Source organism: Scyliorhinus torazame, chromosome 12 (assembly GCF_047496885.1).
Source record: "Scyliorhinus torazame isolate Kashiwa2021f chromosome 12, sScyTor2.1, whole genome shotgun sequence".
Classification (NCBI taxonomy): domain Eukaryota; kingdom Metazoa; phylum Chordata; class Chondrichthyes; order Carcharhiniformes; family Scyliorhinidae; genus Scyliorhinus; species Scyliorhinus torazame.
Window position 1 is genome coordinate 79,198,753 of NC_092718.1, and position 72,089 is coordinate 79,270,841.

General features: G+C 48.7%; 1 protein-coding gene and 1 long non-coding RNA gene across 2 annotated transcripts; one reads left to right on the forward strand and one right to left on the reverse strand.

Moving 5' to 3' along the window:
- The first annotated feature begins 507 nt into the window (after positions 1–507).
- On the forward strand, positions 508–36,699 carry LOC140386512 (uncharacterized). The gene is made up of 2 exons (XR_011933628.1): positions 508–597; positions 36,405–36,699. It is a non-coding gene; the product is annotated as an uncharacterized lncRNA (long non-coding RNA).
- LOC140386511 (sialic acid-binding Ig-like lectin 8) lies at positions 36,419–47,672 on the reverse strand. Its single transcript, XM_072468909.1, has 3 exons — positions 47,436–47,672; positions 45,680–45,776; positions 36,419–36,593 (listed from the first exon to the last, which is right to left on the reverse strand). The coding sequence occupies exons 1-3, from the start codon at positions 47,656–47,658 to the stop codon at positions 36,419–36,421; spliced, it is 495 nt and encodes a 164-aa protein (XP_072325010.1). The 5' UTR covers positions 47,659–47,672.
- Positions 47,673–72,089: the final 24,417 nt, after the last annotated feature.

Genomic DNA, 72,089 nt, shown 5'->3' on the forward strand with positions numbered 1-72,089 from the left:
TGGCTCCTCACTGTGACTCCTCCTCCTCACTGCGACTCCTCCCCCTCACTGGCTTCTCCCCGTGACTCCTCCTCCTCACTGGCTTCTCCCCGTGACTCCTCCTCCTCACTGACTCCTCCCTCAGGTTCCTCCCCCTCACTGCCCCCACCCCTTCAGACTCCTCCCACAGAGTCTCCTCTCACTCACACTGGAATGTGATTTTTCTATTTCTCCATGTTGCTGTGAGGAATGAGTTGAGGTAAGAATGTATTTCATTCTCTCTCTCTCTCACTGGGCAGCTCGTTCTCAGGTGGGGGAGCCGGTTGCACATAGAGTGGGCGGATCGCATTACCCCGCCCTCTTCCTGATTGCGGCTGCGCACTGGCACCTTGCACCCAGTGGCAGCAACGCGGAGATATGCGCTTGCGCCTCGTGTGGTTGGGGGACGACACCTCTGCGCCTGCGCGCTCTGCTCGTGTGTCTCGCTGCTGCTTGGTTGGCGGTTGGTTTTCCTGCCCATGCTGTTTGCCATCCCTCCCGGAATTTCCCCTGGACGTTTAATTTCCCGAGCGAATCCGGACTGGGCTCATATCTAACCGCACAAAAAATGCAAAAAAGGTAACATTTCCCTTCAACTCCCTCCTGTCCTGAGCTATGAAAATGTTGGATGGAGGCTGCCAGGCGAGTTGTTGACTGGTCGGCGAGCAGCATCCAGTCGTCCTCGAGGCCGGTCCAATTAATATATTCAAGGCTGAGTTAGACAGATTTGTGATTGACAAGAAAGTCGATTGCATAATAATATAATATAACCTTAATAGTGTCACAAGTAGGCAGGGGAGGCCTTAATAAAGTCTTTGAGGGAGAGGAAGAGCTGCGGTGCTGTGCACAGGTAAGATTGTGCACCTTGTTTCGGGGCTTGTTTGGGTGAAATATCCAGGATGCGGTACTTACCCTTCAGGAGCCTGACTCAAAAATTATCTGACTAATTTTGCAGCCCCGTGACTGACCCTTATTGAACCCTGCAGCAGGCGAGGCAGAGACGCCACCTTAAATCCAGTAAGAGCCCAGCATCGAGGCACTAATCGCTCAAAGCTTCCTCCATGGAAACACCTTGGGGATGTCCGTAAAGCCTCGCTGAAGAGGTCGCACATCTCCACCGACTCCTGGTGACCAACTAAAACAGGAGAAGCTCATGAACGCAGAGAAAAAGAGATTTGATCAGGAACATGCAGAGGTGAAGACAAGGGCGAGTGCAAAAATCTAAACCTCAAAAAGCCACCTGCCCCACACATGGCAGAGTCTGAAGATGATGCATTGGACTTGAGCAGGGACCTAACTGTCTGTAGGATCAGAACTCCTGAGGGAACCCATGATTCGCTGAAGGGCGTTTCACTTAAAGTCACAATTTTCAGGAATGTGACCATGAGTTCAAGTGAGGACTCGGTTTACCTGTGACCAGTTCTGGACCCCACACCTCGGGGAGAATATATTGCCCTAGGAGGGGATTCTCCAGGGTGAACCCGGGGCCAAAAGGATTAAATTCTGAGGACAGGTGAGGTAGGCAAAACATTTGTGTCTGGATTCAGGAGCCACAGTAACCTTGTGGTCATTCTCCTGCAGCCCACCTGGAGAGGAGTGCTCTCTTTACAATGTCATGGCAACATTGCAACTGGAGAATGTTTTCCCCTGCACTTTATTCTCAGTGTGGTTGGATGCGTAACCATTCCAGGTCTCTGCCACAGTAGCCATCCTGGTTCTGCGTCAATCGTAATTATATTAGTATTCTCCTACCCTTCAGGCAGTGATTGACACTGGGGTCCAGTTCAACTGGTGTAGCATTGCATGCGGCCTATCCCATAAGACATAGGAGCAGAATTAGGCCACTCGGCCCATCACGTGCCTGTGGAAAAATATGGGAGCAGCACGCTCAAACCCAATTCACTTTGACACAACCCTTGCTTCACAGAGGGAGGAAACAGTAAGAGTTGAGCAGCAAGACAGTAATTTCCCAATTCAAACCCCAAGAATTTGGTGAAATCCATAAATCCAGCACTGACCAAGTCCTGCATCCGTGTGTGTGCAGCACACTGCATGGTTCCACCCAACCCATCAGCCATCAGGGCAGATAGGAATCGTAATGTCCAATAAATGAAAGGTTGTTTATTTTCACTGTAACTCACTCTGCCATCAAAGTTTTTTCATCCTGCTACAATACACAAAAATCTACAAGCGATTATTCCCAGCATAGTTTGCACTGCTCACAATTACATTGCCAACACCAATGTAAATCCGTCACGTTGTAATGACTCCCTCTCACCAGTAGTGATGCTGTCACACTGCTGTTTCATGACTACAGTTCCTCACCTGTACTCCATAGTGTCTATCAATTCTACAAACAATTCCATCACCTTGTTTCCTGTGGTAAACCACAGTTGCACCTATATTAGGTGATGTATGGTAGGACCTGTACTACAGGTACGACGGTAGTCCCTGCCTGCTGGCTCCGCCCAGTAGGCGGAGTATAAATATGTGTGTCCTCCGTGCAGCAGCCATTTCGCCATCTTAGAGTAATAAAGCCTCAGTTGTATTCAACTCTCGTCTTTGTGCAATTGATCGTGCATCAATTTATTGCTCTAAGGTTTTCAGAAGATGGACCTCCGTATCATGCCGGATCGCCTGCAGCTGGACTCGCAATCAAGCGACGCCAAAAAGGATTTTCAGCACTGGCTAGCTTGTTTCGAGGCGTACATCAACTCGGCGCCAAGCCCTGTTCCGGAGGCTCAGAAAATACAGATACTGTACTCGAGGTTGAGCTTCAACGTCTTTCCGCTGATCCAGGGCGCGCCAAACTACGCCAAAGCCGTGACGCTACTCAAAGAAAATTACACCCAGAAGACGAACACGCAGGCACGTACTCGCCACTCGCTCTCAACTCCCTGGTGAGTCCATAGAAGACTTCTGGCGGGCCCTAATCCCACTAGTCCGGGACTGTGACTGTCAGGCTGTTACGGCCACGGAACTTTCAAACCTCCTAATGCGGGACGCTTTTGTTACGGGGATTGGCTCGGACCTCATACGCCAGCGACTTCTAGAGGGGGCCACGCTTGATCTCACAGAGACAAAGAAGCTAGCGCTTGCGATGACGGTCGCCTCGCGCAATATCCAGGCTTACACCCCCAGCCGCGCGGCCCACCCCTCCTACGCATCGTGGACCCCACAGACGGCCGCCCCAGCGGGGGCCTTACCCAGCCAATACGCCTGCGCCACACGCCAGCCAGCGAACCCCGGGGGTCTCCGATGTTACTTTTGCGGCCAGCAGAAATACCCCCGCCAACGCTGCCCGGCCCGTGCTGCACTTTGTAAGGCTTGCGGTAAGAAGGGGCACTTCGCCGCGGTGTGCCAGGCCCGCGGAGTCGCCGCTATCGCCCCCACCCCCCTCGTTTACGGACAATGGGCGCTGCCATCTTCACCTCCCGGACCAGGTGCAGCCAGTGGGCGCCGCCATCTTCTCCCCCTCAGACCAAGCGCGGCCAGTGGGCGCCGCCATCTTCCCCTCCGCGCAACACGTGCGGCCCATGGGAGCCGCCATCTCCCCCTCCGCGGAACACGTGCGGCCCATGGGCGCCGCCATCTTCCCCTCCGCGCAACACGTGCGGCCCATGGGCGCCGCCATCTTTTTCAACCCCCGCCACGTGCGGCCCATGGCCGCCGTTATTTTGTCCTCCCCAAGATCTTCAGGCACCGCCGTCTTGTCTCCCCCACGGCACATGGGCACCACCAGCGTTCCAGGACCCGTGCCCCCCGGGCACCCCATCATCCGACACCAGCGACGACTCGCCTTAGTGACCATCGACCAGTCTCGTCCGCACAACCTGGTTAACGCATCGACCAGCGTTAAAATCGATGGACACATGGGGCGTCATTCTCCGCCGGCGGGAGTCTCCGTTTTGCCGGCGCCCGGGGGTTTCCCGACGACGTGGGGCTGCCCCACAATGGGAAACCCCATTGACCGGCCGGTGTTACGGAGACTCCCGTCGGCCGGTCGGGGCAGAAATGTGGCGGGGCGGGTAGGAGAATTTTGCCCATGACCTCTTGCATGCTGGACTCCGGGAGCACCGAAAGCTTCATCCACCCAGATATGGTAAGGCGCTGATCCCTCGCGGTACACCCCGCCAATCAAAGAATCTCCCTGGCCTCCGGATCCCATTCCGTGGTGATCTGGGGGTACTGTACGGTCACACTCACGGTCCAGGGCGTAGAATTCAGCGGCTTCCGCCTCTACGTCCTCCCTAATCTCTGCGCTGCCCTACTACTCGGCCTGGACTTCCAGTGTAACCTCCAGAGCCTAACCCTGAAATTCGGCAGGCCCCTACCACCCTTTTCTGTGTGCGGCCTCGCGACCCTAAAGGTCGATCCACCTTTCCTCTTCGCAAATCTAACCCCGGATTGCAAACCCGTCGCCACCAGGGGCAAACGGTACAGCACCCAGGACCTTCATCAGGTCCAAGGTCGGGAAGGCATCATCGAGGCCAGCAACAGCCCCTGGAGAGCCCAAGTGGTAGTCGTTAAAACTGGGGAGAAACACAGAATGGTCGTGGACTACAGCAAAACCATCAATCAGTACACGCAGCTCGACGTGTACCCCCTCTCACGCATATCTGATTTGGTCAATCAGATTGAACAGTACCGGGTCTTCTCAATGGTAGACCTCAAATACGCCTACCACCAGCTCCCCGTCCGTAAAGCGGACCGTCCATACACTGCCTCCGAGGCAGACGGTCGCCTCTATCACTTTCTCAGGGTTCCCTTCGGCGTCATCAATGGGGTCTCGGCCTTCCAAAGGGAGATGGACCGAATGGTCGACCGGTACGGTTTGCGGGCCACCTTTCCGTACCTAGACAACGTCACCATCAGCAGGACCACGAAGCCAACCTTGCCAAATTTCTCCGCACCGCCACTCTCCTAAACCTCACCTACAACAAGGAGAAGTGCGTGTTCAGCACAAACCGCTTAGCCATCCTCAGCTATGTGGTCCAGAACGGAGTTCTGGGGTCCGATGCTGACCGCATGCGCCCCTCATGGAGTTCCCACTGCCCCAAGGCCCTCAAACGCTGTCTGGGGTTATTTTCATACTATGCCCAGTGGGTCCCAAACTATGCGGACAAGGCCCTTCCACTCATACAGTCCACCCATTTTCCCCTGACGGCCGAGGCTCAACAGGCCTTCGCCCGTATCAGAGCCGATATCGCCAAGGTCGGGATGCATGAGGTAGACGAGATACTGCCCTTTCAAGTGGAGAGCGATGCATCAGACGTCACCGTAGTCGCCACCCTCAATCAGGCAGGCAGACCCGTGGCATTCTTTTCCCGCACCCTTCATGCCTCAGAAATTCGGCACTCATCCATCGTAAAAGAGGCCCAAGCTATCGTTGAAGCTGTGCGGCATTGGAGGCATTACCTGGCTGGCAGGAGATTCACTCTCCTCACTGACCAACGATCGGTAGCCTTCATGTTCAATAACACACAGCGGGACAAGATCAAGAATGATAAGATCTTCACCTACAATTACGAGATTTTGTATCGCCCCGGCAAGCTCAACAAGCCCCCAGACGCCCTATCCCGAGGTACATGTGCCAGCGCACAAGTAGACCGACTCCAGGCCCTGCACGGCAGCCTTTGTCACCCGGGAGTCACACTGTTGTACCATTTTATAAAGGCCCGCAGTCTGCCCTACTCCGTCGAGGAAGTACGGACAATCACCAGGGACTGCCAGGTCTGTGCGGAGTGCAAGCCACACTTCTACCAGCCGGACCGTGCGCGCCTGGTGAAGGCCTCCCACCCCTTTGAGCGCCTCAGCGTAGATTTCAAAAGACCCCTCCCCTGCACCGACAAACACGTATTTTCTCAGTGCGGTCGATGAGTACTCCAGATTCCCCTTCGCCATCCCATGCCACTGTCATCAAAGCCCTCAACACAATCTTCGCTCTGTTCGGTTTCCCCGCCTACATCCACAGTAAGAAGTCTTACACCAGGTTAAAGTCCAACAGGTTTGTTTCGATGTCACTTCCTCAGGTGAGGAGCAGCCCTCCGAAAGCTAGTGACATCGAAACAAACCTGTTGGACTTTAACCTGGTGTTGTAAGACTTCTTACTGTGCTCACCCCAGTCCAACGCCGGCATCTCCACATCATACATCCACAGTGACAGGGGATCCTCATTCATGAGTGATGAGCTGCGTCAGTTCCTGCTCAGCAGGGGTATCGCCTCCAGCAGGACGACAAGCTATAACCCCCGGGGAAATGGACAGGTAGAGAGGGAGAGCGGGACGGTATGGAGGGCCGTCCAACTGGCCCTACGGTCCAGGAACCTCCCGGCCTCCCGCTGGTAGGAGGTCCGCCCTGATGTACTACATTCCATTCGGTCACTACTGTGCACTGCCACTAACAACACACCCCATGAACGTCTCTTTGCCTTCCCCAGGAAGTCCCCATCCGGGGTGTTGCTCCCGACTTGGCTTGCAGCTCCAGGACCCGTCCTTCTCTGCAGGCACGTCCGAATCCACAAGGCGGACCCGTTGGTGGAGAGGGTGCAGTTGCTCCATCCGAACCCCCAGTATGCCTACGTGGCGTACCCCGATGGCCGCCAGGATACTGTCTCCCTCAGGGACTTTGCACTAGCAGGTTCCCCACACACACACCGCTCCGGCCCGGCGCCACCATCCCCTCCCCCGGCACTCCCAGCAGGAAACCTCCCAGGACCATCCGTCCTCCCCCTGCCCACGCCCGAGGATGAAGAGGATTTTGGCACGCTCCCGGAGTCACCGAAGACCAGCATCGGCATCGCCGCCACCACTGCGTCGCTCCCAGCGGCACATCAAGGCCCCGGACCGGTTGAATCTCTAACTGGTCCACTGGACTTCAAAATACGTTTTTTTCTCATAAAAATTGTACATGTAAAATTCAGTTGTTGTATATAATTCTCCACCACCCCCGCCGGACTCAATTTTAACAGGGGGTGAATGTTGCACCTATATTAGGTGATGTATGGCAGGACCTGTACTACAGGTACGATGGTAGTCCCTGCCTGCCGGCTCCGCCCTGTAGGCGGAATATAAATATGTGTGTCCTCCATGCAGCAGCCATTTAGCCAGCTGCTGTGGGAGGCCACACATGTTAGAGCAAGAAAGCCTCAGTTGTATTCAACTCTCGTCTTTGTGCAATTGATCGTGCATCATTTCCCAATTTGCTGTTTCTTTTGTTGTATAAATGTGGTAACCTAACCACAAAAAGGAAATCAAAACGCATTGTGAAAGTAAATCTTTAATATATCAAAATATGGAAGCTTAAAATACAGTCTGGCCTCAGATACACGAGCAATGAGCTAAACATTGAATTAACATTAACTGAAGAGAATCAGAAGTAATGGCACTTAAATATGAATATACACAGGTAACAGCAACAACTAATGACATCACAACGCTTACTGATGATATCAGCGATGGATTTAATTCCGAAGATGCATAATAAAATGCTCGATAACACTTATCCCCCCCTTAAATTTTAATCCCCTCAAAGGCAGAAATACAATGAAACTAATGCCTTAATTATACGTCAGTCTTTCAGGAGCATTGTGACTTTGCTGTGATCTTTGCAGGACCACTGGTGACTCCATCAACTCTGATGATGCTTGATGTAGTTGAACTGAACTAGTGGGCACATGAATAGGTTGACCATCTGTGCATTAGTGTCCTTCTGAATTGGTATCCACTGGAAGTCCTGGTACAAGAGGAACCACTTCTTGTTGAATTCCCACAGCTGCATTCTCTTTATTGTGTTATCTGTAACTTTCACTGTCTCCTGTGATATGCCTATGGGCGACATCATAGTTCGAAGTTGCAACCTTCAACCAGCAGGTGGCGGTACAGCACACCATGTGGTCTCCAGACCAAGGTCATGTGATCTGTGACTCCGATATAAGGGGAGACACAGCCGGCCATCTTCAGATCTTCGGTCTTCTACTTCATCATTAATTGAGCTGGTTGGAGTCCCGAAGTTGTTTGTGGTGTGGTACAATATTCAAATAAGAACCTCGAGAGCTTGGTCCCTAAAGTATCCCCCGCCATCCCGCATCCATCACATGGTGCAGCAGTATGGGGCTCAGCACAGGACTGTACCAGGACCAAAAGGCCTACGCCACAAAGATGCAGGAGCTTAGCATAGAGGGTGGCATGCTCCTTTGGGCGACCCGCGTGGTGGTCCCCAAAAGTGGACACGGTCCACTCCTGATGTACCTCCACAATGGTCACCCTGGTGTGTTCAAAATGAAAATGTTAGCTCAAAACTATGTTCTGTGGCCTGACAGCGATGCCGACATCGAGCGGGTGGCCCAGCGTGCATCCAGTGTCAGGCACACCAGATGTTGCCTCCTGCAGCCCCTGTATAAATGGCCAGGTTGTCCGTGGTCCCGCCTCCATAGACTTTGTGGGCCCGCTTCAAGGGACGATGTTTCTCATCAATGCCCACAAAGTCGCTGGAGGTTCTCATGGTACAGGCGACGACGGCCTGGACCACCATAGAGAAACTCCGTTTTGTAAGAGCCACGAAGAATCCAGCACGTGTTTTAAGGATACAAAGTAATAACATTTATTTACAATAACATATATATATATATAACAGCAGCAGCAACTTCCTTTGCTGCACACTCCTTCCTGCTGGTTTGAAACTGGCCAGCTTTATTTATACATGGGGTTTACTAATGGTTTCTCCGCCCCCCCTCATTGGGGAAGCTCATACTCCCACAGGATTGTGGGATTGTCATTAGTCCCCAGCCAATGGTAAGCAGGCAGGTTATAACATCCCTCCCCCCCAAAGTCCAAGGAATCCACCGAAGACCCTGGCGAAGGAGGGCGTCGGACTCGTTTTGCCGCAGGCCGGGCACCATTTGCACGCGGCGCTGGATCAGGCAGCGTGTAACGAGACGGAGACCAGCGCTTCCGTGATGAACGGCGTAACGGTTGTACATCCACGGCCCGTGGACCCGAGGATTTCCCCTCTGATGCGTCCTGTGTCTCCATTTCGGAGTCAGAGTCTGCTGCCTCCGTCATGTCAGCGTCTCTATCTCCATTCGGTTCTGTAACGACCTGCGCAGGCTTTGAGTGAGGCACCAGAGGAAGATTGTGAGGACTACCTTCCATTGTCTCTGGTCTCTGCGGCTGTAGAAATGAGCTCCGGGGGCGGAGAATCTTTGGAGGGGATAGTCCTCTGGACCGAACGTGGTCTACATGTTTGCGCTGGAGACGACCCTGGGCTTGCACCTGTTAAGATATAGAGCCCGTTTGGCGAAGGATTACGCCAGGAACCCACTGGGCACCACCAGCAAAATTCCGAACGATCACTGGGTCACCGGGCGCAAACTGCCGAATCGGCCGATGCCGAGAAAATCCCAGTCCCCGCCGTTCTTGTGTGTGGCGTACTTTTGCGCCAATGTCCGGGAAAACCATACGAAGGCGGGTGCGAAGTCTCCGGCCCATTAGGAGTTCTGCGGGAGCTACCCCAGTCACCGCATGGGGGGTGGTCCTATACATAAACAAAAAGCGAGCCAGTCTCATGTCCATTGATCCGGAAGACTGCTTCTTTAGACCTCTTTTGAATGTTTGCACTGCGCGCTCTGCCAACCCATTTGAAGCCGGGTGGTAAGGGGCAGTGCGGATATGGTGTATGCCGTTCATCTTTATGAACCTCGCAAACTCCTCACTCGTGAATGGAGTGCCGTTACCCGTGACCAGCACCTCGGGGAGGCCATTCGTACTAAGAGACAAACGCATCTTTTCAATTGTTGCGCAGTACGTTGTCCCTAGCATCTTATGCACCTCTAGCCATTTAGACTGGGCGTCGATTAATAGAAGGAACATGGATCCTTGAAAAGGGCCTGCAAAATCTGCATGCAAGCGCGCCCAAGGCCGCCCTGGCCATTCCCAGTGATGTTGGGGCGCGGCCGACGGAAGCTTCTGATGCTCCTGGCAAATGGAGCAGTTTTGGGCCACCTTCTCAATGCCGCTGTCGAGGCCTGGCGACCAGACATAACTCCGCGCCAACATTTTCATTTTGGTCACACCTGGATGCCCATTGTGCAAGTCTCTTAGTTTCAGCTCCTGGCCTTTTCCCGGGACAATCACATGCGTCCCCCACAAGAGGATGCCGTCTTCCACGCTGAATTCTGACAGCTTGGGGGAAAATGCCCGCATCTTGCCTGGGAGCTGTCTATGCTGCCAACCGTACAGGACTATGTGCCGAACCTTTGACAGGACTGGCTCCGTCTGGGTCCACTCACGGATCTGTGATGCCGTGACAGGCAAGGTGTCCATAAAATTTAGGGTTGCAACCACCTCACCGGTCGTGGGGGTCGACATGGGGCCGGTCGATAAAGGCAATCGGCTCAGTGCGTCGGCATTTGCTATCTGCGTTCCTGGTTTGTGCTCCAGAGAATACTTGTATGCAGCAAGCAACAAAGCCCAGCGCTGAATCCGTGCGGAAGCAATGGGCGGTATTGGCTTATCCTCTCTGAAAAGTCCCAACAGAGGCTTATGATCAGTCACGATAGTGAAATGGCGGCCACACACGTACTGGTGGAAGGGTTTCATCGCAAAAACCACTGCCAGGCCCTCCTTCTCGATCTGCGCGTACTTTTTCTCCGCTGCTGTCAATGTGCGGGAGGCGAAAGCTATCGGTCGCTCAGCCCCGTACTCCACCTTGTGGGACAGGACGGCCCCAATACCATACGGGGATGCATCATGTGACAAAGAACAAACAAAGAACAAAGAAATGTACAGCACAGGAACAAGCCCTTCGGCCCTCCAAGCCCGTGCCGACCATACTGCCCGACTAAACTACAATCTTCTACACTTCCTGGGTCCGTATCCTTCTATTCCCATCCTATTCATATATTTGTCAAGATGCCCCTTAAATGTCCCTATCGTCCCTGCCTCCACTACGACGAGCAAAGGCTTTCCAGGATCATAGTGGATAGTAACCCAGACGACGACAATTGTTGCTTTACCCGCCGGAAAGCGGTTTCTTGCGGTTGACCCCAAACCCAGGTGTGATTTTTCTTTAGCAGAAGGTGCAATGGGGCCAGCGTAGTTGCCAGATTGGGGAGGAACTTCCCGTAATAGTTTACGAGACCGAGAAAAGAACGAAGATGCGAAGTGTCAGTCGGGGCGGGGGCCTGTTGAATCGCGCGCACCTTCTTTGCGACGGGGTGCAAACCTTCGCGGTCCACCCGATAACCTAGGTAGACTACTTCCTTTGCCTGAAATACGCACTTTGTGCGACGTAAACGGACTCCAGCCTCCGAAAAGCGTCTAAGGACAGCCTCCAGATTTTCCAAATGTTCCTGCTCCGACGTCCCTGTGATCAAAACGTCATCTAAGTAGACAGCGACACACGGTAATCCTCTCAAAATGCCCTCCATAACGCATTGAAAAATAATAGCGCAAGCAGAGGATACTCCAAAGGGCAAACGTGTATATTCATACAGGCCCCGGTGTGTATTAATCGTTACATATGGTCGGGAGGCAGGGACCAGCTCCAACTGTAGGTAGGCGTGACTCATATCTAATTTTGTGACCGAGAGTCCGCCTGCAAGCTTCGCGTAGAGATCCTCTATGCGAGGCATTGGATATTGGTCGAGTCGGGAAGCCATATTCACTGTAAGTTTATAGTTGCCACACAAGCGAACTGTGGCATCTGGCTTCATTACAGGTACAATTGGTGCTGCCCAGTCAGCAAAACGGACGGGCCTGATAGTACCCAAACGAGTGAGCTCCCCTTCTACCTTCACGAGCAAGGCGTATGGCACCGGGCGCGCCCGGAAATAGCGAGGCGTGGCTCCTGGTTCGACTTGGATACGGGCTACGGCCCCTTTTATTTTCCCCAAACCAGACTGAAATACATCTGGGTATCTTCTGAGCACCTCAGTCAACCCTCCGGAAACTGTTTGGAGGATGTGCTGCCATTGCAACTGCAAATGGCGCAACCAGTCCCGACCCAACAGGCTCGGCCCATGGCCGCGCACCATGATAAGTGGGAAATGCCCCTCTTGGCGTCCATAAACAACAGGGGTCATTGTAGTTCCTGCAATGTCCAGTAGTTCCCCCGTGTAGGTGGCCAACCAGGCCTGTGAGTCGGTTAATGTAAGTGTCTGTATACCCTGCTTGATGCGGTTGAATGTCCTCTGGGCGATCACGGAGACCGCTGCACCAGCGTCCAACTCCATCTCAAGCGGGTGACCATTGACCCGTACTGTCACCTTAATGGGGGCCACACAGGGAGCTGCCACACAATGCAGCTGCAGGCAGTCGTCCTCCGTCTCCACGTCCTCAGGAGTAGTCGCCGCAGGTTCATCCACATGGAAGGTACGGCCCCTGGGCTGGTCCCAGTTTCGGGCGGAACGACGGCGCCTCTGGCGCCCCCAGGACCGGTGTCCGCGACGGGATCGGCGCCTACAAGTCTGACACGGACATGGCTCCTCATCCATTGGTTCTGGAGAAGGCTCCCTTCGGGGAGGAATGTCCGACGGCCACTGGCGTCGGTCCGGACATCGCCTCGCCCAAGGTACCGCAGGAGTACGGGGGGACGTTTTCGGACGGAAGGGGTTGCGCCCCAAGGCATGCACTTCCATTCCCTGTAGCTCCTGCACTCCTCGTTCTGCGCTCTCTCGGGACAATACTATTTGAATGGCCTGTTGAAAAGTCAATGTTGGCTCAGCTAACAACTTTCTCTGGGTGGCCGCATTGTTAATACCGCAAACCAAAAGGTCGCGTAACATTTCTGACAAGGTCTCACCAAAGTCACAGTACTCCGCAATCCTGCGTAGCCTGGATAGAAAGTCGGCAAGGGATTCTCCAGTGGACCTCTCAGCGGTATTAAACCGGTAAAGCTGGACTATCGTGGACGGGGTTGGGTTAAAATGTTGCCCCACTATATTCACAAGTTCATCAAACGTTTTGGTGTCCGGCGCAGCTGGGTACGTAAGACTCCTAATCACCCCAAACGTATGCGGGCCGCAGGCGGTGAGCAATATGACCACCTGGCGCTCGTTTTCGGTGACATTGTTTGCCCGGAAATAGTAACGCATCCGTTATGCGTACTGGTTCCAGCTTTCCAGCGCAGCATCAAATACATCCAAACGTCCGTACAGAGGCATGGTATAATAGAAAACAACTTCCAACCTGTATTCAACAAAAATCCAGGGAGGTGGCTTCAGCAGTGTAGACAGCTATTCACTTTAACCCTCGTCGCCAGTTTTGTGAGGGCCACAAAGAATCCAGCACGAGTTTTAAGGATACAAAGTAATAACAATTATTTACAATAACATATATATATATATATATCTAACATCAGCAACTTCCCTTGCCGCACACTCCTTCCTGCTGGTTCCAAACTGGCCAGCTTTATTTATACTTGGAGTTTACTAATGGTTTCTCCGCCCCGCTCATTGGGAAAGCTCATTCTCCCACAGGATTGTGGGATTGTCATTAGTCCCCAGCCAATGGTAAGCAGTCAGGTTATAACACTACAGATGCTGCCAGACCTGCTGAGCTTTTCCAGCATTTTCGCTTTGGTTTCAGATTCCAGTATCCGCAGTAATTTGCATTTATACAGGATTGAATTTGTCTGTTCAGTCCTGGTGGAGCATTGAAGAATATTGAAAGCCATTTGTAATGACCTCCAATTGGCATTATTGGTTGGCCAAATGGGGTATGAGCTCCCTCAATGATAGCACCTGTGTAGGCTTTGTGAGGCAGTCTTAAGTTGATTGGAGCTGCTCTTGTATATAGTTATTGCAAATAAATACTGGTGTGGTGATGGAACCCCTGCCTCCTGTGGATTATTACAGTGGTGATGAAGTAAACAAAGAACCTTGCGGAGACCAGCTGCCGCACTCGGAGGGTAAGCCTTGCTCTTTCAAAAATGCCGCTTTTTGGGAAGTTAGATGCATTCGACCTGACTATTGAGGACTGGTCCCAGTATGTGGAGAGAATGTGTTACTTCTTCCAGGCCAATGAGATAACGGAGGACGGAAGGAAACGGGTTATACTGCTGTCGGCGTGCGGACCCTCAGCCTTCGCCATTATACGTAGTCTAACTTATTCCGATATGCCGGACACATTACCTTTCCAAGAATTAACGAAATTGGTGGAAGAGCACTATGACCCAAAACCACCCCTCATTTTGCGTAGGTACAGATTCTACACAACGAAGCGGGAAGACAGAGAGTCAGTCACGAATTTCTTGACCCGCCTGAGAAGGCTGGCGGAAAAATGTGAGTTCGGCCTGACGCTAAATGAAATGCTTCGGGACCGGTTAGTGTGTGGCATAAATGATCTGGCAATACAGAAGCGCCTGTTGGCGGAAACGCAGCTAGACTGCAGGCGGGCGTTACAGCTCGCACTGTCCCTAGAAAAGGCAGCAAGTGGGGCGCAGGAACTACAGGGCACGCCAATGGAGGTAGATACCTGGGAGAGGGACAACCACAACGGGTCCAGCTACCAGATAGCCGCCCTCAGGAAAAGCCTGAGGAATAGAGGGCCAAAGGAAAACCCCAGAACTGCCCCCAAGTCTGCTAGGACTAACTGGAGACAGAGGGAACTACCGGTTGAGGCTCCCCCAACAGAGAAGGACTGTTTCAGGCACCAGACAGAGTGGGGTAACCGACAGAAACCCTAGAAAGAGGTGGCAAAAGAGGAATAGCAGATGGGGACGCAGGGAAGTGCACAACTTAGACGTCCCATCCTCCTCCGGGGGGGAACAGTTATATAATATTGCGGCAAAGAAAGCTGAACCTATTAAGATTACCCCACGGGTGAACGGTCGGCCGACAATAATGGAAATAGACACGGGTGCGGCCGTATCAGTAATGGGAGTAGCAGCATTTAAGAAAATCAAAGATGGACTCCAGCCACTAACCCTAACAAAAACATCGACAAAACTTAAAACCTACACGGGGGAACCCCTGGAAGTTCTAGGCACGACTCATGTACCCGTGGAATATGACAAACAATTGCTCAGATTACCATTGACGATAGTAGAGGGCTCCGGACCGAACTTAATAGGACGGAACTGGCTGAAAGACCTAAACTTGATTGGATGAAAATTTTCCAGAGTGGAAGCGGGCAGTTGAGTGGAATACTCCAAAAATACCCGGAGGTCTTCCAAGAAGGTTTGGGGGAAATTATAGGCACCAAAGCAACTTTGCACGTGGACCCAGAAGCCCTTCCGAAATTTTGTCAGGCCAGGCCGGTACCTTTTGCATTACGGAAGAAAGTAGATTTCGAAATAGAAAGGTTACGGCACGATGGCATTATCAGACCAGTACAGTTCTCGGAATGGGCAGCGCCGGTGGTACCAATTTTGAAGCCAGATGGCTCAATACGTCTCTGTGGAGATTTCAAACAGACGGTAAACAAATACGCACTGCTGGACAAATACCCGATCCCGAAAATAGACGATCTATGCCAAATTGGCAGGTGGGCTTTTGTTCACGAAACTGGACATGAGCCACGCCTACCTGCAGTTAAAACTGGACAAGGACTCCCAGAAGTTCGCTACGATCAACACCTTGAAGGGACATTTTCGTTATACTAGGCTACCCTTCGGAGTGTCATCAGCCTGCGCTATATTCCAGCGTACGATGGAAAATATTCTGCAGGGACTACCGCAGGTGGCGATTTATTTGGACGATGTCTTAATCACGGGTAGGACAAACGGGGAACACTTAAGGAACCTGGAGGAAGTGCTCAGGCGTTTCGCAAAGGCAGGCGTATGGCTGAAATGAGAAAAATGTGTTTTTCTGGCCCCACAAGTGACGTACCTGGGATATAAAGTAGACGAGCCGGGCTTACACCCATTGGAAGACAGAGTAAGGGCAATAAAAGAAGCCCCAGCTCCCACCACGGTCCAGGGGCTATGATCATTTCTAGGGTTGGTAACATATTATGGCAAATTTATTGAAAATAGGGCGTCCACCCTAGAACCCCTCCACCAGCTACTAAAAAAGGGACAAGAATGGAAATGGTCCGCCCGCCAAAACCGAGCATTTAGGGACATTAAGGAACAGCTGTCATCCGAAAATGTCCTCGAGCATTATGACCCAAGGAAGGAGTTGGTGGTCACGTGTGACACATCACCTTACGGGGTAGGAGCCGTCTTAGCCCATAGAGGAAGGAATGGGGAAGAACGGCCAATAGCCTATGCTTCGAGGACCTTGGCGATGGCTGAGAGAAAGTACGCCCAAATCAAGAAGGAAGGACTGGCGGTGATATTTGCAGTAAAACATTTCACCAGTATCTGTACGGGCAGAAATTCACCATAGTGATGGACCATAAGCCGTTATTAGGGTTATTAAAAGAAGACAAGTCAGTACCCCCAATTGCGTCACTGGAGCAGAAGGGACCAAATAACCGTAGAAGACGGTATCCTATTATGGGGAGCCCGGGTAATAGTCCCAGCTCAGGGCCGTCGGGCAATCTTAACCGAGTTACATCACGGACACTCAGTGGTGTCTAAAATGAAGATGCTAGCTCGAAGCTACGTTTGGTGGCCAGGATTGGACACAGACATAGCAGCCTTGGTACGTTGGTGCCAGGAGTGCCAACAGGGGCAAAGAGTGCCACCAGCTGCGCCACTGCACCCGTGGGAATGGCCAGGCAGACCGTGGACCCGCCTGCATATTGACCACGCCGGCCCTTTCATGGGCTCAATGTTTTTGGTGATAGTGGACGCCCACTCCAAATGGTTGGACGTCCACCGGGTAAACGCAGCAAGCACAGCATCGACAATTGAAAAGCTCAGGGCCTCGTTTGCAACACATGGACCTCCGGAGGTATTGGTGTCGGACAACAGAACGGCATTCACAAGTGGGGAATTTGGAAAATTCCTAAAGGGAAACGGAGTCTGCCACATCAAAACGGCCCCTTACCATCCAGCGTCCAACGGCCTGGCAGAGAGAGCGGTCCAGACACTAAAAGCGGGACTCAAGAAGCAGCCGGCAGCGTCAATGGACACAAAGCTCTCCCGCTGGCTGTTTGATTACAGGACCACACCGCATTCCACAACGGGCATACCGCCAGCTGAACTCTTAATGGGAAGGCGGCTGCGAACGAGGCTGAGTCTCCTTTTCCCAAATTTAACGGGGAAAGTGGAGAAACAACAGGAGGTCCAACGCAGGGGGCATGATAATAGTCAGCAGCAGAGACATTTCCAGGTGGGGGCACCAGTTTGGGTCAAGAATTATGGGAATGGACCAACGTGGGTCAAAGGCACGGTAGAGTCCCAAACAGGGCCCTTCTCATATGAAGTTTCGATAGGAGTGATGCGCAATCAATTACTCTCAAGACAAGGTGAGTCATAACTAATAGGCTTTAATCTGCTAGAACTATTCCCCAGCAGCTTCGATACAGAAAGTGAAGGCTGCTGGGATGGCATTGGTTCTTAGCTCCGCCCTGAGAGGCGGAGTATATGCACATCGGCCAATGGTAGACTCCTGGGTCTAGCCAATGGTCATCCACCTCTCAGGTACCGCAATACCTGGTATTACCACATTCACCCCCTTTTAAAAAAGAATCCGGCGGGGTGATGGCCAGCGTTAATGTCGCCTTTCGCATGGTAGGACCAGGTACCAGGTATTGAGGTACCGTGATGTTGAGGGTAATAGCAAAGTGTTCATGGTGCAGCAATCAGTCGATCGGGTGGCCTGGTCGTCCTTCTGGAGCGTCTGGGCTTCGGTGGTGATCCTGATGAGGGTCCAGGTGGTTGCGATTCCGGGAACGTGGTGTCGTCCTCCCAGGCAGCTTCGTCACCCCTAGGCGGCGCTGTTGGGGCGAAAAGTGGGCAGGACGGGGGGGCGCCTGTAGGGGGCGTTGGTGCTGTTTCGGGCCGAGGCAGGGGCGGCGGGAGTACTGACCCTCCGGTCAGGTGTTGCGGGGAGTGTGGGGGTGGGGGCACTGGTGCGGGGGCGCGTGGGGCTCCTGCGGGCGCCAGGTCCCGAAGGGAGACCGTGTCTTGGCAGCCGTCCGGGAACGCTACATAGGCGTACTGGGGGTTGGCGTGCAGCAGGTGGATCCTCTCGACCAACGGGTCCAACTTGTGCGCCCTCACATGTTTCCGAAGCAGGATGGGTCCGGGTGTCGCTAGCCAGGTTGGGAGCACGGTCCCGGAGGAGGACGTCCTGCGGAAAACAAGGAGACGTTCATGAGGTGTCTGATTTGTGGTTGTACAGAGCAACGACCGGATGGAATGAAGGGCGACAGGGAGGACTTCCTGCCAGCGGGAGACTGTGAGATTCCTGGACCGTAGGGCCAGCAGGACGGTCTTCCAGACCGTGCCGTTCTCCCTCTCTACCTTCCCGTTTCCCCGGGGGTTGTAACTGGTCGTCCTGCTCGAGGCGATTGCCCTTGCTGAGCAGGAATTGACTCAGTTCGTCACTCATGAAGGAGGACCCCCATCACTGTGAATGTATGTGGGGAAACCGAACAGTGTAAAGATACCCTGGAGGGCCTTGATGACGGTGGTTGTGGTCATGTCTGAGCAGGGGATGGCGAATGGGAACTGGGAGTACTCGTCAATTACGTTCAGGAAGTACGTGTTGCGGTCGGTGGAGGGGAGGGGGCCTTTGAAATCCATGCTGAGGCGTTCAAAGGGACGGGAAGCCTTTATCAGATGCGCTCTCTCTGGACGGTAGAAGTGCGGTTTGCACTCCGCGCAGATTTGGCAGTCCCTGGTGACGGACCTGATCTCCTCGATGGAGTAGGGCAGGTTGTGGGTCTTGATAAAATGACAGAGACGAGTGACCCCCGGGTGGCAGAGGTCCTCGTGGAAGGCTCGGAGGTGGTCCACTTGTGCGGTGGCACAAGTGTCGTGGGACAGGGCATCAGGAGGCTCGTTCAGCTTCCCGGGACGGTACAAGATCTCGTAATTGTAGGTGGAGAGTTCGATCCTCCACCGCAAGATCTTGTCGTTCTTAATCTTGCCCCGCTGCTCATTATCGAACATGAAGGCAACCGACCGTTGGTCCTTGAGGAGAGTGAATCTCCTGCCGGCCAGGTAATGCCTCGTGTCGCACAGCTTCTACTATGGCCTGGGCCTCCTTTTCGACCGAGGAGTGGCGAATCTCGGAAGCAGGGAGAGTGTGGGAGAAGAAAGTCGATGGTGTGCATCGTGGCTTTAGCAATGTCTGCCTTGATGCGGCAGAAGGCCTGGCGGGGGGAAGGTTGTGGACTGGATCAGTGGTCGAGCCTTGTCCATAAGACCATAAGACATAGGAGCGGAAGTAAAGCCATTCGGCCCATCGAGTCCACTCCGCCATTCAATCATGGCTGATTTCAACTCCATTTACCCACTCTCCATAGCCCTTAATTCCTCAAAGAACAAAGAACAAAGAACAAAGAAATGTACAGCACAGGAACAGGCCCTTCGGCCCTCCAAGCCCGTGCCGACCATACTGCCCGACTAAGCTACAATCTTCTACACTTCCTGGGTCCGTATCCTTCCATTCCCATCCTATTCATATATTTGTCAAGATGCCCCTTAAATGTCCCTATCGTCCCTGCCTCCACTACCTCCTCCGGTAGTGAGTTCCAGGCACCCACTACCCTCTGCGTAAAAAACTTGCCTCGTACATCTACTCTAAACTTTGCCCCTCTCACCTTAAACCTATGCCCCCTAGTAATTGACCCCTCTACCCTGGGGAAAAGCCTCAGACTATCCACTCTGTCTATGCCCCTCATAATTTTGTATACCTCTATCAGGTCGCCCCTCAACCTCCTTCGTTCCAGTGAGAACAAACCGAGTTTATTCAATCGCTCCTCATAGCTTATGCCCTCCATACCAGGCAACATTCTGGTAAATCTCTTCTGCACCCTCTCTAAAGCCTCCACATCCTTCTGGTAGTGTGGCGACCAGAATTGAACACTATACTCCAAGTGTGGCCTAACTAAGGTTCTATACAGCTGCAACATGACTTGCCAATTCTTATACTCAATGCCCCGGCCAATGAAGGCAAGCATGCCGTATGCCTTCTTGACTACCTTCTCCACCTGTGTAGCCCCTTTCAGTGATCTGTGGACCTGTACTCCTAGATCTCTTTGACTTTCAATACTCTTGAGGGTTCTACCATTCACTGTATATTCCCTACCTGCATTAGCCCTTCCAAAATGCATTACCTCACATTTGTCCAGGTTAAACTCCATCTGCCATCTCTCCGCCCAAGTCTCCAGACAATCCTCGAGAGTAATTGTCGGCGTAATTGGGGACCCACTGTGCATAATAGCTGAAGAAGCCGAGGCAGCGCTTTAGGGCCTAGGGGCAGTGAGGGAGGGGGAACTCCATGAGGGGGCGCATGCGCTCAGGGTCGGGGCCTATGACTCCACTTCGCACTACGTAGGCTAGAATGGCTAGCCGGTCGGTGCTAAACACCCATTTATCCTTATTGTAAGTCAGATTAAGGACATTCGCGGTCTGGAGAAATTTTCGGAGGTTGGTGTCGTGGTCCTGCTGGTCATGGCCGCAGATGGTGACGTTATCAAGATACAGGAACGTTGTGCGTAAGCCGTACCGGTCGACCATTCGGTCCATCTCTCGTTGGAAGACCGAGACCCTGTTCGTGACACCGAAGGGAACCCTTAAAAAGTGACAGAGCCGCCCATCTGCTTCAAAGGCAGTGTACTGGCGATCCCCATGACGGAGGGGTAGCTGGTGGTAGGCAGACTTGAGATCCACCATGGAGAAAACCTTGTATTGCGTGATCCTGTTCACCAGGTCGGCTATACGGGGGAGAGGGTACCCATCCAGCTGCGTAAATCTGTTGATGGTCTGGCTGTAGTCAATGACCATCCTGTGTTTCTCCCCGGTCTTTACCACCACTACTGGAGCTCTCCAGGGACTGTTGCTAGCTTCGATGACCTCTTCCCTCAGCAGCCTTTGGACCTCTGACCTGATGAAGGGCCGGTCCTGGGCACTGTACCGTCTGCTCCTGGTGGCGACGGGTTTGCAATCCGGAGTGACGTTCGCAAACAGGGAAGACGGGTCGACCTTAAGGGTCGCGAGGCCGCAGACAGTAAGGGGGGGTATAGGGCCGCCAAATTTAAAGGTCAGGCTTTGCAGATGGCACCGGAAATCCCAAGGAGGGTGGCTGCGCAGAGGTGCGGCAGGACGTACAGGCGGAAATTGTGGAATTCCCGGCCTTGGACCGTGATGTTCGCTAGGCAGAACCCCTTTATCTCCACCGCGAGTGACCCGGAGGCCAGGGATATCCTTTGGTTAACGGGATGGGTGACAAGAGAACAGCGCCTTACCGTATCGGGGTGAACAAAGCTCTCCGTGCTCCCGGAGTCAATCAAACACGACGTCACGTGGCCGTTGATGGAGATCGTTGTTGTAGCTTTCGCAAGCGTCCGGGGCCGACTCTGGCCCAGAGTCACCGAGGCCAGCTGAAATAATTGAGAGTTTGAGTTCTGGTCGGGCAGCGTGTAGTCGGCTGTGCTGGGGGCCTGAGGCCCCATCCAAGATGGAGTCAGCCATAGGTCGCACATGGAGTCCGGGGTCGAAGAAGATGGCGGTGGCGAGGGACAAAATGGCGGCGCCCACCCATCCAGCGTGGTGGCCGGTGGGCAAAATGGCTGCGGCCGCAGATGGCGCACGGCCTGAGGATAGGGGGGTGGCGGTGGGCTTAGGACGGCCGGGGCCTGAAAAGGGGGCTGCCGATAGTCGCTGGAGACCGCGGCCACGGCGCGGGCCTGGCAGACCCCGACATAGTGGCCTTTCTTGCCGCTCCTTTTGCAGGTGACGGTGCGGGCCGGACAGCGCGGGCGGGGATGATTCGCCTGCCCGCAGAAGAAACAGCGTTGTCCTGCGGCGGTAGCGGGCCGTCTCGCCGTGCAGGCTTGCGGGGTCAGGGGAAACGTCTGAGGGGCTGCCGCAGAGGGGTGCCACGCAGCTCAGGGGGCCGCCGCGCGTCCGGGAGCAAAAGCCAGCGCGTTTTTATATGCAACGTCCATGGACCCCGTCAGGGCCCGTGCCTCAGTCAGTCCAAGAGTGTCCATTTCTAGGAGCCTGCGTCGGATGTCGGGGGAAGTCATACCTGCCACGAAGGCATCTCTGATCAAAAGTTCCATGTGCTCTTTCCCCGAAACTGGCGGGCAGCCACAGTTTCGGCCCAGCACCAGCAGCGCCCAGTAGAAGTCTTCCAACGTTTCCTCGGGGCTTTGCCTCCTAGTCGCCAGCAGGTGACGAGCGTAGACCTGGTTCACAGGGCGGATATAGTGTCCTTCTAGCAGATCGATCGTCGCAGCATAATTTTCCGCCTCCTCGATCAGAGGGTAGATCCCAGGGCTGACCCGCGAGCATAGAAGGTGCATTTTTTGTCTTTCCGTGGGGGTGTCGGCGGCCGTGTCGAGGTAGCCCTTAAAGCACGCCAGCCAATGTTTAAAGATAGCAGCAGAGTTGTCCGCGTGGGGGCTGAGCCCAAGCTGGGATAGCCAGACGGGAAAGATACCCACACCCCAGCTCCGAGCAATTTTTCCAGACCCCGTCATCCAGTCATCACAGTCGGAGATGGACACGTTCGACGAGGCCGCCGCGACACCTCTCCCCGAGGAGGAGGAAGTACAACTTCCAAGGAGGTCGTCAAGGAAAAGACGGGCACCTATAAGGTACACCCTACCCACGTCGGAGAACGACCCGGCGGATGACACAGAGGTGACAGATCCGGACAGGAGGAGCAGGAAGAAGCTCAGAGGAATGCCAGCTGGCAGGAATTCCTCGGACCTTGGGGGGGAGGGGATTAATGACCTCCAATTGGCATTATTGGTTACGGGAATGCTTTGATGCTTTGAAGCAACAGTGCTAACCACTGTGCTACTGTGCCACCCTTGAGAATAAACGGGGGTATTTCTTCACCAGCGAGTTGCTTTGAGCGAAAGGTGTGAAGGGGGCAGTGCTGAGAATCTGGTGCCTGTAACTCATTGGGAGCAGTTAAATATTTCAGAAAAACACAAATTATCAGTTCATTCACTTACATTGGGATTCTGGGGTCTGTGGTGCCGGAACTGACCACACACCCGCCCAGGGTGTTGTAAAATGAGTGACAATACCACTGCACCAACCCTGTGGAAAGTGGAATATTTTGTGACAGATGTTTTGAGGGAGAGACTGTTGCCTGTTGCACTATGGTAAATATTTGAATGGGTGTGAGCTCCGGGAATGGTTTGCAATTACTTTCTGAAGGAGCAATCACAGACACGATTTGCCTCAGAAATTGCAGTAACCATTTTCAGTCCGAGAGCTTCTAGCAATCTCGGCCAGATCAGAATGTTCCTAATAAAGTGTTACTGTGGAAGAAAGGATTTGAGGAACAAACTTGTTTCTGTAAGTTTGTACATTTAGTTAATCAAATTGAAGAGTTTGCATTGTTCACTTCCTATTTTAGACAATGGTCAGGATTGCAGTCAAAGAGAAAATGCTGGAAAATCTCAGCAGGTCTGGCAGCATCTGTAGGGAGAGAAAAGAGCTAACGTTTCGAGTCCAGATGACCCTTTGTCAAAGCTCAGGATTGCAGTCATGCGCACAGCACTCTGAATGTTAGCACAGACAGAGTGCTGCACTTTTGAAGGTTCAGTACTGAAGGAGATCTGCACTGTCGGAGGCACAGTACTGAGGGAGGTCACTATGGTAGGATCAGTACTGAGTGAGTGCTGCACTGTCGGAGGCTCAGCACTGAGGGAGATCTGCACTGTCATAGGGTCAGTACTGAGGGATTTCTGCACCCTCGGAGGGTCAGTACTGAGGGAGATCTGCACCGTGGTAGGATCAGTACTGGGGGATTACTGTAATTGACAAGAGAGTCTGTACGAACAGAATGCTTTTGGAGGGTCAGTACTTGTTGCACTTTGCGGAGAGTGACAAGACTTTCAGAAATAAAAACAATAAAGGACTTGCATTTCTCTTGTGCCTTTCAGGACCTTGGGACATCCCAAAGCTCATGTCTCTGCACCTCCCTTGGCTCTTAATCTATAAAGATGTTCTGTATGACAGACTTGAACCTCATACTCAAATCTCAGAATGTAAAAACCTTTCAAAGGCATCAATCATTGGAACCTGTCTTTATAAACTGACAACATGACAACATCAACAAAGGACAATGTTGGTTGTGGAAGTGAATTCGAACCGTTACCTCACTTACACAGAACCTGTCTGACAGCTCAGCTGCGGAGTAACCGCAAACATGGTCTGCTTGAGCTGTATGACCTCTTGCTGTGCTGCTTTCTCTGTTTATTAGAAAAGGTTGATGTGCCACTGGAAGTTAAAATGAGGAAGTTGGATCAAATTGAGAAAGCAGCACTTTCCCTTGGCCGATCAGCAAAGCCTGTGGCTTTATAAAATATAAGAACATCAGAGGAACAGAAGATGGCCATCCAGCCCCTGGAGCCTGATCTGCAATTCAATACTATCATGCCTGATCTGATTGAAATCTCAATTCCATTCCATAATCATTCAAAACTCAGTCAACATTGAATATATTCCATGAGCCAGCCTCCACTGCTCTCGAAGGAAGATAATCCCACAGACTAATGACCCTCGTCTCCATTTTACAAGGGAGACACCTCATTCTGCAATTGTGCCCCTTGTATTAGATTCCCTGATGACGGGAACAACATCTCCGCATCCACCCTGTTAAAACGCCTCAGATTGTTATATGTTTCAATAAGATCACTTCTCATTCTTCTCAACGCCAATGAGTATCGGCCAAACCTTTGTTAACCTTTCCTCGTGAGAACAATCCCTTCATCCCTGGAATCAGTCTAGTGAATCCCTGGAATCAGTTGAGTGAACATTCTCTGAACTGCCTCCAGCAATGTGTGATGACTGAAAGACTTTAGGAATATTAGATTCTAAGTATTGGGCAATGTAAGAGTTAAAAGCTTGGGGCGAGAGTGTGTTTGACTGCAGCGATCAAGCTTTTTAAGCATATATTTGCAGGGCCTGAGTTGTTAGCAGCCAGATGGAGAAATTGACAACGGATTGCATTTTTTGGTCTGGGCTAATGGACTGTGGTTTGATCAGGAAAGTCCCTGGGGTGTTAATGCGATTTGCAGCTTGCAGAGCTAATTTGTGTTTCAGCTGGGGAAGATGACGTCATTGCTGGTGGAACTGAGATATGCGCAGAGACATTTTAAAGCCTTCGAGAGGCAGTTTTTGGAGAGAGGAGTTGAATTCTGGTCTGCCTGATGCGGAGTTCACAATCCCCCCTCAGTAAGATATATTGAGAGCTGTGTGTTTCTTTACTTCTTGTCTAATGGGAAATTGAGTAGTGGTATAAGGGGTTGTAAGCTATTATTTTTGGGTGTGAAGTTAAAAAGTTTAATATTGTATCTATAATACAGTATGTTTTAAAAATACCCAAGCCCTATTTCTTCATGCATACACTTTTGCAGCAAATCATTATTTCCGCACATTCTTACAAATATTGGGGTTTTGCTCAGGATGGTTTACAAAGGGAGACTGAAGCAAAACCTTTGGGTTTGATGAAGATTCTGCAGTTAACTTATCTAAAGGGGTGAAGAAAGTAGCGATAATACAAGCCATAGCTCAGTGTTTAAATTTGCCAGAAACACAGCCTGAATCATTGGAATTAGATAGAATTCAATTACAAATGAAATAATTAGAAATGCAGGAAAAAGATAAACAGAAAGAAATAGAACTGAAGAAATTGGAAATGAAAGAATAAGAGATTGACAATCAGGGAAGAAAATAAAATAGATGGCAGAAAAGGAAAAAGAGGGGCTTTTTAAAAGGAAATCAAAGGAGGAAGATTGAGGTAGAAATGGAAAGATTAGCAAAGGGATAAGGAAAGAGAGAATTTGAACTTCAGAAACACACTGCAAAGAGGACATCAACTTAAGGTTGGACTTGAAGGCAGAACGTGTTAAAGAAGAAATACTTCCTAGTCCAAACCTTAGTAGGGATATGTTTAAACATATTCAAGCACTGCCACGATTTGATGAAAAATATGTGGAAGCCTTTTTCATCTTGTTTGAGAAAGTGGCTAAACAATTGAATTCGCCAAAGACCATGTGGGTAGTGTTGGTTCAAACTAAGTTAGTAGGTAGAGAGAGTGACGTATTTGCATCACTATCAGAGGAGGTTTCTAGAGATTATGATGAAGTTGGGAAAACCTTATTAAGTGCATATGAACTAGTGTCAGAAGCCTACAGACAGAAGTTTAGAAATCTCAGGAAAGAACCCGGTCAGACCTATACATAATTCAAATGAATTAAACAAAATAATTTTGATAAGTGGATAAGAGCCTTAAAAATAGACCAAACGAATGACAGTCTTAGGGAAAAAATTTTTTCGAAGAATTTAAAGAATCAATTTCCACAGTAGTGAGAACTCATGTGGAAGAGAAGTTAAAACGGCTTGATAGGCCTCAGAAATGGCTGATTTTTGAATTGGTTCATAAAGCAAAGTCTGGTTTTAAACATCAGTTTCAATCTGTGGAGGATAGAAACTGGGGAAATGAGAAATTCACAGGTGGTCAATGCAAAGGAGGTTTAGTTGGTGATGTTAAGGAGAGTATGCCTCTGGTTAAAATGGAAACATATGATAGTGGTAGAGAGATAAGAAAATGTAAGTGTTTTCATTGCAATAAAGTTGGAAATGTGAAGTCGCAGTGCTGGTGGCTTCAGAAAAGTACTGGGAAGACAGACTCAGCAAAACAGGATAAGCCAGTGGGGTTTATATATGAAGTGTGTACAAGATGGAGTAGGTAAGGGACTGCTGGTGGCGGTCATGGAGTGAGAGGTCGCTTATTTGCTAGCTCCCGCTCGTGGTGAACTTTTGGGACCATTTCCTCCGATTTATGGGGGATTTGACCGGTAAAATTGGAGACTGGTGAGGCCGGGAAGAGGAATCCCTCACCAGTTTATGGAGCTGTGGTCTGCAAAGAAGAGATTGTTGGGAAAAGAAGAGAGGGGAGCCTGCAGCACAGGAAAACATGGCGGAGGTTGAAGTGCTGAGATTGTCGACCCAGTGGTCAACGGAGCAGCTGGTGAAATTCCTCCTGAAGCGTTTCGCCAAGTAAAGCCAGGAGTACCTGTACCCGATTAAGACGGGGATTGATCGGGTGGAGCAAAAGCTGGAAGCCCAGGGACTGGTGATTCAGAAGGTGGCTGAGCACGAGGACCAGCTAACCGCGATTGCAATGGAGATGGATCTGATGAGGGACTATTAGAAAAGGCTGCCGGAAAAGGTGGAGGATTTTGAGAACAGGTCACGCAGGCAGAATTTGAGGATCGTTGGCCTCCCGGAGGACATTGGGGGATTGGACGCAGGGGCATATGGCGCGTATGTCTGAGAAGCTATTTGGTGAAGGTGCGTTTGCTCGACCCCTGGAAGTGGACAAAGTGCTTGCGAGGAAGCTGCGGATGAATCAGCCGCCGAGGGCAATGGTGTGCAAATGCACCAGTTCCTGGATAAGGAACAGATCTTGAGGTGGGCCAGATAGACGAGGAGCTGCAAATGGGAAGACAGCGAGCGGCGCATTTACCAGGACTTGGGTGCGGAACTGGCTAAAAGAAGAGTGAACTTTAACAAGGTTAAATCGGCCCTCTTGAAGAAGGGGGTGAAGTTTGGCATGCTGTATCCAGCTCGTTTGTGGGTCACTTACGAGGGCCAAAATCATTATTTTGGATCGCCAGATGAGGCGATGAACTTTGTCAAGGACAGGAGACTGGCAGGTGATTGAAGACATTGAACTTGGGGGTGAGTAATTCTGTGCCTGGGCTGCTAAATCTGTTTTCTTTTTGAGCTGTGTATGCACCAATATTTTGGGAAGTTGCTCAGTTTTGTGTGTGCGTTAACTTTGTTCTTGTGGGGGGATGGTGGGTGGTAATTTCTTCTTTGTGTTTGTTGGGGTTTTGCATATGTATGCTCGAGCAGGGGGGGAGGGAGAACATTCGGCGGTCGGATGCTTGGCGCTATGGGCTACCAGGGTAGCTGGGCGGGCTAACTCACGGAAGCGTAGTGCAAGGCGAGCACGTGATCAGTTTGAGATGGGGGGTTGGGATTGTTGTTTTGTTAGTGGAGGTGGGAGGGGGGAAATTGTTCTGCTGAGAGTGGGGGTGGGAGGGGGTGAAATTATCCTGCAGACCGGGGAGGGACTAGCGTTAAGAGAAAAAATGGAGGTCGAGAAAGGTGGGCGCCCGAGGGCGGGCCTGAGGAGGCACGGGACGCGCGAGCTGGAGGCTGGCCTAAAAAGGGTGATGGTTGATCAGCGGAGGGGGGGGGGGGGGGCTTGGATGACCACATGGAACGTGAGATGGCTCAATGGGCCAGTCAAGAAGGCTCACGTGTTCACGCATTTGAGGAGGTTGAAGGCCGACGTGGCAATGCTACAAGAGATGCACCTGAGGGTAGTAGATCAGACTAGATGGAGGAAGGGGTGGGTCAGGCAGGTATTTTACTCGGGGCTAGACTCTAAAACTGGGGGGTTGTGATCCTAATCAATAAGCAGGTGTCATTTGAGGTAGGAAATGTAGTGCCGGACTCAGCGGGTAGATATATCATGGTGAGCGGGAAGCTGGAGGGGGAAGTTTAGGCAGAAACAGCATGGGAAGCACTGAAGGCAGTAGTTAGGGGGGTGTTACTTTTGATACGGACTCATAGGGAGAAGGTGGAGCGGGCAGAGATGGATAGGCTGGTTAGGGAAATACTCCAGGTAGATAGAAGGTATTCTGAAGCCCCGGAGGCAGGGTTGTTGAAGGAGCAGCAGAAGCTGCAGATGGAGTTTGGTCTGCTATCCACAGAAAAGGCAGTGGATGAGTTGAGGAAGGCGAGAGGGGCGATATATGAGTATGGTGAGAAGGCCAGTAGGATGTTAGCACACCAGCTAAGGAAGAGAGAGGCAGCCAGGGAGATAGGAAGAGTGAAGGATAGAGGGTAGAACACGGTCTTGGACCCAGCAGGGGTGAATCGGTGTTTAAGGAATTTTACAGTCGGCTGTATGAGTTGGAACCCCCCGGTGGGATGGAGGGGACGAGGAAGTTTTTCGAAGGGTTGGAGTTTCCGAGGGTGGGGGAAGGGTTAGTGGAGAGGTTGGGAGCCCCGATCGGGATAGTGGAAGTATTAGAGGGATTGGAGGCCATGCAGTCGGGCAAGGCCCCGGGGCCGGACGGCTACCCAGTGGAAGTTTTCTGGGATACTGGGCACGCTGCTGGTGAGGGCATTTAATGAGGCAAGGGAGTGGGGTGTCCTTCCCCCAACAATGTCGCAGGTTTCGATATCAATGATCCTGAAGTGGGAGAAGGACCCAGAGCACTGTGGGTCATTCAGACCAATCTCCCTACTGAATGTCGATGCCAAATTGCTGCCTGAAGTTTTGGCCTCAAGGATAGAGGACTGTGTTCCGGAGGTGATAAGGGAAGACCAGACGTGGTTTGCTAAAGGCAGGCAGCTAAGGGCCAATGTTAGAAGTCTCCTAAATGTGATCATGATGCCCTTCAAGGAGAGGGATGCGGAGGTAGTGGTCGCTATGGACGTGGAAAAGGCCTTTGACCGGGTGGAATTGAATTATCTGTGGGAGGTCCTGGGACGGTTTGGGTTTGGGTAGGGCTTTATTGACTGGGTTCGGTTGCTATGCCAGGCACCGGTGGCGAGTGTGCAGATGAATCGGCTGAGTTCGGACTACTTTGAATTGCACCGAGGGACAAGGCAAGGATGTCCTCTCTCCCCACTGTTCTTTGCCTTGGCCATAGAGCCATTGCACATGATGAGGATGCATTCATCCTCCACAGGGCCTCAGCCCACGTCCCAGCCTCAACTTCCCCACCCAGCTCCTCCTCCCACTTCCGATTTATATCCCCCAACGGGGCCTTCTCCCAATCCATCAACTCCTTGTAGACCTCAAACACCTTCCCCTCTCCCTTCGACAGCACCTTGTCTTGTAACCCGGGAAAGGACGGCACCTCTCTCTTCACAAAATCCCGAACCTTCAGGTACCTGAAATCATTCTCCCTGGGCAGCTCATACTCTTCCTCCCGGTCCTCTAATTTTGCAAAACTGCCCCCTACAAACAGGTCATCGAATCGCTCAATCCCTGCCTACCACCACACTCGAAACCTCACTTCCAACCCCACCCCGGTGCAAACCTATGATTATCACAGATCGGTGCCCACACCGAGGCACCTTCCAATTCCAAATTCTGCCTCCACTGCCCCCATACCCTAAAGGCCGACACCACCATTGAGCTCATTGATTGCCTGGCCAGTGAGAACGGTAGAGGCGCTGTTAATGATACCCTTAAGTTCCTTCCCCTACATGCCGATCCCTCCCCCACTACCCATTTCCTAACCATGGCGATGTTCGCCGTTCAGCAGTAGTTCATTATGTTCAGCAATGCCAACCCCCACCCCCTCCTCACCCCCGCTCCGTAAAAGCCCTTTTGACCCACAGGGTCTCCCCGCCCATACGAACCCCGAGATCACAGCGTTAATCTTTTTAAAGAATCACTTCGGGACAAAAATCGGGAGGTTCTGAAATACGAATAGGAACCTTGGCAGCACCGTCATCTTAACTGTCTGCACCCGTCCCGCCAATGACAGTGGCAGCACATCCCAACTCTTGAAGTCCCCCATCATCTGCTCCACCAGCCGAGCCAGATTTAACTTGAGCAGCTGCACCCAACCCCCCATCGCCTGAGTGCCCAGTTATCTAAAACCCGCCCCCCCCCACCTTGAACGGCAATTCCACTCACCTCCTCGTCTGCGCTCTGGTCTCAACCGGGAACACCTCACTCTTTCTCATGTTCAACCTGTACCCAGAGAACTGTCCAAAATCCCCATAATGCTGCCCATGTCCCCCAGTGGGTCAAAAATATATACCAACAGGTCATCCACGTACAGCGAAACCCTGTGCTCGGCCCCCTCACAATCCCTTTCAATGCCTCAATGCTCTAAGCACCATTGCCAATGGCTCTATAGCCAAGGCAAAAAGGAACAGAGAAAGCGGGCACCCCTGCCTCGTCCCGTGATGCAGCCCAAAATATCCCGAGCTCACCCGGTTTGTCTGCACACTTGCGACCTGTGCCTTGTACAGCAACTGGATCCAGTCCACAAACCCCTGCCTGAACCCGAACCGCACCAGCACCGCCCACAGATATTCCCATTCCACACAAGTACTGTAAAAGTCCTCAAACGCATCTGTCCAGCACCACCTTCCTGTCTCGTCCTTTATCAATCTCCCTCGCCGTCTCTTGATTCCTCAGCTGGTGGGACAGCAGACTACTCGCCTTCTCACCATACTCATATACTGGCCCACCGCAACTGCCCCACCCCCTTCCCCGTGGATCCTAATCCAAACTCCTCTGCCTGTCCTTCAGAAGCCCCGCCTCTGGGGTCTCTGAATACCTCCTATTCAGTCTCCGAATCTCTTCCACTAGCCTTGCCTTCTCTGCCTGTTCCGCCTTCTCCCTATGCATCCGAATAGAAATGAACTCCACCCTCCCCGAACCACTGCCAGTGTGGTAGCTGTGACGTCCCCTGTGTCCCACATACCCCCTGGTGGCGGCCCTCACCCGCTCGCACACCTCATCCGCCAACAAACCACATCCAGCATCCACTGCTCCCCCCAGTCCACGCACCGATCCACCCAATGCGGCGCGTGGTCAGAGACCACAGTCGCCGAATACTCTGAATCCCAATTTGGGGCATAAACCTTTGCCAGGACCACCGGCACCCCTTCCAGCTTCCCACACAGCGTTATGAATCTCTCCTCAGCATCTGCCACAATGCTCCCCACTTCAAACGCCACCTACATTTTCACCAACACCGCCAGCCCTCTCATCTTTGTGCCCAGTCTCCAGTCCCGAGTGTTACACCTACCCCACCCATCCTTTCCTGAACATTGTCCGCTCTTCCATCTTTAAATGCGTCTCTTGCCAAAAGGCGAGGTCCGCCTTCAGACTCTTCCGGTGCGCGAACACACATGACCGTTTGACCGGCCCATTCAACCCCTCACGTTTCACGTGACCAGTCTGGTTGGGGGCTCCCCACCCCCTTTCCCCTGCCGATTAACCATATCCCTTTTTTGGCCAGCCCCCAGCCCATGTCACACAACCCTTGCGGCCCACCCTCTGATGTCCACCGTCATCACTCCCTATCCAGCTGTGCCACAGCAACCACACCATTGTCAGCAACCCCTCCCCCCAAACAAAACAGCAACCCCCACACCTATTTCCTGACAAGCCCCCCACTGCACTCCCGTTAACTAGCCCGCCCAGCTAGCGTGGCGGCCCTTGCCAAGACCTCCAAACCCTCTGCCACCCCAATTCCCCTTCCTCCTAATCCATGCTTCCCCCCCCCCAAAAAAAAGCCCCAGAAAAGATGCCTTGATATTCGCCCCACGGAGGGACCTGCCCTCCAAACACCCCGCCATCAAAACCAAAAGAACATTTCAAGGAGAAAAGTTTCCCAAGAACAAAAACCTCCTCAAAACTCCTCAAGTTCAACATCCTCCTTCTCCTGGCAGTCCATTGTCTCTCAGAAACTGCATCGCTTCCTCTGGCAGACCAAAATAATACTCATGCTTCTGGAAAGTCACCCAGAGGAGGGCCGGGTGCAGCACCCCAAACTTCACTCCCTTCTTGAAGAGGGCAGCCTTGACCCGATTTAAACCCGGCCCTCCTCTTGCCAGTTCTGCACCTAGGTTCTGTTACACCCATAGCTCGTTCCCTTCCCAGGTGCACTTCCTCATCTGCCTCCCCCACCGAAGAATCTTCTCTTTATTCAGAAAGCGGTGCAACCGCACCACCATCGCCCTTGGCTGCCCACTTGCGGCCTCCGCATCAGCACCCTATGCACTTGGTCGACCTTCAGGGGCCAGGCAAAGCCTCCTATCAACTGCTCCAAAATGTTCGCCACATATGTGCCGGCCTCCGTACCTATGATGCCTTCCGGCATCCCCATGATCCTCAAATTCTGCCTTCTGGAGCGGTTCCCCAGATCCTTCACCCTCTTTTGGGTCTTCACCCCCACCTCGGCCACCAATGAGGCCAGCTGCTCCTCATGCTTGCCCCCCCGCGACCTCCATTTTCTGGATCGCCCGACCCTGGGACTCCAGCCTCTGCTCCACTCTCTTAATATCTGCTTTAACCGGCTCCACCACTTTGACCAGGTCCTCCGGGCCCTCCTTCCTATGCTGGTTGAACTTAGCTTTCAGAAATTCTACTAGCTGCTCCGTTGACCACTGGACAGGCAGAATAGACCCTTTGCCTTCCGCCAGCTTATCCTGTGGCGCACCACGCAGACTCTCCTGCTCCTTTCTTCTTCCCGATCCATTCCTAGTTTGTGGATTCATCCACCAACCACACCAGAGTAACACCTTCTCCAGGTACTCCTACACCTCTTTCCATCCAAACCTTCATCCCTCAGGTAGGGAAAGGACCGCAAAATACCACCTTGAGCGGAAGCTACCAAATGTGCGACCGCTCATTCCATGGCCACCACTGGAAGTCATGAGATTTATTTTAAACCAAACAAGTCTCACACTCTTGAGGATTACGGTACTATTACTTTGATGTTTTACGGATATTTGAGTTATCTTTTAAAGTCTAGTATTTGTTTCAAGTCAAAGTTTACTTTTTGGACTGCCTCCTAGAAATAAGAATGGGTCATGTTTCATTTTCAGGATAAAATGCAAGCGTTGTGATTTGTACTCTTTGTATAAACATTAAATTACATGTTTCTTCATAATATTACATTTATGGGTTTAATTAAAACTTAAATTTTTACATCTAACCTTCTGTATCAAACACTCCGTGAACCCAACTCCGATTGTATCAATACAACAGCAAGTACAGCCTCCATAAATAGGGGGACCAAAACTGTACAAAATATTCTAGGTGTGATCTCTCCAATGCCCTGTACAGTTGTCGCAAGACTTCACTACTTTTATACTCCAACCCCATGACAATAAAGTCCAACAGTCTATTTGTCTTCCTAATTCTTTGCTGTTCCTGCATACTAATATTTTCTGATTCATGTACAAGGACACCCAGATCCCTCTGTATACCATAGCATTCTGCAGTCTGTCTGCATTTTAATAATATTCTGCTTTTCTATTCTTCCTGTCCAAACTGGATTACCTCACATTGTCCCTCAATAATATTCTATCAGCCAAATATTTTGCTCACTCACTGAACAATTTATATCGCTCTGCAGCCTGTTTGTGTCCTCCTCACAACTTTCTTTCTGACCGAGCTAACGTCTTTCCTACCTAAAGGTGGATATTTATCCCAGCGCTTTCCCCCCTCCAATCTATAATTCTATCTTGGGGGAGCTGCCGGTTTATTGTTCCAGCTGCAATGGACAAGCCCTTCCACAGTTGCCCTCTGGACCTCACTCTTCATGTCTAAAACTGGTACCCTAGAGCAGGGATGAATAATTTAACAAGGGGTGGGTGCTGAGAGTGGGGTCCGGAACTGTCCCTGCCCTCAACTCTGGGGGGAAGGGGAGCTTTCAACAGCCCTCTTCTTAACAACAACGTAACCGCAATGTGAAGATTGCCCCCTTTCACTGTATCTTCATAATAACATGAAGACAACTGAGAGACATCCTGTAGTCTGAGAACGACAGTGGTGAGTTACAGCACTGTCCCTGCTAGGAGAGTGTAACTACAGTGTAACATGTTTACGTGGAAAATTTTCCATGATAAATGCGGACTTGGGAATTTGCAGAATTTGGTGGGGGAAATGCAATCTCATGAATTAACAGTTTGGAGCAGGATGTTTTCCCCAGAGGAAGACGTACAGATAAATAACAAATTCAATCTATACAGCACTTCCAAGGCTCTTCACATGATTGTTGATCAGGTAGAAATCCGAGTCTGAGACACATAACTAGGTATTCGGAACAGGTGACAGGGAGAGACAGAGTTAACGATTTGAGTCCAATATGACTTCTTCAGAACATGGAAATTCAAACCGTTTCTCCCAGTGGACAGAGGGCGATGGAGAGCGTTCCCCTCACCACAGCTCTGTCACATTTCAACATTTCAGAACAAAATCCTCCATTTCTCTGGAGCCTTTCACCACCTCAGGACACCCAAAGTGATTCATGGGCAACAAAGGACTTTCTTTGTGGTGTTGTCAATGTTGTAATCCTGGAATTACAACAGGCCATTTATGCAGAGCAAGATGCCACTCACAGCAATGTAATGATGACCCAGATCATCTGTTATTTTAGTCAAGTTGGTTGAGGGATAAATGTTGGTCTCAGGACATTGGAGGGGGTGGGGGGTGGTGGAGAAACTCTTCCACACCCACTACCCCACCATACTTCTTCCAGACAATGGCCATCTGAGCTGTCTGCTCGGAGTCTGTTCCAGTAGTTCCAGTAGTTCCTTGGGGCAGCACGGTAGCATAGTGGATAGCACAATTGCTTCACAGCTCCAGGGTCCCAGGTTCGATTCCAGCTTGGGTCACTGTCTGTGCGGAGTCTGCACATCCTCCCCGTGTGTGCGTGGGTTTCCTCCGGGTGCTCCGGTTTCCTCCCACAGTCCAAAGATGTGCGGGTTAGGTGGATTGGCCATGATAAATTGCCCTTAGTAACCACAATTGCCCTTAATGTTGGGTGGGGTCAGTGGGTTATGGGGATAGGGTGGAGGTGTTGACCTTGGGTAGGGTGCTCTTTCCAAGAGCCGGTGCAGACTCGATGGGCCGAATGGCCTCCTTCAGCACTGTAAATTCTATGATAATCTATGAGTATCATGAGGTTCAAGAACCAGCAGTGGGTTCACATTGAGTCCACCCAATTGGACAGAGGAATTGATCCCATTAACTCTCAGGCTCTGTGTTAAGGTTATTCTTCCCTCTTGTCATGAGGGTGGGTTGGAGAAATCTTTCACCAGAACTCTGAGCAACATTGCAAACGTGATCGGTAAACGTGTTCTGGCCCACTGTCTCTGAACAAAATCGTTAGCAAGGACAAAGTGCTTCTCTCGGCTGACACCATCTATTACCAGCATTGTAAACACAGCGGAAATGTCTCTGAGGGGCAAATATATATGGCACCACCACTGGCACATAGGAGTTTCCCATTAGAAATAAACACACAGGATTTTAAAGATTATGAAGACATGCAACACCAGGAAATGATGCCTTGGAGAATTATTTATTTATTTTTAAAAACTGTAAAAAACTGAGTATTTCCATTGCTTGTATTTCTGGATGTAAAATTATACAGAAATAACAAGCTTTTCACATTTTTTGAAAGCTTGAAAAAGGTGCAGCATTCAGAAAGCATGTTCAAAGCTGATACAAAAGTTGTGCAATATCCCTTTTTAATTACTATTTGTCTATATTATCTTCACACACCCCACAGCCCCTCTCCCCGTTTCACGCACAGTTTCTCTGGAATCTGATCTCTGCGTATTCCGTGACCTCGCTCCTGTGGACAGTCCCGTCACCATTGGGCCCCTTCGAGAAGTTGATTGTGGCGTAGAGAAGGTTATCGGGTTTGTCGGTGTGTCCTTGCGAGGGAAAGCAGCTGCAGCGACTCTCATCCCAGGTACTGGAGGAGAAGGAAGGTCAAAGAGACATTGTCAAAGTGTCATCTGAATTCAACAGTTTAAATTGCATCGCAGCTGACTCAAAATTATTAAATAGCGTATAAATTTCTGATTTCTTGATTCTTTTATATCTGAACCAGACAAACAAGCCAGAGAAACTTGCTTCACACAGGCTGAAAACATCTGGAGCTAAAGGATCCCTAAAATAAATGGATACCATTGGAAGACCAGTTCAGATTCCGATTAAAATTCCATATTTATAGGTTAGATGTCAAGAGATATCAACAACAGCCTATAGAATCCATAGATCACTTTGTCAGCAGAAGTAGAGAAAAGGGTACTGTCATAATATCCACGCATGTATATAATGAAGTGCAGGCAGGCAGTGATTGACACACAGGATGACCAATAAGCACACAGCACAGTGCAGCCAATCACCAGACAGGACACCACCACTATAAAGCCAGAGGGCACTAGGTTTCCCACTCTCTCGGGACCCAGCCACTGAGACAGTCAGAGTCCACAAGCTAGCACAGTGCAAACACCATGCGGTAGCTCGTAAGTCTGATCAGGCTAGTACAAGGTCTCCAGTCAGTTCAGTATAGTGTCGACCCACAGTTAAATATGTATGTTAGTTCTATCGTTCAATAAAACCGTGTTGGATCTTCTACAGTGTTAGAGGTCTGTTTCTCGCATCGCTGCATCAAATGCTGTCCACACCGAACCGGCCTGCCTAACACATCATGGTACTACGGAGTGATACTGAAAATTGACGGACCTACCTCGAGTGAATCAGCATTGACCAGCAAGCAGCCATCCGGTGACATGTAAAACATCCAGCCTCCTCCGCATCTCCGGCAACCTCGGCGCAAATTGGAAGCTCTTCAAGCAAAAGTTCCTCTGGTACATCGAGGCCTCCAACGTCGAAGCAGCATCGGATGCCGGAAGATCGCGCTATTTCTCTCCACCGCGGGAGACCACGCCATCCACATCTACAACTCCCTCACGTTCGCTGACGGCGAAGACAAAACAAAATTCAAAACAGTCCTGCTGAAGTTTGACAGCCACAACGACATTGAGGTGAATGAGAGCTTTGAATGGTACGTTTTCCAGCAGAGGCTTCAGGGTAAGGATGAACCTTTTCAGTCCTTCGTCACCCATCTCCGCATCCTAGCGCAGTCATGTAACTATCACTCGACGACTGATTCAATGATCCGGGATCAGATCGTTTTCGGATTCCACTCCAACTCCGTTCTGCAGCAGCTCCTGAAAGTCAAGCAATTGACCCTCTCTGTCGCTATCGAGATGTGCGTTGTCCATGAGCATGCTAAGAATTGTTACTCCCACATCAGGGCGGCAGAAACTGTGAAGCTGGCCTCCCACGAGGCGGAACAGGTGCAGGCCATTGCACAAATGCAGGGCCTGAGCATCGAGGAGAGTGGCTGTTTCGCGCGCTTCTCCCGGGTCCCTGCGCATGCGCGTCACGACCGAGTGGACGACGAGCTCGACTGCGTAGGTGCGTACGTCGACCGACCGCACTGCACATGCGCGATGGCGCACGGAACGCACTGACGTCGGCGTCATGACGAATTGTGGCTCCGCCCACTTAAAGCGGCAATGTCTGGCAAAAGGACGCCGGTGTCTACAGTGTGGCAATCTTGGCTACTACGCAGCCCTTTGCAAATCTGCTCCACCGCTCAGCAGCCAGCAATCCCACTGCGGCGCAGAAGTGTCCGCTCAATACAACCAGGCATGCCAGATTCTGATCCCGACAGCCCAACGGACCCTGATGCTGAGTGCCTCAAGTCCCCATACCGGGTGGGCATCATAACTACACATGCGCTGCCTTCCACCACACCTACACAACGCCTCTCGATCCTCAGTGTGGATCCCGACGATGAGCGGTCTGCTGTACTCACAGTGAACAAGGCCCGCATTCGGTTCAATCTGGACACCGGCGCATCGGCGAACCTCATCTCGAAATCCGACCTCGACGCCATCCGCACCAAACCAAGCATTCTTCTACCGGCCTGCCAGCTCCTTGACTACAATGGCAACGCCATAGCTGCCAGTAGCTCGTGTCAACTGGGGGTATCCAATAGGGCGATCAAGGCGACGCTGCGGTTTGAAATCGTCGGGCCTGACAGAGCGTCCCTGCTCGGTGCTCGAGCCTGCAAACTCCTGAACCTTGTTCAGCGCGTCCACACCATGTCATCATCACCGGCGACAGCCTCGCCCGATGGAAATTTGCAAGCCGACATAGATGACATTGTCACGCAGTACCACAGCGTGTTCGACGGAATGGGCACGCTCCCATACTGATACAAAATCCTGCTCAAGCCGAACGCCACCCCTGTAATTCATGCATCTCGCCGGGTGCCGGCGCCCCTCAAGGATCATCTGAAGAAGCAATTACAGGACCTCCAAGACCAGGGCATCATATCAAAGGTTACAGAGCCCACAGACTGGGTCAGCTCCATGGTCTGCGTCAAGAAGCCATCAGGGGAGCTTCGCATTTGCATTGACCCTAAGGATCTAAACCGCAACATCATGAGGGAGCATTACCCGATACCAAAACGCGAAGAGTTGACCAGTGAGATGGCTCATGCCAAATTCTTTACTAAGCTCGATGCCTCCAAGGGTTTTTGGCAAATACAACTGGACACGTCAAGTTGTGCACGTTCAACACCCCGTTTGGTCGTTACTGCTGCAACCGGATGCCTTTTGGCATCATATCTGCCTCCGAAGTATTTCATCGCATCATGGAACAGATGATGGAAGGCATCGAGGGGGTGCGAGTGTACGTTGACGATGTCAGAATCCATGAACATGGTCTTCAGCTCAACAGGGCCAAGTGCTCATTTGGTCAATCGGAGATCAAATTCCTAGGTGACCACATCTCGCAGCAGGGCGTATGGCCAGACGCCGACAAGGTCTCGGCGATCAACGCCATGAAGACCCCGGAGGACAAAAAGGCGGTCCTCCGCTTTCTCGGAATGGTCAACTTCCTCGGGAAATTCATTTCCAATATTGCATCCCACACCATGGCCCTCCGCCATCTCGTCAAAAAGTCGACGGAATTCCAGTGGCTGCCCATGCATGAAGAGGAATGGCGCAAGCTGAAAGCAAAACTCTCGACAGCCCTGTTCCTAGCGTTCTTCGACGCAACTAAGAAAACCAAGATATCAACTGGTGCAAGCCAGGACGGCATTGGGGCGGTGCTCCTTCAGCAGGATGACTCGGCGGCCTGGGCTCCAGTGGCGTATGCCTCCAGGACCATGATGCCCACTGAGCAACGGTACGCTCAGATTGAGAAGGAGCGTCTGGGCCTCATAACAGGAATAGTCAAGTTCCACGACTATGTTTATGGCCTGCCGAAATTCACTGTAGAAACTGACCACAGGCCTTTAGTCCACATAATCCAGAAGGATTTAAACGACATGACGCCTCGGTTACAGCGTATTCTTCTAAAGCTATGCCGCTACGACTTTGAACTGGTATACACGCCAGGTAAAGAGTTGATTGTTGCAGATGCCCTGTCCAGGTCCATTACCACACCACATGAACAAAGTGACTTCACCTGCCACATAGAAGCCCAAGTGCAGTTGTGTGCCTCGAACCTTCCGGCCTCCGACGAACAGGTGGTCCAAATTTGTGAGGAGGCAGCCAAGGATCCTCTGCTGCAGCACGTGATGCAGCATCTCAGCAATGGCTGGCAGAAGGGATATTGTCCCCAGTTCTATAACGTAAAAGATGACCTGACGGTGGTGGAGGGAATCCTTCTGAAACTCGACAGAATCGTAATTCCTCAGAGTATGCGTGCTGTGGTGCTGGGCCAACTCCATGAGGGTCACCTTGGGGTCGGGAAATGCCGATGCAGAGCTCGGGAGGTGGTCATCAGCCAGGACATTGCCGACACAGTCCTCAATTGCCCTACCTGTCAGAAATTTCAGCCAGCTCACCCCAAAGAAACGTTGCAGCAGCACGAGATTGTGACCTCTCCGTGGTCCAAAGTAGGCGTAGACCTTTTCCACGTCTAGGGGCGTGACTATGTATTCCTGATCGACTACTTCTCCAGCTACCCAGAAGTAGTGGAACTGTCCGACCTCACTGTGGTAGTAGAGGTATTACGGTACCTGGTAATGCTGGAACACCATTGGTAGAAATTGTATGCTTCCTATTGGTCAAGCTGTATGGTAGCTCCGTCCTGCTAGACAGGGTATAAGAGCCCGTGCCGCCCCAGCAGCCTTCATTCTGTACCTGAGCTGTTGGGGGAAACATCTAGCTTATTAAAGCCTTCAGTTGGACTACAACCTCGCTTTAGTGGTCATTGATTGTGCATTACTCAGTCGAATGTGGTAATCAAAGTCTGCAAAGAAACGTTCACCAGGCATGGGATACCGCTCACGGTAATGAAAGACAACGGTCCTTGCTTTGACAGCCAGGATTAGTCTGACTTCGCACAGTCCTACAACATCCGTCACGTTACCTCCAGTCCCCACTACCCGCAGTCAAATGGGAAGGCCGAAAAAGGGGACCACATTGTAAAGCGGCTGCTGTGCAAAGCTGCAGATTCAGGCTCCGATTTTAACCTGGCGATGCTGGCACACAGGGCGACCCCACTGTCCACTGGATTGTCTCCAGCCCAGATGATCATGAATCGCACTCTGTGGACCACAGTTCCAGCCACCCACGTTCCCGACCTTGACCACTTCATGGTCCTACAGAAAATGCAGCAGTCACGGGCCCAACAGAAAGCCATGTACGATGCCCATGACACGGATCTGCCCGAGCTGGCCCCAACTGATCATGTTCGCGTGCTCAAACAAGTGGCCCCAAGATCATTCCTTGTCCTCATGGCTGATGGCTCCCTGCTACGATGCAACAGACGGGCACTGCGAAGAGTTCCACACCCGCTACCTGACCGGTGTGCCCCGCCGCCTACGATGCCTCCTCCGGACGTACCCGACCACAAGGCCACCGATCTACCAGCAATCCTGCCGGTCCACGTGCCCACCGCGATGTCAGCGATCCCGCTTCTCCAAACGCAGGCGGCTCCTACTCTGCCTCTGCGGCGATCAACAAGAATTCGACGCCCACCACAAAGACTAAATCTATAGACTGAGCTTTTGTACATTTTTGTGACTTCACCAATTGGACCTCTGTAAATATCGTTTTGTTTGCCATGTATCTGCACTATTGCAACCTTCCTATGTATATATGTTTGTTTAGACATCTCTCTGTATATAGTCAGGCACACATATATATATAGATATATTTATAAGCATCTACACCTTAGTATTATTTTTTAAACGGAGGAGATGTCATAATATCCATGCATTGATATAATGAAGTGCAGATAGGCAGTGATTGACACACAGGATGACCATAAGCACCATAGCACAGTGCAGCCAATCACCAGACAGGACACCACCACTGTAAACCCAGAGGGCACTAGGTTTCCCGCTCTCTCTGGACCCAGCCACTGAGATAGAGTCCACGAGCTAGCACAGTGAAAACACCATGCGGTAGCTAGTAAGTCTGGTCAGGCTAGTACAAGATTTCCAGTCAGTTTAGTATAGTGTCGACCCACAGTTAAATATGTATGTTAGTTCTATCGTTCAATAAAACCGTGTTGGATCTTCTACAGTGTTAGAGGTCTGTTTCTCGCATCGCTGCATCAAGTGCAGTCCACCCCGAACCGACCTGCCGAACACATCAGGTTTGTACTGTGATTTTGGAAACGGAGAGCTAGCAGACAGAATTGGTGAGTTGGTGATCGCATCCGCTCCCATGTAAGTTGTCCAGAAAGATCTGCTGGACAAGCCCAAAACATATAACATCGAAGAGCTACTCAAGGATGTATGTATGTGTAAAGTGATAGTCACGAATCAACAAAGTTTACAGCTTTGGTGTTCAACCATCTGAGATGTTACATCAACATGCAGATCAATTTCTTCAGCTTCATTTATTCCAGTGCTGGCATATGTCCCAATCCGAGTGAAAGAGAGGATATTGAAGTCTGGCCAAGTCCTCAAGATAAGGACTAACCCTAACCCTAATCTTCAAAATTGTTGAGATCTTGTTAATTTCTTGTCTCCATACATTCCCAATTTTGTTTAAAATGTGTTCTTGCTAAAGTGGTTGCTGAGAAATGATATGTTGTTGCTGTAGCACGAAGACCACCAATACCTCGCTAGGCATCTGCCAGAGAGTCATTATTAAAGGCAACCAGGTTACCAGACAGGGATATCGGTGACCTGATATTCTTCAGCATCATTATTCACACATGGGCATAGGTTAGACATAAAGACTCACAAGAAAGACAGTCTCTTCACTGGGTATGAACCATGATACAGAGGACATCAAGAATTATGGGACAGGTCGAAAGCATATGCTGAGTCGGGCCAAAGAACCATCGATTCCACATGCAGTTCCTACCCATCCTTGATACAAAGTCCCATCTGACTTATTTTGTTGTTTCTTCCTTTACCAGAACTGTATTATTCAACAATTACACAATAGTACAGTCATAGAGTCTTATAGCACAGATAGTGACTTTTTGCCCATCGTGTCTGTGCTGGCTATCAAACACCAATTTATTCTAAAACATTAGGAACATCTGTTGTGCACACGATCAGTGCTATTTCAGTTTGTTAATTTACCTAGAGAGATCATTTCAGAGGACAGTCCATTATTTATTGATAACACATTTCAGGATTTGTGTGAGACGTGGAATATCAATCAGACTACTTCTTCTCCTTACCCTAGATCTAATGGTCTAGCTGAATGAATGATTTGCGTGGTGAAATTTCTAATTCTCGAATGTAGAGCAAGCAAGTTTTAGGCATCATAATGTGTCTGTGACCAACACCTTTTAAGTACAACTGCATCACTCGTAGAGCTCATGTTTGGGAGACAGATGAGTGCAAATAGACCTACTGTTACCCATTTTACTGTTTCAGAAACTAGAGAGCAACTTTTAAAATTGCAAAAGAAGATGAAAAATGTGCATGATAAAAATTCGAGTATAGGATTACCGGTGGGTTACAGTTGGGAAAGTGATTTCACCTCCAGGATCTCACAAAAGGTTTGTGGAAATCGGCCGAGGTGACAAGAATTTGTTCAGAATCAAGATCTTCAGAAGTCATTATGCGCAAAAGTACAATGGTGAGATGTACCTGATGACAAATCAGATCCATTCCAGCTCCTTGACCACCGGGCAGTCCTTTTACTATCAAGGATCCCAAATGCAACTAGGAGCAACATCTGTGTGCAGCAGGAAGTGGTGATAAATGTTGATGTTTTAAAGGCGCCAATCACTGATAAGAGAGTGTAAACATGTTGTGGTTCATTTATTAGGCCTAACATCCAAGAATGATAATCCCATAGATCACTATTTGATCAAAGAAACCTCCAGGTGAAGTTCCATTACGAGACCTGTGTGTCCAGAAGATTTCCTCTACTCTTTAGAGACTCATAGATTCATCAATTCAATGAACTTATGTAATGGTAAGTATGACTGTAACGTAAACAGTTATAGTTGTTTGGAAGGGGAAATAATCTTGAAAAAGAAAGGGGGATGTTTCAATTTGCCATTAAGGGATGTCAGCACAAAACCACTGAAATTTGTCAAATTTTTCCAATTTCCCATCTGGTCCAGTCTTCATTTCACTTTGCAGTGAAGGTGGAGCATAGCACAAACACACAGATCTGATGCCTTCATGCTTCATCCTCTGCACAGCCTGAATAAATGAACCCATAACCCAATCCCCTCCAAATGATGGATGCCTCATGTCCTGCACAGCTCACCAGCCCAAGGTATTATAAAAGTATAATGACAAGACATTGCATCCCGCCACCACATCGCACCAACCCCTTTCCCTGCTCTGTAAGAATCCTTCCTGTTTATCACCTTTGATGCCATTTCTATAATTTAGTTTATCATTTTGGTCTCTGGACCCATTATCAGGAAGAGCCTTTAAGCAGGAGAGTGCTTGCCAGGACACTGTTCCCAGGCTTGGTGTTTGGAGAAGAGAGGCCAGATCCTTTGGTACATGGTGGATCTTGGGAACTGGTTTTGGAGGAGGTTGGTTCAGTTGGTTAACTGTCAACTGGTGGGTTGGCCAGGGACAGTGTTCTGACTGACAACATGAGGCTTTCTGAGAGAACTGGGCAGAAGTGCTTAGACCTTGAAAGTGCATGAAACGGTCTCTCTCTCTCTTGTGCTTGCTGAAGTGAAAGAACTGCCCAACTGTAAGTACAAGCAGTAAGTGCCTGGGCACATTCTTTGCTGTGAACCTAAAACAATGCTGAGACTGCAGAGAAGGTGGACAACCTTGCCAGAGAAAACCATTGCATGCCAAGAAGGAGGCAGCACCAAAACAAACGCCTAAACTTCAGAAAGACATTGAGAGGATGTCATCCCAGTGAATCAATGATCCTTCTCCAATAATTTTTCTTGACATTTTATTTCCCTTTCCCCCATCCTTTCCCCTCTGTTGTTTGCCTGCATGTGTGTCTGTGTGGGTGTAGAGAGTGGGGTGAGTTAACAAGGGGGGGGGGGGGGGGAATACGAAAGGGATAGTCAGTTATATTTTCTGTCCATTTCATTATAATACTATACATAATAACCGGTTATTTGTGCTGTAATGTTACAAAACTGGTGACTAGTTAATTGGTCTCAACCAAGGTCTTTAGCTATATTTTAAATAAAATCTAATTTTACCTGTGTTGTTATTCTGGGTCAGGTGGGAGTGGAATTAACCGCACACTAGCCCAGGGTGTTGTGACACTCCATGGCTCTACAATTTCTTTTCCATTCAGCTATTTATTTAATTCACCATTTTAAAGTTCTTATTCAAACTGCTTCCACCGTCCTTTTAGGCAACAACATTCGATCATAACAAGTTATTAGAATTAATCTGGATATAGGACAATGAAAGACACACTGCTGATCATAAGGGACAAAGAGATCACTTGCGGGTGGGATGGATGCCGCTTAATCTAAGGAAAATAATCACTGATTTAAGCAAAGGAGATTGAAATAAATATTTAGAAAAACATCACTTTAAAACTTCACACTTACTTCCTCACATAAATGAAGATGAAGATTCCAGCCAAGAAACCACTCAAGATGACCCCAGCCGTGAGCAATCCTACTGTCCAGTTTTTGGAGTCTCTACCTGTAAAAACAGCCATTAGTTACTGCGTTACAGTTTTAGAATGATAGTCCAATGTGTGTCAGCAGCAATGCACTCTGTTGAAGTTAGATTTAGAAAGAAGGCTTTTAGACAAAAGGCACCCATTAGCTTAAATGCCTGTACAAGAGGCAATTTGTAGGAATAGTAGTGTATAAACAATGCTTGTGATTTTATAACCTAAGAATTGCTAATATCAGAAAGGACACAAAATGGCTGTTAGCTAAGCTAGCAATACTAAAGACACAAAATGGCTTTTAGCTGAACTACCCACATTCCTGAACAACCATTAGCTGGGTTAAGTTGCAAACTGGTATAAATACCATCATTTAATTACAGACAGCAGAGTTAGTCAAGAATAATTAAAACAGACATGGGAGTGCTTCACCAGCAAGTGATGACAACTCCACAGGACAAAGAGCATTATGTATCCTCGCCAGCTCAAGGTCTCCAGGTGCAGGCAGGAGACATAACTTTACCAGTTAGTATGAGTGACTTCTTCATGAAGTCAGGGGCTGGTAAGGGGCCAACTCACTTTACGTAATGTCAAATTCTATTGGATATATAACGTATGTAATGTATGAACAGTATTATTGGACAAGGTCCAGCTGAAATGGGCTGTTTAGCTGTTTTGAAAAATGTGTTCCTTTGTTCTATGGAAAGATGGTCTGGGACTTTAATGGATGTCATCTCCCCGCCGGCGAAATAAACAGTTTGATGCGAGGACCAGAAGCCCTGGGCGTTGAGTGATTTCTTTGAAATCCTCTCCCACTAACACACTCACTCAATTTTTAAATATTCATTCTTGGGCAATGCCAATATTTATTGTCCATTCCTAGTTTCTCCTTGAGAAGGTGGTGGGGAGACTTTCTCCTGAACCACCGGTTTGAAACAAACTGGGAGACCAGTTCAGAGGGCAGTTAAGAGTCAACCCTGTTGGTGTTTGAGTCACATACGCACCTGTTAAAATTGACAGGATTCCTTTGTTTAAAGATTCATCAGTGACCCATCATATATATACATATATATAATCTCTATTTACAGATTGACCCAACACACTAAGCGGCTGGTTTAGCACAGGGCTAAATCGCTGGCTTTGAAAGCAGACCAAGTCAGGCCAGCAGCACGGTTCAATTCCCGTACCAGCCTCCCCAAACAGGCACCGGAATGTGGCGACTATGGGGCTTTTCACAGTAACTTCATTTGAAGCCTACTTGTGACAATGAGCGATTTTCATTTCATTTCATTTCAAATAATTGATTGTCAGATCACTATCACATTGTTGCTTGGGATCTTGCTGTGTGCGAATTGGTAGCCATGTTTCTACATTATAACATGATGACCTTTCAAATGTATTTCATTGGCTGTAAAATGTTTCTGGATAATCTAATCATTATATAAGTTCAGGTCTTCCTTTTAAATGTAATATTTGTACATAAAATATTGACCAGTGTAATTTTTGAATATTGATCAAACTCCCAATTTCTGCCTATTTACTCTGAATTGAAACCTGTCAAGACACGGTCACAAATGGACAGATGGAGGTATTAGGGGCAGATGATCAAGAAATCAGTGTAAAGAGGCGTTGTGTGTAAGTGTGTGTGTGTCTGTGTTTGGGAGATGTTGAAGTCTGTGTACACTCACGTTCCACAGTGATGGTTATGGACCCCTCCACTGCTCCATGTTCATTCTCTGCCACACACTCATAGGCTCCAGTGTTCCTGGATGTAACGTGAGGAATCACCAACCACAGCTCATTGTTGGAACTTGCTCTGTTCATTGTGACATTAAGATGTCTCCACGTCAGGTTAGAAGCTGGGAAGCTCTCGACAGAGCAGATTATCACTCTCGCATTTCCCTCAGTCATATTGATGGATGATGCATCAATCATTTCAAGAGAAGTAATTGAGAGATTTTGTGGTGCATCTAAAAATGAATAAATTAATCATTTACATTGACTGTGAAGCATTTTGAATCCCTGAGAATGTGAAAGATGTGAGATCAATGTACGTTCCTTCAGCATCACAGCATCTAATCCAGACAGACGCTCCAGTTCTGTACTGGGTTGCACTGTCTCTGCCTGGGATGGACCATTTCAGTTATGAAGAGAAGCTGGATAGGCTTCGTTGGAGCAGAGAAGACTGAGGGGCAATCGAGGTGTAAATGATCTTTTAAAAATACATTTTGAGTACTCGATTCATTTTCTTTCAACTAAGGGCCAATTTAGCATGGCCAATCTACCTGTGCGATACATCTTTTGGAATGTGGGGGTGAGACCCACGCAGAGACGGGGAGAATGTTTAAACTCCACATGGACAATGATCCAGAACATGGAACTAACTCGGGTCCTCGGCGCTGTGAGGCTGCAGTGCTAACCACTGCGCCACCATGCTGCCCCTTCAGTGTACATGATTATAGTGGCATGGACAGGGTGGGTAGGGAGCAGCTGTTACCCTTAGTTGAAGGGTCAGTCACAAAGGAACACAAGTTCAAGGCGGGAGGCAGGAGGTTTAGGGGGATGAGGGGAAAAGTTTTTACCCAGATGGTGGTGACGGTCTGGAATGCACTGCCTGAGAGGGTGATAGAAGCGGATTGCCTCACAACCTTTAAAAAGTACCTGGATGAACACTTGGCCCTCATCACATCCAGGCCCTGAGCCAAGTGCTAGCAAATGGGATTAGTTAGCTAGGTTAGGTGTTTTTCATGTGTCGGTGCTGATTTAATGGGCCGAAAGGCCTCTTCTGCACTGTATTTTCTGTGGGTCAGTAATGGGAGAGAGGTGCACTGTCAAAGGATCAATGCTGATGGAATGCTGCACTGTTGGAGAGTCAGTGCTGAGTGAATGCTGCATTGTAGAAGAGTCAGTGCTGAGGGAGTGCTGAACTGTCGAAGAGTCAGTGCTGCACTGTTGGAGAGTCAATACTGAGGGCGTGCTGCACTGTCAGAGAGTCAATACCGAGAGAGTGCTGTACTGTCGGAGAGTCAATACCGAGGGAGTGCTGCACTATCGGAGGGTCAGTGCTGAGAGAGTGCTGCACTGTCAGAGAGTCAATACAAAGGGAGCGCTGCATTGTCAGAGAGTTAATACTGAAGGAGTGCTGCACTGTCAGAGAGTTAATGTTGAAGAAGTGCTGCACTGTTGGAGGATCAATACTGACAGAGTGCTGCCCTGTCGGGGGATTAGTGCTGAGGATGTGTCACACTGGCGGGTGGTCAGCGCTGAGGGAGCGCTGCACTGTCGGAGGGTCAGTGCTGAGGGAATTCCGCACCGTCAGAGAGTCAGTACTGAGGGAGCACTGCACTGTCCGAGGTGCCATCTTTTATATGATATATTAAACCTTGGTCCACACTACCACCTCAGTTGGATATAATTGATCGCAAGACTGATTTAATGGAGGGTTCTCACTCGGCAAAATTGTTCAAACCACTGTGCTGCCTGGAATCTTTCTGAGCAAACTGGAAAATATTTCACCTAATATAGAATGAAGGATGTCTGTACTTACATTCCACAGTTAGTATGAGGGTCTGCTCCGTTGAAACAGATGGAAATCTCAGTCTACAGGTGAGATTTTGTCCGTGGTGTTTGAGTGATGGGGTCAGGCTCAGAACAGTAGTATAGATCAGAGTGACGCCATGCTGAGTTACTGTGTTTGAGACTGATCCAGGTACATCAGTGGGGGTGTGCCAGGTTAAGACTGGTGCAGTTCCATTGCACGTTGTGTTGAAGGTGCAGCTTATGTCCACACGCTTTCCTGCAATAATTTCAGCAGGGATTATCCTGGTTTTATCTGTGAAATTTAACACACACAAAGAATGGAGCCTTTTAGATAAATATACCGTGAATTATCAGTGAAATAGAAATCACAGTCCCACAAGTGAAAGCTCCTTTACAAAGATGGTGTAAGAACTGAGGGCTGGTTTAGCACATTGGGCTAAAAAGCTGGCTTGTAATGCAGAACAAGACCAGCAGCTCGCGTTCAATTCCCGTACCAGCGTCCCCGAACAGGCGGCGGAATGTGGCGACTAGAGGCTTTTCACAGTAACTTCATTGAAGCCTACTTGTGACAATACGTGATTACCATTATTATTACAATGAACAATATAGAATTTCCTATGTTCTATCATAGAGGAGTGTCTGTCCTCAACTTAATGCACTTTGACTCTGAGACCATTGAATTGAGACTCCTGGGTGAGAGGGGAGGAGTCCCTCACAGTTCTGGCTGAACTGGCTCGTTACTTTCACAGAAATCTGACAAATTCAAATGAAACCTTGACTAGAGCAGGACAGAAAGTATTTGAAAAAATGTCTGAACCGGCACCTAAAACAGATGATCAAATTATTGATCACATTGCTGCTTGTGGAATCTTGCTGTGCACATATTGAAAGGGATGCGATGACATAGTGGTATTGTCACTGGACTAGTTAACCAGATACCCAGAGTATTGCTCTGGGGACCCAGGTTCAAGTGCAGATGATGAAATTTGAATTCAATAAAATCTGGAATGAAAATGCTAAGGATGATCATGAAACCATTGTTAATTGGCATAAAAACTCGGATGGTTCACCCATGTTCTTTGGGGAAGGAAATCTGCCGCCCTTACCTGGTCTGGCCTACATGTGTCTCCAGACCCACAGCAATGTGGTTGACTCTTACCTGCCCCCTCAAGGGCACTTAGGGATGGGCAATAAATGCTGGCTCAGCCTGCAACGCCCATGTCCCGTGATCGAATAAAGAAACATACTGACTGCTGCAGTGGCTTCATTTCAAGAATTATTTCACTGTCTGTGAATTGATTTGGGATGTCCTGAGGGGGTGAAAGGCGCCAAAGAAGTGTGAATCTTTCCTTTGTCGATATATAAGACCTTGAAGAGATCAATGGAAATGGATAAACCGATAACGTTAATGAACACAGACAATACATTTAATAATTGATATTAAAGTGAGTATTAGAGGTAGCTTTCGAACTGAACTGGAAGCTGTCAACAGGTTACTGATAATCAGACACTGTGTTATATAATAAGCTGTGTTTTGAGTTAATGTGTAAACGTCACAGTTTGTGTTATTTCCCATTGAGTGTTAGAACATTACAGCGCAGTACAGGCCCTTCGGCCCTCGATGTTGCGCCGACCTGTGAAACCACTCTAAAGCCCATCTACACTATTACCTTATCATCCATATGTTTATCCAATGACCATTTAAATGCCCTTAATGTTGGCGAGTCCACTACTGTTACAGGAAGTGCATTCCACGCCCTTACTACTCTCTGAGTAAAGAACCTACCTCTGACATCTGTCCTATATCTTTCACCCCTCAATTTAAAGCTATGTCCCCTCGTGCTCGACATCACCATCCGAGGAAAAAGGCTTTCACTGTCCACCCTATCTAATCCTCTGATCATCTTGTATGCCTCAATTAAGTTACCTCTTAACCTTCTTCTTTCTAAAGAAAATAACCTCAAGTCCCTCAGCCTTTCCTCATAAGATCTTCCCTCCAGACCAGGCAACATCCTGGTATATCTCCCCTGCACCCTTTCCAATGCTTCCACATCCTTCCTATAATGCGGCGACCAGAATTGCACGCAATGCTCCAAATGCAGCCGCACCAGTTTTGTACAGCTGCAACGTGACCTCATGGCTCCGAAACGCAATCCCTCTACCAATAAAAGCTAATACACCGTATGCCTTCTTAACAACCCTCTCAACCTGGGTGGCAACTTTCTGGGATCTATGTACATGGACACCGAGATCTCTCTGCTCATCCACACGACCAAGAATCTTACCATTAGCCCAGTACTCTGTCTTCCTGTTATTCCTTCCAAAATGAATTACCTCACATTTTTCTGCATTAAACTCCATTTGCCACCTCTCAGCCCAACTCTGCAGCTTATCTATGTCCCTCTGTAACGTGTTACACCCTTCCGCACTGTCCACAACTCCACCGACTTTAGTGCCATCGGCAAATTTACTCACCCATCCTTCTACGCCATCCTCCAGGTCATTTATAAAAATGACAAACAGCAGTGGCCCCAAAACAGATCCTTGTGGTACGCCACTAGTAACTGGACTCCAGGCTGAACATTTCCCATCAACCACCACCCTTTGTCTTCTTCCAGCTAGCCAATTTCTGATCCAAACTGCTAAATCACCCTGAATCCCATGCTTCTATATTTTCTGCAATAACCTACCGTGGGGAACCTTATCAAACGCTTTACTGAAATCCATTTCCACCACATCAACTGCTTTACCCTCGTCCACCTGTTTGGTCACCTTCTCAAAGAACTCAATAAGGTTTGTGAGGCACGACCTACCCTTCACAAAACCGTGTTGCCTATCTCTAATTAAATTATTCCTTTTCAGGTGATTGTACATCCTATCTCTTATCAACCTTTCAAAGACTTTGCCCACAACAGAAAGAAGGCTCACTGGTCTATAGTTACCGGGATTGTCTCTACTCCCCTTCTTGAACAAGGGGACAACATTTGCTCTTCTCCAGCCACCTGGCACTATTCCTGTCGACCATGATGACATGAAGATCAAAGCCAAAGGCTCAGCAATCTCCTCCCTAGCTTCCCATAGAATCCTAGGATAAATCCCAGCCGGCCCAGGGGACTTATCTATTTTCACACTCCAGAATTGCTAACACCTCCTCCTTAAGAACCTCAAGCCCTTCTAGTCTAGTAGCCTGTATCTCCGTATTCTCCTTGACAACATTGTCTTTTTCCTGTGTGAATACTGACGAAAAATATTCATTTAGCACCTCTCCTATCTCCTCGGATTCCACGCACAACTTCCCACCACTGTCCTTGACTGGCCCCACTCTTACCCTCGTCATTCTTTTATTCCTGACATATCTATAGAAAGCTTTAGGGTTATCCTTGATCCTACCTGCCAAAGACTTCTCATGTCCCCTCCTGGCTCTTCTTAGCTCTCTCTTTAGGTCCTTCCTAGCTAACTTGTAACTCTCGAGCGCCTTAACTGAACCTTCACGTCTCATCTTTACATAAGCCTCCTTCTTCCTCTTAACAAGTGATTCAACTACTTTAGTAAACCATGGTTCCCTCGCTCGACCACTTCCACCCTGCCTGACAAGGACATACTTATCAAGGACATGCAGTTGCTGTTCCTTGAACCAGATCCACATTTCAATTGTGCCCATCCCCTGCAGTTTCCCTCCCCATCCTATGCATCCTAAGTCTTGCCTCATCGCATCATAATTGCCTTTCCCCCAGCTATAACTCTTGCCCTGCGGTATATACCTATCCTTTTCCATCGCTAAAGTAAATGTAATTGAATTGTGGTCACTATCACCAAAGTGCTCACCTACCTCCAAATCTAACACCTGTCCAGGTTCATTACCCAGTACCAAATCCAATATGGCCTCACCTCTCGTTGGCCTATCTACATACTGTGTCAGGAAACCCTCCTGCACATATTGGACAAAAAAGGACCCATCTAACGTGCTCGAACTATAGCATTTCCAGTCAATATTTGGAAAGTTAAAGTCCCCCATAACAACTACCCTGTTACTTTCGCTCCTATCCAGATGTGAATGTTGGATGTGAATTGTTGCGTAATTAAAACACAGCACTTACCAGAAACGTGAAGCTTGGTTACAGGATAGTAGTTGTACATATTGCTGTTTCTAAATTCTATTCTGAAAAAATAAGGTCCTGCATCTTCCCGTGTGATATTGTTTATAAGCAGGGAACAGTCTCCGTCTTTCAGTTCTCCAGACAGCCGTGTCCGATTGCGGAATCTTGGTGACTCGTGATTGTGATCCTTGGAGTGAAAGGCAATTGACGATGACCCCTGATTCTCGCTATTGTACCAGATTCCGTTTCGCGATTGGGTTGCCAAATGTGACGGATAACTGTAGCGACATGGAATCTGCACACACGAACCTTCCTGCGCTGTCACCTCTTGTGGAGCATCACCTTTCCACTCTTGTGACAGTCCAACTGGGGAGAAAAATATCAATTAACAGTCGATGGTTTGAAGATCCACCAGACTCAAAATTTACGGACTGGATTGAATTGTGGAGTAGCCAATACTGCAGCAAATGACCAGAAGGTATCAATAAATTTAGAGAATGGACAGATACTTAGCAAAAGAATTTCAACATTAATAACTGTGAGGTATTATTGTTTTTTTTGAGAAATAAAGAGGTTGCATATTACCTCAAAATAAGAATCTAATGGGAAAGAGGAACAACATGATCTGGGGGAAGAAATACAAAATCTCTAAAAGTAGGAGCACAGTTTAACATGGTGATTAAATAAAGAAACCAAGGATATGATTCTCCAGAAAGATTTCGAAGTGTGGTCGCGAGCAGGAACTGCCATGAGCTTCCCGGCGCTCGGCCTGGCGAGGCCAGCAGCGCAATGCAACATTAATTGGTCCACTTAACGAAGCCCACGGGTTTCACGCAAATGAAGGTTCACCAACTGATTCGCCGGGACTGCACTCACCAGCTCCCCGCTAACAAAGTCGAGCAGCATTTAATCAGCACTTGCTCAGCCAACCCCATTCAGCTCGTCGCCATAGTGCCGAGACACCCAGCCCCAAGGTTTGGAGACGGGGTCTTGGGGAGACCCTGAGATGCGTTCGAGGCCAGGAGGGATGTCCAGTTTCCCTGAGGGTCCTGGAGGGTGAGCCACAGGGCAGCTAAGCTGCCTGGGACGAGGTGGCAGCATGATCAGGATTACTGACCTCCAGTGCCGCAAGAAGGTCAACGACCTACACAGCAGCACAGGTGAGTTGACACCAAGCATGTCCCCCCCGAGATCATTCCGCCCCCACGCATGCATGCTCCCTAACCCTCCATGGGGCCCCCAACCATCCCTACACCCCTTTCTCCCTTCAATCCCATTCATCACCACCACCCCCACCACTGTGCACCATGTGTGTGACGAACGGTGGCCTCTCTGTGTCTCCGCAGGAGAAGCCCTCCCATAATCGTCGGGAGAGGGCTCTTGACTGGTCGAGGGATGCCGGACATAAGAATCCTCACAACCTTTGAGGAATGGGCCCTCTAAGTGACGGGGGTGACCGAGGACAGAGCGATTACCAGTGTGGAGGTTGGTGCACGCCACAAAGCTGCGGATCCAGTGGGCCCGACCTGGAGGACCTGTCAAACATGAGTTGTTATTGCCATATTCACTGACCCATCTCTCCCACTGACTACATGTTCATTTTCCCGCAAGTCCTGTAGCCGACGGCGCCGGCCCATCTGTTGTGGCCCCTCCCTTGCCTCCCATGAGATCACCTCGGAGAAGAGCTCCGAGGAGGCCACAATCGACGCACCACAGCTGTCATTCCCCATCCTCCACCAGCGCAGACACACACACCTCAGTGGGCAATGATTCTGGGGCACAATCTGGTGAGCACCATACAGTTGCTGATGCACATCAGGTGTAGGCAGAAACCCCCAGGCGAGGCAGCAGATGGAGGTCTGCTAAATCCCAGGTCTTAGCTGGGTCCTAGCCTGATGTTGAGCCTATGGACAAGGCTATCCCAGAGCTGATGGAGATGTTAGGAAGAAGCTGGGACATTCAGAGGGAGATGTTAGCAACACTCCAGCTGGTCCATAGCCGATTGGAGGAGTCCCAGAGGCTAGGGGCGTAGGAGATGTCGCCGACAGTGTGTGCTGCCGAGGTCAACACTGCTAGAGTGGCGATTGCAGTGGAGAGCCTGGCGCACGACATCAGCAGCATTAGTGGAGGTGTCCAAGGTGTGGTGCGGTTGATAACGGCCATGGCTGAGGGTCTCGGCAGAATGTCCGACTCACTGGGGGATGTAACCCATGCTGACCTTGATGAGGTGTTGAGGTCTGAGATGGGAATGGTCGAGGCGCTGCGGAGCTTGTCCCATTCACGGTGGGTATTCCTGAGGGGCTGCAGAGCATGTTGCAATCACTGCGGAGTACCACCAAGGACATCTACACGATGGTATAGACATTGGGGCGCTGCCAGGGCTGACAGGGCCAGATGACACGGGCAGCTGGGTCTCGTAACCAGCTGTCCTTCCATCCCGGGGTGAACCCCAGGGCCCTATGGGCACTGAGTAGGAGGAGAGAGCACCGGGTGCCAATCCGGACCCGTCCCATGGAGTGGCAACAGTGGACACCAGCTACCCCGAGGTTCCATCCTCTGATGAAGCCATGTATCACGTTCAGTACACAGGACAGGGCGGCATGTGCCACCGCCAGGTGCGCCGGGGCCCTCCGGCCCCAGGGAACGCCCACAGGGGTATCGAAGGCCACGTGACGTAAGCAGCTGGCTGCCTCCAACTTTGATGTGCATCTTGGTTCACATCTAGACGTAGCGGTAGAGCAATGAAGGCAAAGCACGTCGAGGATCACTGACGGCACTGGAGGAGGAGGTGGTGGGGTGGCACCACCGGGTGTGGGGCACTCTTAGACACCTGTGAAACATTAAAAATCCATCACCACAACCAGTATGACGCCTCTGTTACTTTCTTCCAGAATACGTGTCAACCCCTGAACCCTTGGCCCATCTCTCCAGGCAAGCCCAGTGCCCCCGGGCTCTTTGCCTGTGAGCAAAGATGGCTACTCACCTCCTCAGGTCCCCTCAGAAGCCTTTCCGCTAAGTTCACGTTTTTAAAAAGCAGTACTAATCGGCGCCAGTGTGACCACTTGCTAGGGAGGCCGCTGAATCACGGGAGCCCATTGGATATAGGGTGCCTCCCGTTAATTGTCTGGAAATAGGGCTTTAGTGGTGATTATTGGCTTCTCACCACGCTATGCCCACGGTTGCATTGATGCCTGGCGCGGTTCTCGTTTTTTGGTATTCACTGGCCTCGTCGTGCTTTCGCTTGAGCGTAACGAGGCCGCTGAATAGCGCCCCAAATATTCAAGATTATTTCTAGAGGGATAGAATTAGAAAGTAGACAAGTTATGTTAAACTTGTCTTGAATCTCGGTCAGTTCGCACCTGGAATAACGTGTGCAGTTCTGGTCACCATATTATAAAAGGAATTTAGAAACACCGCAAAGGGTGATAAAATGATTCACAAGGGTGATGACAGAAATGTAGGTGTTTACCTATCAGGAGAGAATGAATAGGCTGGGTCTCTATTTTCTTGCAAAGTGAAGGCTGAGGGTAACCTTAGAGAGAACGTTAAGATTCTGAAAGGTTTTGGTAGATGAGACACAGGAACGGTGTTTCCACTTATAGGGAAGACAGAACCAGAGGCTAACAATGCGAGATAGTCGCTAATAAATCCAATTGGAAAATCAGAAAGTGCTTATTTGTCCACAGAATGGTGAGAATTTGAAATTTAGGTATTATTTCACTGTCTGTGAATCAATTTGTGATGTTCTGATGTGGTGAAAGGCACAACAGAGAAATGTGAGTCTTTATTTTGTTAATGTGTAAGACTTTTAAACCAGATTAAAGAGATCGATGGGTGTGGCTAACCTGATAACATTGATGTAGTAAGGATCCTCCTGTTTAATCCCTGTCTGCTCCCCTTTCCTCCCTTTAATTTCTGTTAACCTGTTCGCTATTGCCATTTTTTATCCATGGATCGTTAATGCCTTTAAGACCAAGCCTTTAATTTAAAAACAGGGAACTGTAGCAGGATGCGCGGTTTGGTCTGACATCAGTGATGACCCGGACTGACTGGCTTAGCTGGTGGCCAATGAGCTATTCCCAAGAGCTGGGTTCTTCGTGAGAAAGAGGCAGAGATTGGTTCTGACTCTGGAATGTTCCTTAGTGAGATTGGGTTCTCCTTTCATTTTGGTCAGAAGCTGGAGGGTCAACAGCCCTGATCTCTCTCATCTAATGGGTTCTTTCTGAAGACTTAAAGTAAAGGCCGTTCTTTCCACACAGCCAGATTGAACTGCATGGAGATTCTGCCCAGCCACTAACTGCAGGCAGGGTCAGTTTAAAAACCCTTTTTAAAATCTCGTGTGGGGAACTCTCCTTATTTCAGTAAGATTGTTGGTCATTCTGATGGAGTTGAAAACAAGTAAGAATTAAACAGGCCTGAGGCAGATCCTCTGAGCGAAAGCTCAGGTTAATAAAAATTAAAGTCACTCCCCAGAGGGAATCCTACAGCCTGGGAGTTCTGACTGAATATTTCAGCCAGAAGATCCTCATTAGCAATGAGGTCGTTTTGATCACTCAGCATCCCGGGAGGACAACCTGCTGCAATGACCTCAACATCGGGAACAAGGACACACACCTCTCTCTTTTCATCTTAATCTTTCTTATTATTTCCTCCCTCTGTGTTTGTCTGTCTTGTGTGTGTTCGGCTATAGGGTGGGATGATAAAAGGACATGGTAGATGAGCTGGTTGTTAGTCTGTCATAATTAATGAACATTTCAACTTTGTTCCTGTTGTGAGTAAACTGTTATTGTGTTCAACATACAATCCTGGTTGTTATAGCTTATTGAGCAGTCACCAAAGATTCTACAAATTTTATAAAAATTATTGGTTAATTCACTTGTGTTGGGACTCCGGGGTTTGAGGGATTGGAATTGACCATGCACTAGCCCAGGTCAATATATTTTATCATTGATATTAAAGTGAGTAGTACAGATGGATTTAGGACTGAACTGGAAGTTATACACCAGGCTATTGTGTTATAATAAGTTATGTTTTGTGTTAATACGTGAATTTCAAAGTTTGTGTTACTTCCCATTGAATGTTGAATGTGAATTGTGGAGTAATTATGGCACCAGAAATGTGAATTCTGGTTGCAGGGGAATAGTTATAGCTGGGACCATTGTCAAATTCTATTCTGAAATAATAAATTTGTGCATCTTCCCATGTGATGTTGTATATAATCAGGGAACAGTCGTCATCCTTCAGTTCTCCAGACAGCAAGGTCTGATTCCAGAACCGTAGCAACTCGTGATTGTGATCCTTGGAGTGAAAGACTCTCGCCGATGTTCCCAAAGATGTTGAGCTCCCTCTCTTAAACCAGACTCCAAGTCGTGGTTGGTTTGTCAAATGTGATGGATAACTGTAATGACATGCAATCTGTACACACAACCTTTCTGTGCTGTTACCTCTCGTGGAGTGTTGCCTTTCTACTCTTGTGACAGTCCAACTGGGGAGAGAAATATCAATATTTGACTCTGGACGTTCATGTCAAAATCCTTATTAAAGTTCCTTGCATAGTGAGAATGAACAGGAAGTATGACCCTCTACAGCCTGTCTATTCTAGGAGCTGCTGTGTTATCTGGCTAAAATCAGCAAAAGTCACTAAGTTCAGGCCATTGTGCTAGGTGTCTTAGTATTGGGATAGAATTCATCAGAGCCTCTCTACTCCACTGTCATTTGCTGTGCTACATGAGCTCTGAATGCAGCAACGCCTCGATTTTAAGATTCTCACCCTCAATTACCAATTCTTCCATTAATCCCCCACTCCACTACCTATATCTGCAACCTCCTCCAGCCCTCCAACATCGCTGCTCTCCTCCAATTCAGAGAGGGCGACAGTGTATATCAGTGAGAACAGGGGTGATGTCTGAATCGGACTTGGTGTGAGTTCTTGGGGAATATGAGTTCCCCAATGAGGGTGGGGCGGGGAAATCACTAGTAGTTGCAGCTGTATAAATAGAGCTCGCCAGTGTGGTACCGGCTAGAGAAGGAAGCAGTAGTGAACTACTTCTACTGTGTACATATTGTTGGAAATAAAGTTACTTTCTGTTTGACTCTACAAACACATGCTGGATTCTTCGTGGCCCCTCACAAAACTTCCCAATCAGATCTCAATCGGAATTATCTTTTACAAAGACTATTAATCGTAAATCTGTCCGAGCTGACGATGATATTACCTTGGAGAAGTGACAGGAGGAAGTAAGATTTCCCGATCATTGTCTACTCCCTGATATTTCATCAGCTTCTCACTCGCAAGTTCTGAAAGAGAAAGGAGTTATTGAGACCTCACCTCATGTCCGACAGCTCTCGAGGACCAGGGGCGGGATCCTCTGTCCCGCCGCACACGTTTTCGGGTTCGGCATGATCCCGCCGGCAGCGGGATTCTCCGTCTGGAAGCTGGCCAATGGGGTTTTCCATTGTGGGCATCCCGCCGGGAAATCCGCGTGCTTGAGTGTGCTGCCAGCGAAACGAAGGATCCCGCCGATGGAGAAACCAGCCCCAGAACTGCTTTTCGACAATGTTCATCAAATACTAACTTGATTCTGTGTGGGATGAAATGTGCTCCACACACACTTACAAGACATCAAGACAGAAAAACAATGACGGACTTGCATTTCCCTAGCACCTTCCATCATCCCAGGACGCCCCAAAGCTCATGTCTCTGAACTTCTCTCGTCCCTTGAACTGGAAAAATGTTCTGTGTGACAGACTTGAGCCTCAAACCCAGATTTAATTAATTGAACAAAATCTTTCAATGTCATTGAATCATTGGAATCTCTTTCTAAAGTCACAGAATCAACAAACGGTAATTTTGGTCATGGAAGTAAATTCTAATCATTATATTACTCACTGAGGATTTATCCGACTGTACTGCTGGGGAATAACTGCTGCCACGCTCTGCTTGAACTGTGCTGCTCCCTCTGTGCACGTAATTAGAAAAGGTTGAATTATAACGGTGAGTTAAAATAAGGAAGTGGGAAACAAGTGAGAAAGGAGAAGGTTGGGAAAAGGGAGAAACGAGGAAGAGAATAACCAGACAATAATTCTGCGATGTTTAACAACATAAAGACATTGCTGATCTTTTCACCCTAACTCTGATGCTATTTCTGGTGTTGTTTGCTATCTGCTAACACAGATTTTCTACCATGGCTCCATGCAGTCAGAACCCACTCCTTCACATATGAGTCAGTCAGTTGGGTTTTCTAGACCACATTGCACGGACTCCAGCACTGAAATGCAGGCTGTGAATCTCAAATGTCAGTTCAGAGGGTGTGTAGATAATGAGGGAGTGCTATACTGTCGGATGCTCAGTACTGGGGGAACTCTACACTGTTGGGGGTGGTACTGTGGGAGTGCTGTACTAGTGGATGGTCAGTACTGAGGGAGTGCTGCACTTTGGGAGGGTCAGTACTGAGAAATGCTGCAATGTCAGAGAGACAGTAATGAATGAAAATCGCTTATTGTCACAAGTAGGCTTCAAATGTAGTTACTGTTAAAAGTCCCTAGTCGCCACATTCCAGCGCCTGTTCGGGGAGGCTGGTACGGGAAGTGCTGTACTGGAGGCTGGTGAGGGAGTGCTGTACTGTCGTAGGGTCATTACAGAGGGAAATCTGCACTGTCAGATGGTCAGTACTGAGCGAGTACTACACTATTGGAGGGCCAGTGCATGACAGAGTGCTGCAGTGTTAAAGGATGAGTACTTAATGGAGTGCTGCACTGTCAGAGGGTCAGTATTGAGTGAGCACTGCAATAAGGTCAGAAGAGACATACTGAGATGAAGCTGTGTTTTTAAAAAATATCAAAATGTCAAAGCTTGTTTTATTTCCCACTGACTTGAGCTTGAGCAAATAGCAATTATAACAGCACTTAATATACAAATCTGGTGCAAAGTAATAGTTGTGGCTATTCCTGTTTGGAAGTCGTATTTGGAAATAATAACCTCCTCCATCTTCCCCGCTGATGTTGTTTATAACCATGAACAGTCACCATCTTTCAGGTCTCCAGACAGATCCATCTGATGGCGGAACCATGCAATTTATTGCTGTATTCCTCAGAGTGAAAAGCTATGGACGATGTTTGCCATGTTTTCTAATCCAGTCAGTTAAACCAGATTAAACATGTGATCTGTTTACCAAATGTGGCAGATAACTATAATGACATGGGATCTGCACAAACAAACTCTTCTGCGTTGTCTCCTCCCTGGAGTGTTGCCTTTCCACTCCTGTGACAGTCCAACTGGGGAGAGAAATACCAAAAGTTCTTTTCATGTTTTTAGGTGTCCAGATTACCAACAACTTGTCCTGGTCGTCCCATGCCAACACGATAGTTAAGAAAGCCCACCAACGACTGCTTTCTCAGAAGATTAAGGAAATTTGGCATGTCAGCTATGACTCTCACCAACATTTACAGATGTACCATTGAAAGCATTCTTTCTGGTTGTATCACAGCTTGGTATCTTGGTATGGTTCCTGCTCTGCCCAAGATTGCAAGAAACTTCAAAAGGTTGTGAATGTAGCCCAGTCTATCACGCAAACCAGCCTCCCATTCATTGACTCTGTCTATAATTCCGGCTGCCTCAGAAAGGCAACCAGCATAATTAAGGACCCCATGCATCCCGGACATACTCTCTTCCACCTTCTTCCGTCAGGAAAAAGATACAAATGTTTGAGGTCACGTACCAACCGATTCAAGAACAGCTTCTTCCCTCAAACCTTTGAATGAACCTACCTCGTATTGAGTTGATCTTTTCTCTCCACCCTAGTTATGACTGTAACATTACATTCCGTAGTCTCTCCTTCCTTGCCTATGTTCGGTAGGCATTGTCTGCATAGCATGCAAGAAACAATACTTTTCACTGTATACTAATACATTTGACAATAATAAATCAAATCAAATCAATATTTATCACTTGGTGGTTTATAGATCCACTAATCTCGATATCCACCCCCTCTGTCACTAGTGCACAGTAGCTGCATTGTGAACCATCTACACGAATCGCAAGGAACTCCTCAAGGTTTCTCAATGGATGAAGGAGAATCCTGGACCTAGGAGTGGGCTCCTTCATTCTACAATGGCCTGAGGACCCTGTTTAATGAAGCCTGTCTTCCACCCACCACAGTGTGTACAAAACACACCAATTAAGATATATTTAGTGTTGATATACAAGGCAGGACAATGGATTAGGGGCCCTCAGATGTCCCACATAATCACCGTCATGAATCACTGATTAGTCTCACCTTCCTGTTTGCTCTTTAACACAGCTGATTGGCTCATCTGAATCAATTAATAGGTGCATTTTGTGACTTCATTGTCTCAGGGGTCTCTTTGGATCCTCATTGTATCCTCATTGTTTCAGGAATCTCTCGATCTTCATTGTACAAGGGATCATTTCCCTTGTACAATGATCCAAACCCCATATTATTGTATTGTTGATTGCGATGCAGGACTGCAGACTGACTTGTCCCCAAGCTCAGCACTGACCTCATTCCGACAGGCACCGAGACACACAAACAAAATGCCTTTATCTTGAGCTCTGCGTGTTTCAGAGATGTCGCTGTGTTGGGTTCACGACCTTGATATTTATGTTTTGGTCGAAACTGAGTTGTGACCCCATTAAAAACTGGTACAAACCACCACTTCCTCTTCAGTTAATTATTTCAGCAGAAGAGGTAAAGTGTTGTTGAGAAGGAACTTGTTTCATCGTATCATTGAACCATATAGAACTGCAGGTGGCCATTCAGCCTGTCGTGGCTTTGTCAGCTCTATAAAGGAAACGGACAATTAGTCTAAATCTCCCGCTCCTCCCCCACAACCCTGAAAATGTTTCCTCTCCCAGCCTAAATCCGAATACATGAACAAAATCCGCCCCATCTCCTCTCGGACTGAAGTAGCCATCACTGCATCAGCGGACTAAGTTTTATTGTCCACAGTCAGTTTGTGGTCTGGAAGGTGCTGCTTGATAGTGCAATGGAAGCAGATTCAATAGGAACTTGCAAAACAGTGGAATTGGTTACATACTTGAAGATTGTGAAAGAGCGGGAGATTGGGACCAATTGGATTTCTCTGCCAGAGAACCATTACAGGCACTTAGGGTTAAATTTCTGTGCTGTTTCATTCTATGGTTCAAGACATTTTATTCCACTGAAGGTCATGGAAAAACAGGGGAGCCGTGTAAATTTCTCACCTTTCTGCACTGACTGGTTTATCCTATCTTCACTTTTCAGTTTCATCATTTCCTTATTGTGGTGACTGTTGGTGAAACTGGGCAGGAAGTGTGGGGACTGCCATCTCTGTTGGTCTGACTGCTGCTATGCTGAATTCATGGAGACTTCTCAAATAAATAAGATTCTCTGAGCTGCTCCATCCCTGAGGTTGAGGGAGAGAATTACAGAGTTTAGGGTCCATAAGAAGTAGGAACAGGAGGAGGCTGTTTGGCCCCTCGAGCTTGCTCTGCCATTCAATAGGATCATGGCTAATCTGACGACATTCCCCCCCATCAAACCTTGTTCCAGATAGTTGCTTCCTGAGCTGTCCACACTGTGCCTGTTCCAGCATGATCAAGTCAAGATTCAGCAGTGGGTTTACATTGAGTCCATCCAATCGGACACAGAAACTGATCCAATGAACTTTCAGGAAATAGGAACTTGCAAAAAAGGGAAATTGGATAAATACTTAAAGATTATGAAGGAGCGGGAGATTGGGATCAATTGGATTGTTCTACCAGAGAATCAGTACAGGTACAAAGGGTTGAATAGCCTCTTTTTGTATTGTATCATTCTGTGGTTCAACCCTCCCTTCACCCCCCCCCCCGACCTTCCTTATACACCCCCCCTCCCCGCCTCCATCACTGTGAACCACACTTGCAGCTAACAATGTCCCCTCTGCGTCTCCGCAGGAGAAGCTGCCCCACAATCGTCGGGAGAGGGCCCGGATTGGTGGCGTGGTGCCGTACATGAGAATTCTCACGTCCTACGTAGAACACGCAGTGGAGGTGCCAGGGGTGGCTGAGGGCAGAGTGGTCACCAACATGGAGTTGGCACACGTTGCAGAGGTGAGGATCCACTGGGCCCCACCCGGAGGACCGTGTCATAATATACATCTATGTATATAATGGAGTGCAGACAGGCAGTGATTGACACACAGGATGACCAGTAAGCACACAGACCAGAGCAGCCAACCACCAGACAGGACACGACCACTATAAAGCCAGAGGGCACCAGTTTTCCCGCTCTCTCGGGACCCAGCCTCTGGGACAGTCAGAGTTAGAGAGCTGGCCAGTGCAAACACCATGTGGTAGCTAGTAAGTCTGGTTAGGCTAGTATCAGGTCTCCAGTCAAGTCAGCATAGTGTCAACCCACAGTTGAACATGTATAATAGTTTAGATGTTAAATAAAATCGTGTTGCATCTTATCAAGTGTTGGAGGTCTGTCTCTCGCTACACTGCATCAAGTGCAGTCCACGTCGACCCAGCCTACCCAACACATCAGACCTGTCAAACGTGAGTTATTAATGCCATACAGACTGACACATCTCTCACACTGACCATATGTTCATTCTCCTCCTGGACCTCTAGCCGATGGCATCTCCGCTTCCTTTGAGACCACCTCGGAGGAGAGCTCCGAGGATGGCACCATCGATGCGTCACAATTGTCATCCCCAGCCTCATCCAACGCAGAGACTCGCACCTCGGTAGGCAATTTTAGTGGTCAGCCATCTGGGTCACATTCTGGTGAGCACCACAGAGTCGCTCATGCACATCAGGTGGAGGCAGGATCCCCCAGGCAAGACAGCAGTCGCAGGGCTGCTGGATCCAAGGACCCAACTGAGTCCCAGTCAGGTTTTGAGCCTCTGGAACAGGTTTACCCGGGACTGATGCAGGAATTAAGGTTCAGGATACTGACATGGGGGGGGAAAGGGGGGAAGTTGGAATCCTCTGCACCCACCCCCCACCACCCCCAATCAAACTTGTTTGAGATAGTTGCCATCTGAGCTGTGTGCACTGTGCACTGTCCAGCATCATGAGATCAAGACTCAGCAGTGGGTTCACATCTCGGCTTGGCATGAGAGGGCTGGTGGGTTTTGTTGTGTTCTGAGGTATTACTTTGTCAATGATCACACTGAACATCTAGTACAGTAACTAGAATTATGTTTATATTGAGCATGTGGAAAGGCAACTAACAAACTTCTAATATTGATAAGGTTACTGACACGGTTTAACTGGAGCTGTACTAAATACGTCTATCCCCATGTACGACGTACAACAAACTGATCATGGACTCGCATCATATGACTAATAACTAACTTGATGTCTGGCGCCATCAGCTGGTCGGAGGCCACATAGTCAAGTACATACAAAGTCTACACAGGCATATCACCACAGGTTGTAGAACATCTTTCACCAGAACTCTGTCTGAGCAACATTTCAAACGCGGTCAGTAAAACCACTCTGGCTCACTGTCTCTGAACAAATTCGTTAACATGAACGAAATGCAACTCTCAGCTGACACCAGCTATTACCAACATTGTAAACACAGTGGAAATGTATCTGGGAGGCAAATATATATGGCACTAGGGTTGGTACATGGGAATTTCCATGAGAAATAAATACACAGGATTTTAAAGATTGAGAAGGACATGTGACACCAGTAAATGATGCCTTGAAGATAGGACTTGTTCACCAGAATATATTTAATTTTTAAAAATGTATCAAATTGTCTGAGCATTTTAATTACTTGTATTAATGGATGTAAAATTATACAGAATAAGCTATTCGTAATCTTTGAAAGCATGAAAAAAGTGACAGCCAATGGTACTCCTGGCATCATGGACAGGCGCCAGGACCAGAGGCTCCCATGGGGCCAGGCACCGATGGGGCCAGAGTTGCGGGGATGGGGGGGGGGGGGGGGACATGCGGGTTCAGAGCCTGCAGTGCCAACCGGGGCCACCATCAAGCCTGGTGGACCTGGTTGAGCACGGGGGTACACACCATGCTAACATGGCGGCCTTTCACCCCCTGTATATTGGAATATAACCAGCAATGGTGGCCTTGTTGCTGGTTGCCATAGCCCTGGGGGAGCAAGCAACAGTGGTGCGTGCAGCATAGAGACAGGTGGCAGCCACCCAGGTTGGTGAGCCGGCTGCCCGACAGGCCGTGGAGGTGCCAAGGAGGCGCCGCATGAGGCCTTGTGTGTATCTGCACTGCCTGCCATTCAAGGGCCTACCAGTCCAGGCATGCTGTCGACGACTGCGGCTGAGACAGTGCGACATATCTGCCAGATGATGACACACCTGGCACCGTGGGGGTATGAGGGAGGACACCCGCTCCCGGTGGCCATCAAGGTGATGGTCGCCCTGAACCTTTACGCAACGGGATCTTTCCAGCTGCCGATTGGGGACCTGTCCGGGATCTCACAGATCTTGGTGCACAGGTGCATCCGCGCCATCACGGAGGCCCTAAGTGCGGTTCAATACATCTAATTCAATGTGGACCGAGCTCACCAGGATGCCCGGGTAGCCGGGTTCACCACCATCGATGAGATGCGCCAGGTCCAGGGGGGTGATTGACGGGGTGCATATCCCCCTACGAGCACCGGCTGATAAAAGGTCTCTTTACACAAACCGAAAGGGGTTCCACGCGATGAATGTGCAGCTGATATATGACCATCAGCTGCGCATCATACACGTCTGTGCCCGGTACCTCGGCAGCGTGCACAACGCCTACATCCTGACACACTCAATGATTCCTGACATATTCGAGACACCCCCCCGGCTGAGGGATTGGCTCCAGGGTGACGGGTTATCAGCTGCGGAAGTGGCTGCTAACGCCTATACGGAGGCCACAGACTGACGCAGAGACCCGCTACAATGGCGGCCATGCAGCGACCAGGGGTGTGATTGAGCGGTGCTTCGGCCTCCTTCAGGTGCCCATACTGCTCTGGAATGGCCATCCACTATGATGCTGAGAGAGTCGCCCGCATCATGGCGGCCTGCTACGTCCTCCACAACATCGGGCAACAGTGGGGCGATGTGCTGGAAAAGGAGGCTGAAGGCCAGGCCTCGCCCGACTAGGAGGATACAGAGGGGGGCAGGACATAGGACCCAGGCAAGCATAGGAGGCCACGCGACATGTGCGCCGGGCCCAACACGCACGGGACACTCTGATCGCCTCCAGGTTCACCGACTAGGAAGGAGGGTAGAGGGGGGGACTGGCCAGGGGCACGGACACTGCATTCCAACCACACAAGCCCTCATAGAGGCTGGGCACAAACCTGTATATATTTGTTCACAATAAACATCTGTTATGACTGTTATAACTTGCCTCGGTGCTCATAGAATCATAACTCTTAAACTTAAATGTATGCCCTCTAGTTCTCGATTCCCCAACCCTAGGAAAAAGACTGAGTGCATTCACCCTATCCATATCGCTCATGATCTTATACAACTCTATAAGATCACCCCTCAGTCTCTTACGCTCCAAAGAAAAAAGTCCCAGTCTGTCCAATCTCTTCCATAACTCAGTCCTGGCAACATCCTTGTAAATCTCTTCTGCACTCTCCAGTTTAACAGCATCTTTCCTATAGCAAGGCTACCAAAACTGAACACAATACTTTAGGTGCGGCCTCACCAACATCCTGTACAACTGCAACATAATGTCCCAACCTCGATACTCAGTGCCCTGACTGATGAAGGCCAGCATGCCAAAAGCCTTCTTCACTGCCCTATCTACCTGTCACTCCAGCTTTAGAGAACCATGCACCTGAACTGCAAGGTCCTTCCTTGAAGATAGTCCCCGAGGTCCTACCATTCACCATGAAAATCCTACCTTGATTTGACTTTCCAAAATGCAACACCTCACACTTATCTGTATTGAACTCTATTTGCCATTTCTCGGCCCACTTCCCCAGCTGATCAAGATCCTCTTGCAATTTTTGATAACCTTCCTCACTGTCTACAATACCACCTATTTTAGTGTCACCTGCAAACTTACTGATCATGCCTAGTACATTCTTAACCAAATCATTAACATTGATAACAAACAGCAATGGGCGCAGCACTGACCCCTGAGGCACACCACTAGTCACAGGTCTCCAGTCCGACAAGCATTCTTCCCCTATTACCCTCTGCTTCCTATCATCAAGCCAATTGTATAGCCAATAATAATAATACTCTTTATTAGTGTCACAATAGGTTTGCACTAACACTACAATGAAGTGACTGAAAATCCCCTAGTCGCCGTACTCCGCCGCCTGTTCAGGTTGTTATGGGCCAGGATTTAGAGAACCCCAAAGTATATCATGGAGTTCACCTGACCCACAACTTTTAATAGATTGTGGTATGGGGAGCACATGGCCCACTCTACGGGTGTGGTACAGCAGAAATCGAAAAGTATTTTTCTAAGCAAAACAATGTTTATTCTATTAATTCAAGTTAACCTTTTTAAAACATACAGTGAACATCTTAGCAACCATCAACTCAAATACAACACCCAAAGAATACAACACTAAGTAATCCTTTAAGCTTTCCTTTTAACATCCACAAGACTTTAAAAAAACCTTTAAAACACAAAGATCAGGTTTAAATTCACTATTGAGAGCAGTTATTAGTTTTAAATCACCAAAGGATCGATTTACAGTCCTTAGATTACAGAGAGAGAATCTAATACACCTTCTGGCTGTGACTGCAGCTATCCAGCTCTGAAAACGAAACTAAAACACACCTTGCAGCAAACAGCCTAAAACAAAAGTAAAAAGCTGACAGACAGCCCAGCTATACCCACTCTCTGACATCAGTGCAGTAATAAACACCCATTTCTTAAAGGTATTCTCACTACAGATATTTATATACACACCCATTTATAAACACCCATTTCTTAAAGGTACTCTCACATGACACCTTCACCCAAGAAAAAAAAACCATCAACTTCAAGATGGTTTCATTTTTCACCTTTTCACCATCGTTTAAGAAATGCACACAATAAATATACCTTTTCGTTTCAAAAAACAACAGACGCAAACAGGTATAATAATATAGTCCATTTTTGTTGTTCTTCTTCCAACTGGAATCCTTCTCGATTGACAGTCTCTTTGAACAAGAAGGTCTCTGCACGATCCATCCATTTCTCTATGCCTAGGCATTTCTCTTTAAAGTCAGATACTTTAGTTCAATCTGATCACAGAATCCCTTGTAATTCTCCAACACAGGAGCATTGGTTATCACAGCTTTCAGGCAGTCAAATGCCTGTTGAAACTCTGCTGTCCACTGAAATTTTTGACCTTTCTTCAGCAAGTCCATCAGTGGAGCAACCACGCTACAAACCTTTGTACAAATGTTCGATCAAATGCATTCATGCCAAGAAATCGCATTATTTCCTTTCGTCTTGAGGGTATCGGAAACTCCTCAAGGAAAGTGATTCGGGCGTCTCCAAATTCACTTTTGGCTTGGTTTATTACCAAACCCGCCTCCTGAAGTCGATCGAATAACTCCATCAGATGTTTTAAATGTTCTTTCCATGTCTGGCTGAAAATTACCAGATCGTCGATGTATACCGCACAATTGGGTAATCCTGAAACGACTTTGTTAATTAGCCGTTGAAATGTGGCTGGGGCGTTTTTCATGCCAAATGGCATAACTTTGAATTGGTATATACCATCTGGAGTCACAAAAGCTGAAATCTCCTTTGCTCTTTCGGATAAAGGTACCTGCCAGTAACCTTTAAGTAAATCCAATTTGGAAATGAAAGCTGATTGTCCCACTTTCTCAATGTGTCATCTTTTAAAATTTTTCCTACTTCAAGAAAACAACTTTACAACTCTTTCGAAATAAATAACTTTGTCTTTATTGACCAAAGTCTGCATGCAGATGGCTACAGGTTAGAGAGAGAGAGAGCTGTTAAGGTAAACCTGCTCATTCTTTCTCAAGCTCGCAAAGACATGGAGCAAACGTTCAATATTTATACAAAAGCTGTATCATTTTACAAAAACAGACCTTGTTCAAAAATGTCAATACAGTCATAACTTCTGATCAAACATGTTGTCATGGAAAGACCCTGACTCGGCTTATTTGCAGTATTTTGTCTTTAGAGGGTTTAAGACGTGGTCCTATTTTGTTTTTACCTCTGCCCTCATGATGCCTTGACGCAGGTGGACCTAGGTCATGAGGAGGTTGTGTTATTAGGACATTCCTAGATCGTGGCTTTGTTATCAGGTTTTAATAAGGTCAGGCACTATTTTCCCTCTTCTGGCCTTGTATGATACAATTATGTGGATTCTTAGCTTTGTCTAGTTGGTCAGGGTCTGATCTTGGCACTTAGCTGACACAGCCGTCTCACACTTGGTTACATAAATTGGCTATTTTTCCCATCATGCTATTGCTGAGTTTGTACACTTTCACAAATGCAATCGTCCAAAAGTGGGATAGGGTAAGAGTCCGTTCTTGTAACTGCATTAACCTTTCTATTGTCCACACATAACCGTTGGGTACCGTCTGATTTTGGTACCATCACTATGGGTGAGCTCCATTCGCTGCAACCCACTTCAATTATGCCGATTTTAAGCATACGCTCAATCTCTTTATTAACCAATTTTAAATGGTTAAGTTTATATAGATGTTGTTTGATTGGAACAGCATTACCCACATCTACATCATGTCTAGCCATTTTAGCACTTCCCAATTTATCTCCACAAACTTGCCCATGTGATATCAATAACTCTTTCAGGTCAGTTTGTTTTTCCTCTGGAAGGTAACTCAACAATTTATCCCAATTTTTAAGAACATCCTCATTTTCCAATTTAATTTGAGGTATGTCAAATTCAGTCATCTGGATTTGGTTTGTCACTTTCAGTTAGAATCATTAAAACCTCCTCCTTTTTCTCACCTTCCCTTTCAAAGTACCTTTTAAGCATATTCACATGACACACTCGGTGAGTTTTCCTTCTATGTGGTGTTTTTACCACATAGTTCACCTCCCTTAATTTCCTTTCAATCCGATAAGGTCCACAAAACCTAGCTTTTAAAGGTTCACCTACCACTGGTAACAACACTAAAACTTTATCTCCACTGGCAAAACTACGAACTTTGAACTTCTCGTCCGCTACCCGTTTCATCACATTTTGTGCAGCTTTTAAATGTTGTCTAGCCAATTAACCTGCTCTATTTAATCATTCCCTAAAATTTAACACGTAATCCAATAATGTAAGTTCTGATTTCTCACTCACCAGTTTTTCCTTAATCAATTTAAGTGGTCCTCTTACCTCATGACCAAAAATTAGTTCAAAAGGACTAAATTTGGTTGACTCATTAGGTGCATCCCTAATTGCAAACAGTATGCATGGAATTCCTTTATCCCAATCGTCTGGATAATCGTGACAATAAGCCCTCACCATTGTCTTTAATGTCTGATGCCACCTTTCTAACGCACCCTGCGATTCTGGATGGTACACAGTTGATTTAAATTGTTTTATTCCTAAGCTATCCATAACTTCCTTGAATAACCTTGAGGTAAAATTTGATCCTTGATCCGATTGTATTTCTGTGAGTCGTCCATATCTAGTAAAGAATTTAAGTAACTCCTCCACAATGTTTTTAGCCGTAATATTAGGTACTGGAATAGCCTCTGGAAACCTAGTAGACAGATCCATTATAGTCAAAAGATATTGATTCCCACTTTTT

Bases quoted from the DNA above. Each gene is read 5' to 3' on its own strand.
- LOC140386511 (XM_072468909.1), bottom strand. From the start codon at position 47,658: ATGACTGAGGGAAATGCGAGAGTGATAATCTGCTCTGTCGAGAGCTTC. The intron at 45,777-47,435 runs GTGAGTGTACAC...CTGTTTTTACAG, and splicing joins CATAACCATCACTGTGGAAC to GTAGAGACTCCAAAAACTGG. The intron at 36,594-45,679 runs GTAAGTGTGAAG...CTTCTCCTCCAG, and splicing joins ATCTTCATTTATGTGAGGAA to TACCTGGGATGAGAGTCGCT.